Below are 72,089 nucleotides of genomic sequence, written 5' to 3' on the forward strand. Positions count from 1 at the left end.
ACTTCTTTATCCATTTTTCTCTATCCTTGCATATTAAAGGTGTGCTGAAGTGGAGGTTCTTGTAAACAGAGCAGCCCTAAACATTTGAGGGTGCCTGTGTCTTGTTGATTTTTATTTTTCCCATTTTATACGCCCATGAGTAGAAGTGTCCTATGCTCTCTAGCTGTGTTTTTTAGATGTTTAAGGAATCACCATACACTTCTCCTGAGTGGCCGTTGGCAAATTACATCCCGCCCATCAACCTAACATGGCTCCCTTTTCTCCCTGGCCTGTCCTGCATTTCTGTGTTTTACAGTCTTTTCGAATGGCTCTTTTGACCCCTGGGAATTGAGACTTCTTTTTAGTGCTCATTTGCATTTCCGGCTTGCTTGGTTGGCCAAAAAAGGCGTATGCGTTTTTTCCTGAATATATTCAGGAAAAAAGGTATACGCCCTCTTTGGCCAAGGGCATCATTGTCGACGTTTTACCGCTTTTCATGTGCTTTAAAGGCGATTCGAATCTACCTCCTGAAATTTGTTTCCTGCAATTCTGCCTTGCTTTCAAATCCTCTTCGTTGCCTTCCCTCAATATGTTTTTGGACGAGAGTGATCATTTATAACTCTGCATGTTTGTGAATTGCAGTGCCCCTGAGCTCCATTTTTCAACTCGCTTTTTTGTGAGCTGGCTGCAAAACCGCAAGATTGCTTTAGGCCGTATACTGCTTCGGTGGGGCAGGCTGAGCCTGTGGTTAATTTTTCTTCTTGATGGGAAATTAGAGTGACCTGTGCCTGTCCGAACATCTAGGGCTTGTCTTTCATTGTTTCTCCTCCTTCCCCTTCATCCTCTGGACAAATTCCAAACTCTGTGCAACAGGATGTTGAAAGTGCTGACATCCTCAATTGTGGAGAATGTTAGGAAAGAGGCTGGAGGGGTGAACCCGACAACCAGGGGATTAGGAGATGAGGTGCCTTTTTCCAAAATCTTCCTGATCCAACCGTGTACCATCTTCTGGGTGTCACAGGCATGTTTTAGCTGTAGGAAAGGTCCCATGTATGTAAGGAGAACACCAGGGATTTTTTCAAATCAGTGTCTCCCTGAACCCCTATCTGGGGAATTTTTAAGCTACTGGTACATGTATGTTCATTAAGGGACTGGGCTGTAGGCAGAGTCCGAACTTTAGAGGATTGAAGTCTTCATGGTCAGAAACGCTCACCATCGGCCTCCTTTAGCTTCCATTTTATCTGTAGTTGATAGATGATGTCGATATAGATATCTATTGTTTTTCAGATTATTTCCCCTTAGGGGTTATTACAAAATATTGAGTATAGTTCCCTGTGCTATACAGCAGTTCCTTGTTGATGATATATTTTATACATAGCAGTGTGTATATGTTAATCCGAAACTGTTAATTTATCCCTCCTCCCAACTTTCCCCTTTGGTAATAAAAAAATACAAGATTTTATACTTCTCAGAAATCTAGGAGCTGAAAGAGAGGTATCATTTTCAATAGAAAATCATTCAAAACAAGATTGAAACTTCAGCCAAGATTAGTAGATCCACATCCTTGGAAAGAAATCACTGCATTTCTCTAATGTTGACCTGACAAATACGACAAACCCCTCCACTGAACTTGCTTATAATAAAGTGATGGAAATATCAAATGGAAGTGTTAGAAATACTTTATTTTACACGAGCCTTATACACTGCTCTATGTTAATTACAGTTTGGGTCACACATCTGTTCATTGAAGTTACAATATTTGGCTCACACATCTGTTTATTGAAGTTACAATGTTCTCAAATTCTGTTACTGATCCTGCAGAGTCGGCCCCAACAAGTGTCCCCCTGCCCAGTGTCATTGGAGCCAAGAGATCGAGACTGAGTTTGGTTCAGAAGCAAAGGAAAACTTTATATTTTGATCAGAGAATGGAGAGGTGAGAGCGTGCGCTCCCCCGCGGGCTGTGGGCCGGGCTGCTGTGTAGGGATCCCGTCAGCGTCAGCGGGAGGGATGGGGCGGAGCTCTCGAGGGCCGGGTTGCCTGGAGCTCAGGCTCTATGTGGCGGAGTCTGCACGGGGCCCCGAGAGCTGAGGTGTCGGCCCAGCCATTTTGCACTAGGAAATCGGGTCTGAAGTGCCAGGTGTGGGACCTCTGCCTGTGGAAACCTAGGAACAAGTGAAATTAGAAAAAGCACAAAGGAAAAAAAGGTTAGACTTTATTTTATTGCCCAGATTCTATTTTTATCTCCCAGGAATTTTTAATGGGCTTTGCCGGTGACAAACCCCTCCTCTGCCTCTTGTCCCATTCCACATTCTTGGGGTGCTGAGGGTGCAGACACCTCTTCTGTAAATGCTTCGTGCTGAGTTGGGTGTCCTCATACCCGGGGGGAGGGGCAGGACTTCTCCCCAGCAGCCTCCAGGTGAGGTTGATTGTCCCCAGGCCTCCTCCCTCACTGCTCGTCTGCCTGAGCACCAGCGTTGGAAGTTTTATAGATTCTAATGACCTTTAAGGGTCCAGGAAAGAGATGCGCAGGGACGCTGGGGGGGGCCGGTTTTACCCTGCTCCACATTGGTTCGGCCCCCTTAGGCTGACGGTTTCTGCCAGCCTAGATGTTCTTACCAGTAGTCTGCGCTTTCTTCAGTTAGGCCACTGAATTAACGTACAAACAGCACCAGGTGTCAGAGCCCTGCCTGCTCAACTCCCAGACAGTCCAGGGCCGGTGGTGATCCAGGACCATGACGGCCACTCAGTCACCGCCCTTTTGAAGTAACCAGGAGTACATCTGGTCTCATTGGCCGCCGTCACCGTGGTGTCTGTAGGCTTTTCTATGGTGGCAGCGTTATTTACGGGTCCCCTGCCAGGTTTATTAGCTTCGCTCTGGGTGCAGTAAGTCCTGCAAGCAATAGTCTGTTCTTTTGGGGCACACTCTTTTGGTTTTCTGAGAGAAGCTCCAGGTCAAGTGATGGTCACACGAGTCGTCATGGGGGCCTGTTGCCCCAGGTTGTCTCTCTGGAGGTTGGAGTTGGAGGGCCTCCTCACTCGAGGTCATTGTGCCCACGGAGCGATCCCTGCAACTTCAGGGCATGGTGGGTGGTTAGCATCACCAAGTGGCGTCCTTTACCCTTAGGAGGGAGCTGGCCTTGCAGGCTGCTCATTTCCAGGTTTTTAGATACCCCCAGTATCCTGGTCGGATGGGGTGGCTGGCCAATGCCTGGAAGGCATTCTTGCGTTGTTCCATTTCAAGTGGTCCCAGTTTTTGCACTAAAACTCCAAGGGCGATTCGCCTTCGACCAGGAATGTAAAGGTCAAAGGGTTTAGCTAAATTAGGGAGGTCCAGGGCAAGGGTCTGAATTGACTGCTCTTTCCATTCTTGAAAGGCCGCTTCTGGATTCTATTCAAAAGGATCATCATCTTTTCCTTTCAGTGTTTCATATAGAGCCCCAGGTATTAGACTGTAGTTAGGGATCCAGATGCAGCAAACCCCGGTCTCCCCAGGAACCCCTAAGCTGTCTTCTAGTTTTAGGAAGGGTGAGGCTGCAAATGGCTTCTTCCCTTTCCTGGGATGGGCTTCTCCGATCTTTGTGAGAATGAAGCCCAGGCAGGTCACCTTAGTCTGTGATATTTGAGCCTTTTTCTTGGACGCCTTCTATCTTTTATTGGCTAGGTAGTCCAGAGGCCTCCTTTGTAGGGCTGGCGATCAGAATGTCCTCTGCATATTTTTTTTAAATTTATTCATTTATTATTTATGGCTGTGTTGGGTCTTCGTTTCTGTGCGAGGGCTTTCTCTAGTTGCGGCAAGCGGGGGCCACTCTTCATCGTGGTGCGCGGGCCTCTCACTATCGCAGCCTCTCTTATTGTGGAGCACAGGCTCCAGACGCGCAGGCTCAGTAATTGTGGCTCACGGGCCTAGTTGCTCCGCGGCATATGGGTTCTTCTGAGACCAGGGTTCGAACCTGTGTCCCCTGCATTGGCAGGCAGATTCTCAACCACTGCACCACCAGGGAAGCCCAGAATGTCGTCTGCATATTGAAGGAGGGTTCACTTCTCCAGAGGTAGATCTTTTAGGGTTTTAGCTAACGTTTCCCCAAAGATGGTGTGGGAATTTTTGAACCCCTGGGGCAGGACGGCCAAGCAGTATTGTTTTTGTTGTATGTTGAGTCCTGCCACTCACAGCCAAAATTTCTTGTGACTCTGGGACTAAGGGAATACAGAAGAAGGCATCATTGAAGTCTAATACAGAATACCATGTCCTGGTGGATGGTAGAATGACCAGCAGGGTGTAGGAATTAGGAACTACTGGATGTATATCCTCTGTGGCTTCACTGACTGTCTTGGCGTCCTTTACCAGGTCCCCAGAAGCCCACGGGGCTCTCATGGTCAGGCCCCTCCCAGGATATGGAGCTCACCTGTGCAGGTACCCAGCAGCCCACGGGGCTCTCATTGTCAGGCCTCTCCCAGGATATGGAGCTCACCTGGGCAGGTACCCAGCAGCTCACGGGGCTCTCGTGGGCAGGCCCCTCCCTGGATATGGAGCTCCCTTGGACAGGTACCCCGGCAGAGCTGGGCACACAGGAACCGTGCACATAGCCCTCATTGCAGAGCACCCCCAGCACACCTGTCGCTCAGAGCTGACAGAGAGCACCTCAGAGCAGGGCTTGAACTAACAAACAGCAGCTCCGACATGTCTGTGACCCTAGGCTTCACTCTGTGCGGCCTCCCTCCACCTGGTCTTCCAGGGGCTTCCACTGCAGCCGGGGCACCAGGCCTCTGTCTCCACCCATCAACCCTCCTCTCCCTGACTCCTGGTTTCCTCTCGTTAGGAGAGGGTCTTCTTGAAGTTGTCTTCCACTCATGGACCAGATAAAATGATTAGAAAACAATCCAGGGCTGCCGCCCCTTGTCTATCCTGACTCTCGGGACCCTACACCTGTTCCTTGGATCTGGCCGGTGCAGCAAGGCCCATTATCTGCAACTCTGAGCCCCTGAGGGGCGAGGATTGGCTGACCTGGGCAGCCTGACCTGGCCGGCCAGCCCTTCCCAGGTGTGCCTGGGTTGAGGTCAATATAAACACCCCTCCAGGCAGCAAAAGCCTCTGCAGCTGTGCCTGACGCCATATTCTCTGCCCCGTCAGCAGTCTCGGGGTTGTGCTGGTGGGAGGGAGTAGGGCCCAGTGCTCTATGAGTGGCCCCGTGTGAGTGGGGCTCTGCTGGACTTTCTGCAGGAGTTGCCGGGCTGCCACCTGCTAAAGAAGAGGATGTGTCACCCATACCTGCTGCTGGAATTCCTCCCCGGGCAGAGGTGAGGAAGGAAAAAAGCAGTGGGGACCGGGACAGGAGGGGTACCTCAGGCAGGGAAATGGAAAGCTTCCAGAAGAGCGCCCGGGGCCAGGACCGTCCTGGCTGGCCTGCAGGCACCAAGTCGGCCTGTGTGCTGTCGCTGGTGTGACTCCAAGCCCTTTCCTCTAGGCTTTAAAGTCTTTGCATACATTCAGGTGTTTTACCTGGGAAGGGTGGAAAAAGTTCAGCAGCAGCTGGCCTGAGGCTCAGCTCACGTTTACTCAGAGACGCCTCCTCACGGTTCCCCAGCTTTGCAATGAGGACGCTCCTTGCGGGGGAGCTGCTGGCGGCATGGGAGACGATTCCCCACCTCTGACCAACTTCAGAACTGTTTACCACTGGAGCAAGTGCCCTGATAGGGTTTTCCTCTGTATGAACAGTGGGTTCTGTTTTTTTTTTTTTTCATTTTTGGTTCAAGGTAGGTTTTATTCCTCTTTTTGTATTTATAGATATAAGCATGGAAATAATTCATTCATATAAATACGTCTATGGGAAGGACAGAACTTTTTTTTCCTGTTTTATGTTTTTAAATATTTTTTTTTTAATTTTTAAATTTTATTTTATTCATTTTTTTATACAGCAGGGTCTTATTGGTTATCTATTTTATACATATAAGTGTATATATGTCAATCCCAGGCTCGCAATTCATCCCACCACCACCACCCTGCCACTTTCCCCCCTTGGTGACCATACATTTGTTCTCTACATCTGTGTCTCTATTTCTGCCTTGCAAACCGGTTCATCTGTACCATTTTTCTAGTTTCCACATGTATGCGTTAATATACGATATTTGTTTTTCTTTTTCTGACTTACTTCACTCTGTATGACAGTCTCTAGATCTATCCACGTCTCTAGAAATGACCCAATTTCATTCCTTTTTATGGCTGAGTAATATTCCATTTTATATATGTACCACATATTTTCCATTTGTCTATCTATGGGCATTTAGATTGCTTCCATGACCTGGCTATTGTAAATAGTGCTGCAATGAACATTGTGGTGAATGTGTCTTTTTGAATTATGGTTTTCTCTGGGTATATGCCCAGTAGTGGGATTGCTGGGTCATATGGTAATTCTATTTTTAGTTTTTTAAGGAACCTCCATACTGTTCTCCATAGTGACTGTATCAATTTACATTCCCACAAATAGTGTAAGAGGGTTCCCTTTTCTCCACACCCTCTCCAGCATTTGTTGTTTGTAGATTTTCTGATGATGCCCATTCTAACTTGTGTGAGGTGATACCTCATTGTAGTTTTGGTTTATATTTCTCTAATAATTAGTGATGTTGAGCAGCTTTTCATGTGCTTCTTGGCCATCTGTATGTCTTCTTGGGACAAATGTCTGTTTACGTCATCTGCCCATTTTTGGATTGGGTTGTCTGTTTTTTTACTGTTGTTGTGCATGTGCTGTTTATATATATTGGAGATTAATCCTTTGTCCATTGATTCATTTGCAAATATTTTCTCCCATTCTGAGGGTTGTCTTTTCGTCATCTTTGTAGTTTCCTTTGCTTTCCAAAAGCTTTTAGGTTTCATTTGATCCCATTTGTTTATTTTTGTTTTTTATTCCATTACTCTAGGAGGTGGATCAAAAAAGATCTTGCTGTGATTTATGTCAAAGAGTATTCTTCCTATGTTTTCCTCTAAGAGTTTTATAGTGTCCGGTCTAACATTTCGGTCTCTAATCCATTTTGAGTTTATTTTTTGTGTATGGTGTTAGGGAGTGTTCTAATTTCATTCTTTTACATGTAGCTGTCCATTTTTCCCAGCACCACTTATTGAAGAGACTGTCTTTTCTCCATTGTATATCCTTGCCTCCTTTGTCATAGATTAGTGGACCATAGGTGTGTAGGTTTGTCTCTGGGCTTTCTTTTTTTTTTTTTTTTTCTTTTACATCTTTATTGGAGTATAATTGCTTTACAATTGTGTATTAGTTTCTGCTGTATGAAAAAGTGAATCAGCTATACGTATACATATAACACCATATCCCCTCCCTCTTGCACTTCCCTCTCACTCCCTTATCCCACCCCTTTAGGTGGTCACAAAGCACCGAGCTGATCTCCCTGTGCTATGTGGCTGCTTCCCAGTAGCTATCAATTTTACATTTGGTAGTGTATATATGTCCATACCACTCTCTCACTTTGTCCCAGCTTACCCTTCCCCCTCCCCATGTCCTCAAGTCCTTTCTCTACGTCTGTGTCCTTAATCCTTTCCTGCCCCTAGGTTCTTCATAAACATTTTTCTTTTAGATTCCATATATATGTGTTAGCATATGGTATTTGTTTTTCTCTTTCTGACTTACTTCACTCTGTAGGACAGACTCTAGATCCATCCACCTCACTACAAATAAATCAATTTCGTTTCTTTTTATGGCTGAATAATGTTCCATTGTATATATGTGCCACATCTTCTTTATCCAGTTATCTGTTGATGGACACTTAGGTTGCTTCCATGTCCTGGCTATTGTAAATAGAGCTACAATGAACATTGTGGTACATGACTCTTTTTGAATTATGGTTTTCTCAGGGTAAATATCCAGTAGTGGGATTGCTGGGTTGTACGGTTGTTCTATTTTTAGTTTTTAAGGAAACCCCATACCGTTCTCCCTAGTAGCTATATCAATTTACATTCCCACCAACAGTGCAAGAGGGTTCCCTTTTTTCCAATAAATGCCTCTCCAGCATTTATTGTTTGTAGATTTTTTGATGATGGCCATTCTGACTGGTGTGAGGTGATATCTCACTGTAGTTTTGATTTGCATTTCTCTAATGATTAGTGATGTTCAACATCCTTTCATGTGTTTGTTGGCAACCTGTATATCTTCTTTGGATAAATGTCTATTTAGGTCTTCTGCCCATTTTTGGATTGGGTTGTTTGGTTTTGTGATATTGAGCTACATGAGCTGCTTTTTGGAGATTAATCCTTTGCCATTTGCTTCATTTGAAAATATTTTCTCCCATTCTGATGGTTGTCTTTTCATCTTGCTTATGCTTTCCTTTGCTGTGCAAAAGATTTTAAGTTTCATTAGGTCCCATTTTTTTATTTTTGTTTTTATTTCCATTTCCCTAGGAGGTGGGTCAAAAAGGATCTTGCTGTGATTTATGTCATAGACTGTTCTGCTTAGGTTTTCCTCTAAGAGCTTTATAGTGGCTGGTCTTACATTTAGGTCTCTAATCCATTTTGAGTTTATTTTTGTGTATGGTGTTAGGGAGTGTTCTAATTTCATTCTTTTACATGTAGCTGTCCAGTTTTCCCCGCACCACCTACTGAAGACACTGTCTTTTCTCCATTGTATACCCGTGCCTCCTTTGTCATAGATTAGTTAACCATAGGTACGTGGGTTTATCTCTGTGCTTTCTATCCTGTTCTATTGATCTATATTTCTGTTTTTGTGTCAGTACCATATCATCTTGGTTACTGTAGCTTTATAATATAGTCTGAAGTCTGGAAGTCTGATTCCTCCAGCTCATTTTTTTTCCCCTCAAGGCTGCTTTGGCTATCTGGGGTCTTTTGTGTCTCCCTACAAATTTTAAGATTTTTTTTTCTAGTTCTGTAGAAAATGCCAAAGGTATTTTGATAGGGATTGCATTGAATCTGTAGATTGCTTTGGGTAGTATAGTCATTTTCACAATATTGATTCTTCTAATCCAAGAGCATGGTATATGTCTCCATCTGTTTATATCATCTTTGATTTCTTTCATCAGTGTCTTATAGTTTTCTGAGTACAGGTCTTTTACTTCCTTAGGTAGGTTTATTCCTAGGTAGTTTATTCTTTTTGTTGCAGTGGTAATGGGATTGTTTCCTTAATTTCTCTTTCTGTTCTTTCATTGTTAGTGTATAGGAATGCAAAATATTTCTGTGCATTAATTTTGTATCCTGCAACTTTACCAAATTCATTGATTAGCTCCAGTGGTTTTCTGGTGGCATCTTTAGGATTCTCTATCTATGATATGATGTCATCTGCAAACAGTGACAATTTTACTTCTTCTTTTCCTTTTTGTATTCCTTTTATTTCTTTTTCTTCTCTGATTGCCATGGCTAGGACTTCCAAAACTATGTTGAATAGTAGTGGTGAGAGTGGACATCCTCGTCTTGTTCCTGATCTTAGAGGAAACGCTTTCAGTTTTTCACCATTGAGAATGCTGTTCGCTGTGGGTTTGTCATATATGGCCTTTATAAGGTTGAGGTAGTTTCCCTCTATGCCCACACTCTGCAGAGTTTTTTATCATAAATGGATGTTGAATTTTCTCAAAATCTTTTCCTGCATCTATTGAGATGATCATATGGTTTTATTCTACAATTTGTTAATATGGTGTATCACATTGATTTGTGTATATTGAAGAATCCTTGCATCCCTGGGATAAACCCCACTTGATCATGGTGTATGATCCTTTTAACGTGTTGTTCGATTCTGTTTGCTAGTATTTTGTTGAGGATTTTTACATCTATATTCATCAGTGATATTGGTCTATAATTTACTTTCCTTGTAGTATCTTTGTCTGGTTTTGGTATCAGGGTGATGGTGGTCTCATAGAATGAGTTTGGGAGTGTTCCTTCCCCTGCAATTGTTTTGAAGAATTTGAGAAGGTTGGGCGCTAGCTCTTCTCTAAATATTTGATAGAATTCACCTGTGATGCCATCTGGTTCTGGACTTTTGTTTGTTGGAAGATTTTTAATCACAGTTTCAATTTCATTGCTTGTGATAGGTTTGTTCATATTCTCTATTTCTTCCTGATTCAGTCTTGGAAAGTTATCCCTTTCTAAGAATTTGTCCATTTCTTCCAGGTTGTCCATTTTATTGGCATAGAGTTGCTTGTAGTAGTCTCTTAGGATGCTTTGTATTCCTGTGGTGTCTGTTGTAACTTCTCATTTTTCACTTCTAATTTTGTTGATTTGAGTCCTCTCCCTCTTTTTCTTGGGTCTGGCTAAAGGCTTATCATTTTTGTTGATCTTCTCAAAGAACCAGCTTTTAGTTTTATTGATCTTTGCTTTCATTTTCTTTGTTTCTATTCCATTTATTTCTGCTCTGATCTTTATGATTCCTTTCCTTCTACTAACTTTGGGTTTTGTTCCTCTTTCTCTAGTTCCTCTAGGTGTAAGGTTAGATTGTTTATTTGAGATTTTTCTTGTTTCTTGAGGTAGGCTTGTATTGCTATAAACTTCCCTCTTAGAACTGCTTTTGCTGCATCCCATAGGTTTTGGATCATCGTGTTTTTGTTGTCATTTGTCTCTAGGTAGTTTTTGATTTCCTCTTTTATTCTTCAGTGATCTCTTGGTTATTTAGTAACGTATTGTTTAGCCTCCATGTTTTTTGTTTTTTACGGATTTTTCCCTGTAATTGATTTCTAATCTCATAGCATTGTGGTCGGAACAGCTGCTTGATATGATTTCAGTTTTCTTTAATTTACTGAGGCTTTTTTGTGACCCGAGATGTGATCTATCCTGGAGAATGTTCCGTGTGCAGTTGAGAAGAACGTGTAATCTGCTGTTTTTGGATGGAATGTCCTATAAATATCAGTTAACTCTATCTGGTCTATTGTGTCATTTAAAGCTTGTGTTTCCTTATTAATTTTCTTTCTGGATGATCTCCACTGGTGTAAGTGAGCTGTTAAAGTCCCCCGCTATTATTGTGTTACTGTCAATGTCCTCTTTTATAGCTGTTAGCAGTTGCCTTATATATTGAGGTGCTCCTATGTTGGGTACATATATATTTATAATTGTTATATCTTCTTCTTGGATTGATCCCTTGACCGTTATGTAGTGTCTTTCCTTGTCTCTTGTAACATTCTTTATTTTAAAGTCTATTTTATCTGATATGAGTATTGCTACTCCAGCTTTCTTTTGATTTTCATTTGCATAGAATATATTTTTCCATCGCCTCACTTTCAGTCTGTATGTGTCCCTAGGTCTGAAATGGGTCTCTTGTAGACAGCATATATATAGGTCTTGTTTTTGTATCCATTCAGAGAGGCTGTATCTTTTGGTTGGAACATTTAGTCCATTCATGTTTAAGGTAATTATTGATATGTATATTACTATTTTCTTAATTGTTACGGGTTTGTCTTGTTGGGTCCTTTTCTTCTCTTGTGTTTCCCACTTAGAGAATTTCCTTTAGCATTTGGTGTAGAGCTGGTTTCATGGTGCTGAATTCTCTTAGCTTTTTCTTGTCTGTAGGACTTTTGATTTCTCTGTGAAATCTGAAAGAGATCCTTGCTGGATGGAGTACTCTTGGTTGTCGGTTCTTCCCTTTCATCACTTTAAATTTATCATGCCACTCCCTTCTGGCTTGTAGATTTTCTGCTGAGAAATCAGCTGTTATGGGAGTTCCCTTTTATGTTATTTGTCATTTTTCCCTTGTTGCTTTCAATAATTTTTCTTTGTCTTTAATTTTTGTCAATTTGGTTACTATGTGTCTTGGCATTTTTCTCCTTTGATTTATCCTGCCTGGGACTCTCTGCGCTTCCTGGACTTGGGTGGCTATTTCTTTTCCCATGCTAGGGAAGTTTTTGACTATAATCTCTTCAAATATATTCTTGCGTCCTTTCTCTCTCTCTTCTCCTTCTGGGACCCCTATAATGTGAATGTTGTTGCATTTAATGTTGTCCCAGAGGACTCTTAGGGTGTCTTCATTTATTTTCATTCTTTTTCTTTATTCTGTTCCATGGCAGTGATTTCCACCTTTCTGTCTTCCAGGTCACTTATCCGTTCTTCTGCCACAGTTATTCTGCTACTGATTCCTTCTAGTGTATTTTTCATTTCAGTTATTATATTATTCACCTCTGTTTATTTGTTCTTTAATTCTTCTAGGTGTGTGTTCCTTAATTCTTCTAGGTCTTTGTTAAGCATTTCTTGCATCTTCTCGATCTTTGTCCCCATTCTTTTTTTTTTTTTTAATTTTTTTTTTACGTTTTTTTTAAACATCTTTATTGAAGTATAATTGCTTCACAATGGTGTGTTAGTTTCTGCTTTATAACAAAGTGAATCAGCTACACATATACACACGTTCCAATATCTCCTCCCTCCCACATCTCCCTCCCTCCCACCCTCCCCATCCCACCCCCGCAGGCGGTCACAAAGCACCGAGCTGATCTCCCTGTGCTATGTGGCTGCTTCCCACTAGCCATCTATTTTACATTTGGTGTATATATGTCCATGACACTCTGTCACCCTGTCACATCTCACCCCTCCCCCTCCCCATATCCTCAAGTCCATTCTTTAGTAGGTCTGTGTCTTTATTCCCATCTTGCCACTAGGTTCTTCATGACCTTTTTTTCCCCTTAGATTCCATATATATGTGTTAGCATACTGTATTTGTTTTTCTCTTTCTGACTTACTTCACTCTGTATGACAGACTCTAACTCCATCCACTTCATTACAAATACCTCCATTTCATTTCTTTTTATGGCTGAGTAATATTCCATTGTATATATGTGCCACATCTTCTTTATCCGTTCATCCGATGATGGACACTTAGGTTGCTTCCATGTCCTGGCTATTGTAAATAGAAGTGCAATGAACATTTTGGTACATGACTCTTTTTGAATTATGGTTTTCTCAGGGTATATGCCCAGTAGTGCGATTGCTGGGTCGTATGGTAGTTCTATTTTTAGTTTTTTAAGGAACCTCCATACTGTTCTCCATAGTGGCTGCATCAATTTACATTCCCACCAACAGTGCAAGAGTGTTCCCTTTTCTCCACAACCTCTCCAGCATTTATTGTTTCTAGATTTTTTGATGATGGCCATTCTGACCGGTGTGAGATGATACCTCATTGTAGTTTTGATTTGCATTTCTCTAATGATTAATGATGTTGAGCATTCTTTCATGTGTCTGTTGGCCATCTGTATATCTTCTTTGGAGAAATGTCTATTTAGGTCTTCTGCCCATTTTTGGATTGGGTTGTTTGTTTTTTTGTTATTGAGCTGCATGAGCTGCTTGTAAATCTTGGAGATTAATCCTTTGTCATTTGCTTCATTTGCAAATATTTTCTCCCATTATGAGGGTTGTCTTTTGGTCTTGTTTATGGTTTCCTTTGCTGTGCAAAAGCTTTTAAGTTTCATTAGGTCCCATTTGTTTATTTGTGTGTTTATTTCCATTTCTCTAGGACCTGGGTCAAAAAGGATCTTGCTGTGATGTATGTCATAGAGTGTTCTGCCTATGTTTTCCTCTAAGAGTTTGATAGTGTCTGGCTTTACACTTAGGTCTTTAATCCATTTTGAGTTTATTTTTGTGTATGGTGTCAGGGAGTGTTCTAATTTCATACTTTTACATGTACATGTCCAATTTTCCCAGCACCACTTATTGAAGAGGCTGTCTTTTCTCCACTGTATATGCTTGCCTCCTTTATCAAAGATAAGGTGACCATATGTGCGTGGGTTAATCTCTGGGCTTTCTATCCTGTTCCATTGATCTATATTTCTGTTTTTGTGCCAGTACCAAACTGTCTTGATTACTGTAGCTTTGTAATATAGTCTGAAGTCAGGGAGCCTGATTCCTCCAGCTCCATTTTTCATTCTCAAGATTGCTTTGGCTATTCGGGGTCTTTTGTGCCTCCATGCAAATTGTGAAATTTTTTGTTCTAGTTCTGTGAAAAATGCCAGTGGTAATTTGATAGGGATTGCATTGAATCTGTAGATTGCTTTGGGTAGTAGAGTCATTTTCACAATGTTGATTCTTCCAATCCAAGAACATGGTATCTCTCTCCATCTATTTGTATCATCTTTAATTTCTTTCATCAGTGTCCTATAATTTTCTGCATACAGGTCTTTTGTCTCCTTAGGTAGGTTTATTCCTAGATATTTTATTCTTTTCGTTTTTGCCTCCATTCTTTTGCCAAGGTCTTGGATCATCTTCACTATCTTTATTCTGATTCTTTTTCTGGAAGGTTCCCTATCTCCGCCTCATTTCGTTTTTTTTCTGGGGCGCTATCTTGTTCCTTGATCTGGTATAAAGTCCTCTGCCTTTTCATTTTGTCTATCTTTCTGTGAATGTGGTTTTCCTTCCACAGGCTTCAGAATTGTAGTTCTTCTTGCTTCTGCTGTCTGCTCTCCAGTGGATGAGTCTATCTTAGAGGCTTGTGCAAGCTTCCTGATGGGAGGGACTGGTGGTGGGTAGAGCTGGGTGTTACTTTGGTGGGCAGAGCTTTAATCCGCTTGTCTGCGGATTAAATAAAACTTTAATAAAAAGTTTAATCCGCTTGTCTGCTGATCCATGGGGCTGGGTTCCCTCCCTGTTGGTTGTTTGGCCTGAGGCGACCCAGCACTGGAGCCTACATTGCTCTTGGTGGGGCTAATGGCGGACTCTGGGAGGGCTCACACCAAGGAGTATTTCCCAGAACTTCTGCTGCCAGTGTCGTTGTCCTCATGGTGAGCCACAACCACAGCCACCACCTGCCTCTGCAGGAGACCCTCTAAAACTATCAGGTAGTTCTGGTCATTCTCCTACGGGGTCACTGCTCCTTCCCCTGGGCCCTGATGTGCACACTACTTTGTGTGTGTCCTCCAAGAGTGGAGTATCTGAGTGGAGTTGAGACTCTGAGACTCTGCGTGGAGTCGCACAGACTCTGGGTCCTGTGAAGCTTCGATGTTTTGTGGTTCTAGAAATCCTATAGGAGACGGTCCACAGCAGGTGAAGCTAATGCTCTCAGTAGAGGTGATGAAGCCAAAGATCTGCAGTTCCAACTAGAGGTGCCGCTGTACATACAGGACAAAATCATCTCGTGTGAATGTAGTTCAGGCATGTTTAAGAAGAATGGAGCCATGTTAATGCCTACCATATTCTATCTTGAGCCTCTCCTCAGGGACCCCCTCCTCAGTTCCTGAGGCTCCTGTAAGTCATGTAAAGGGGACTGGAGAGTGGGCTCTGTCCAGTCTGAGCCCTGAGTTACCCTGTGTGTATCTTAGGATACTTTGTATTTCTGTGGTGTCTGTTGTAACATCATCTCTTTCATTTCAGATTTATTTGGGCCCTTTCTTTTTTTTTTAAAAAAAACATACTATTGTTGTCTTTTATTCTTTACAGAAGTGTAATAAGTGTTTGATCTACTATCCTCACTCTATGTATACTTTTTGCAGTGAGATTTTTACTTTACTTTGTTTTCTTGCTACTATCAATAATTAGTGAGACTTCCTTTAAGCTATCTTCAACATTGCTTATAAAGCTGCTTTATTAGTGATGACAGAGCCTTAATGGAAGTCATGTTCTGGTTGTAAAGTAGAATGCAATGTGCCAGCAAAAGCCCCTTAAGTTTACTCATTACTTCTTGTTCTTTTTTTAATTTAATTTTTATTTTTTATCAGAGCAAATTTTATTAAAATGTTTTGTTTCCTCTAGGTGTGCAAGATGTGGTTCTTTTAAAAATATACATATATCTATTCTTCTTTGGATCATTTTCCCATGTAGGTTATGACACAATGTTGAGTAATCTTCTCTTGGTATTACGTAGGTCTTTGGTGATTACATATTTCACATGTGTTTCTATATCTATGTTAACCCCAGTATCCTAATGTATCCAATCCTCACACCTTTCCATTTGGTGAAACATAAGTTTCTTTAATGAATCTGTGATTGCATTTCTCTGTGGAAATATCTTCATTGGTATCAATTTTTAGCTAAGACCTATAAGTGATATTATAGGATATGTGTCTTTTGTTTTCTGACTTAGTACAATTTGCCTGATTACCTCAAGAATCATACATGGTGCTGCAAATGGCATTGTTTCATTTTTTTCCCTGGCTAATATTCCATCTGTACATGAACCAGTTCTTCTTTGGCCACGCAACTCTTGATGGACTTTTTGGTTGCATCCATGTCTTGGCTATTGTAATACTGCTGCAATGCACATTTGCTTGCCTGTGTCTTTCCAGATCTATCTTCCTATGTTATAGGCCAAGGAGTGGGCTTGCTGTATCATATGGTAGCTCAGTGTGTACGTTTTAAAGGCACCACCATTCAGTTCTCATTAGTGGCTCTTTCCAGGTTACGTCCAACTTAAAGTTGAGGGTATGCATTTCTCCACAACACCTTCAGTATTTATTGTTAGTAGTTTTATTGCTGATGGTTATTCTGACAGGTACGAGCTGAGACCTCTTTGTGGTTGAACTTGCATGTGCCCCATAATCTGTTGAAATTGAGCTTTAAAGCATGTCCTTTTTATTTATCAAACTGTGATTACAGCTTAGTTCTTCAAAGTGTTTACTTAAAGTATGTGTCACATTTTGAAATTTTTTGGCCATTACCTCCCTCAAGACATTTTGAGGGCAGTTTTCATTTACAGCCCTGCAGTACTTGTTCATATGAAGTGACCATTAGCACAGGCTTTAAGGCTGCTTTTGCAGGTAACGGCCAGAAGGCGGCAGCCTTTCTATGTTCCCCACTCTGGTAACTAGGGAAAAACACCTTCCGGCCACTGGTGGCCCTCGGTTATAAATTAGAGTGCAATGTGCCCGGATAAACCCACAAATGCTGATGTCTCCTTACTTTTGTTTTGTTTTTTAGATTTAATTTATATTTATTATTGGAGTAATATTCCATTGTGTACATGGACCACTTCGTCTTGGTGCATTCCTCGGTTGATGGACATTTTTGTTGCTTCCAAGTGTTGGCTATGGTAAATAGTGCTGGAGTGCCGGATTGCCAGCCTGTGACTTTATGATTTTCATTTTCTCAGGTGATAGGCCCAGCAGTGGTTGTGACTGATGGACTGGTAGCTCAATGTTTCCCTTTTCAAAGCACCTACATTGTGTTTTCATTAGTGGCTCTTTACATGCCCCCCCTTACAACCGAGGGTACGCATTTCTCCACACTCCCTTCAGCATTTATTTTTTGCAGCATTTTTCCTAATGGCCATTCTGACTGCTGTGAGCTGATAGGTTTTTGTAATATGGGTATTCATGTCATTAAAATTTCTAAAATTCATCAGTTTTCCACACCTTTTTTTCTGTTAAAAAAAAAAAAAAGAAAAAATTGTGAATACAATATACCTCTTGAAAGTGTCTTCTTGAAACGTTGCCCTCATTTGAATTTTTTGGTCAATTTTCAACCCCAGGATTGTTGTGGAGGGTAGGTGTCATTTACAGGCCTGCGGTTATCTGAATACTTAGTGACCTTAAGCAATGGGTTTAAAGCTTCTGTTGTGGGAAACGGCTACAATGAGGTAGCATTTCTCCATTCCCAAATCTGGGTACTAGGGCAAGAGCCTTTCTGGAAGTCGTGTTCCTAGGTTGTAAATTAGAATGGAATGTGCCAGGAGATAGCCCCATATGTTTATGTCTCATTACTTCTTCTTGGTTTTTTAAATTTTTAAAATCGGGGTTAAGATTAGAATATTGTTTGTCCTAAGTGTACACAGTCTGGTTCATTTATACATTATATACGTCTATTCATGTACAGATCCTCTTCCCATGTAAAATAGTTACAGAGTGTTCCGTAGACCCCCCTTAATATATGGTCTGGCTTTTTGATAAATGTATATAATATGTATTTATATATGTATAGTAACACTAATCTACATTTATCCATTGCCCCCACCTTTCCTTATACATGAGCAGAGTTTGATTTCTAAGCACGTGAGTGTCTTTCTCTTTGGAAATCTGTTCATTTCTGTCAGTTATTAGATAATCCCATAAGTGATAACATAGGGTATAGCTCTTTTGCTTTGCGACCTACCTCATGTTTAGAGATTATCTCCAGGCTCATCTATGGTGCCTCAAAGAGCAGTGCTTCATTGTTTTCCATGGCTTATATTCCATTGTGTACATGGATCACTTCTTCTTGGTGCATTCCTCTGTTGATGGACAGGTTCGTTGCTTCCAAGTGTTGCCTATGGTAAATATTGCTGGAGTGCAGGATTGCCAGCCTGTGATTTTTGATTTTCATTTTCTCAGGTGATAGACCCAGCAGTGGGTATGATTGATTGACTGGTATGGTAGCTCAAGGTTTACCTTTTCAAGGCACCTCAATTGTGCTTTCATTAGTGGCTCTTACCACGTCCCCCTTAGAATCGAGGGTACGCATTTCTCCACAATCACGTCAGCATTTATTGTTTGCAGCATTTTTGTTGATGGCCATTCTGACTGGTGTGAGCTGATAGGTTTTTGTAATTTGGGTTTACATGCCTGTAAAAATTCCTACAATTCATCATTTTTCCACGCCTTTTTCTTTTCTGTTTAAAGAAAAAAGAAAAAAAGTGTGAGTATAATATACCTCTTCAAATTTTCTTTTTGGAAGGTTGCACTCTAGAATTTATTGGTCGATTTTCGACCTCAGTATTTTTTGGAAGGCAGGTGTCATTTACAGAACTGCCATTGGTGAATATTTAGTGACCTTTGGCAGTGGGTTTAAAGCTGCTGTTGTGGGAAACGGCCACAAGAATGCAGCATTTCTCCATTCCCGAATCTGGGTACTAGCGCAGCAGAGCCGTTCTGGAAGTCGTTTGCCTAGGTTGTAAATTTGCATGGAATGTGCCAGGAAAACCCCCCACAAGTTTATGTCTCATTACTCCTAGTTCGTTGTTTTAATTTTTTCAATTGGGGTAATGGTTAGAATGTTGCTTGTCCAAGGTGTACACACTCTGGTTCATCTACATATTCTATATACCTGTTTATGTGGAGATCCTCTTCCCCTGTAAATTATTACAGAGTGTTCTCTAAACCTTCCTTGCTATAGGGTCGGTCCTTTTGATATATGTATATAATATGTATTTGTATACATATGGTAACGCTAATCTTCATTTATCCATCCCCCCCACCTTTCCTTTTAGATAAGCATAGTTTTTTTTTTTAAATAAGTCTGTGATTGACTTTCTTTGTGGAAATATGTTCATTTGTGTCCGTTATTAGATAACGCCTATAAGTGATATCATAGGATATAGGACTTTTGCTTTCCGACTTACCTCATGTTCTGTGATTATCTCCAAGATCATCTATGGTGCCTCAAAGAGCAGTGTTTCACTGTTTTCCATGGCTAGTATTCATTGTGTACATGGACCACTTTTTCTTTATCCTTTCATCTGTTGATGGACATTTTGGTTGCTTCACTGTCTTGTCTATTGTGAATAAGGCTGCAGTGCAGCTTTTGCAACCCGGGTCTTCTTCATTCTGGTCTTCTCAGGTGAGAGGCCCATTGGTGATCCTGCTGGATTGAAAGGTACCTCAGTTTTTCCTTTTCAGCGCAGCTCCTTTCTGTTCGCATTATTAGCATTTAACCCTTTTACATCTCACCAGCAGCTACAGGGTACACAGATCTCTAAAACCTCTTCAGCATTTATTGTTTGTAGACTTTTTGCCAATGGTCAGTCGACTGGTGTGAGTTGAAAACTTTTTGTAGATTAGATTGCATGAGTCTCATACTTCCTGAGGTGGAACTATTATCCATTTTCCTTTCTTTAAAAAGAGAGTGAGTAAAACTTACCTCTTTATACTATCTTGAAAATCCTGCGTGTTTTGAATTTTTTTTTTATCCATTCCCTACCTCAGCACACTTTTTTAGGGCAGGTGTCCTTTACAGCCCTGAGTCCTTGTGAATGGTAAGTGACCATTAGCTGTGGGTTAAAAGCTGCTCTTGCGGGAATCGGCCACAAGGCGGCAGCATTTCTCCTTTACCAAATCTGGTTACTAGGGCAACAGAGCCTTACTGGAAGTGGTGTTCTAGGTTGTAAATTAGAATGGAATGTGCGAGGAAAAAGCCCTTTAAGTTTATGTCTCATTACTTCTTGTTGGTATTTTTAAATTAATTTTTATTTTTCATCACAGCAAACTTGATTACAATGTTTTGTTTGTTCTAAGTGTGAAAGATGTGGTTCTTTCACACATACGCATATATCTATTCTTCTTCGGATCCTTTTCCCATGTAGGTTATGACACAATGTTGAGTAGTCTCCTCTTGGTATTGCGTAGGTCTTTGGTGATTATATATTTCACATGTGTTTGTATCTCTCTGTTAACCTCAATATGGTAATGTATCCAATCCTCACACCTTTCCATTTGGTGAACCATAAGTTTTTTTAATGAAGCTATGATAGTGTTTCTCTGTGGAAATATCTTTGTTTGTATCATTTTTTAGGTAACACCTATATGTGATATGATAGGATATGGGTCTTTCGCTTTCTCACTTACTCCAAGTGGCGTGATTACATCTAGACTCATCTATGGTGCTGCAAATGGCATTGTTTCATTTTTTCACTAGCTCATATTCCATCTGTACATGTAGCAGTTCTTCTTTGTCCGCCCATCTGTCGGTGGACTTTCTGGTTACTTCCATATCTTGGCTATGGGAATACTATGCAATGCAGATTTGCGTACCTGTGTCCTTCCAATTCTGTCTTCTTAGTTTATAGGTCCAGGAATAGGTCTGCTGGATGCTATGGTAGCTAAATGTTTACCTTTTAAAGGCACCTCTATTCTGTTCTCTTTAGTGGCTCTTTCCAGGTTACGTCCCACATAAAGTTGAGGGTATGCATTTCTTCCCAGCACCTTCAGCATTTATTCTTTGTAGTTTTTGCTGATGGTTATTCTGAGTGGTGTGAGCTGATACCTCTTTGTGGTTGAATTTGCATGTGTCTCATAATGCGTTGAAATTGAGCTTTTAGACATGTCCTTTTTATTTTTCCAGCTGTGATTAGAGCTTATTTCTTCAAAGTGTTTTCTTAAAGTATGTGTCACCATTTGAAATATTTTGGCCATTATCTCCCTCAAAATATTTTGAGGGCAGGTTTCATTTACAGCCCTGCAGCACTTGTTCATATGAAGTGACCATTAGCTCAGGCTTTAAACCTGCTTTTGCAGGTAACGGCCAGAGAGTGGCAGCCTTTCTACGTTCCCCATGCTGGTACCAGGGAAACAGACCTACCGGCCAGTGGTGTTCTTCGGTTGTAAACTGGAGTGCAATGTGCCCGGATAAACCCACAAATGTTGATGTCTCCTTGCTTTTGTTTGTTTTTAAATTTAATTTATATTTATTATTAGAGTAATATTCCATTGTGTACGTGGACCACTTCTTCTTGGTGCATTCCTCGGTTGATGGACATTTTCATTGCTTCCAAGTGCTGGCTATGGTAAATCTTGCTGGCGTACAGGTTTGCCAGCCTGTGACTTTTTGATTCTCATTTTCTCAGGTGATAGGCCAAGCAGTGGTTGTGATTGATTGACTGGTAGCTCAATGTTTCCCTGTTCAAAGCGCCTACATTGTGTTTTCATTAGTGGATCTTTACATGCCCCCCCCTTACAACCGAGGGTACGCATTTCTCCACACTCCCTTCACCATTTATTTTTTGCAGCATTTTTCCTAATGGCCATTCTGACTGCTCTGAGCTGATAGGTTTTGTAATATGGGTATGCATGTCATTAAAATTTTTAAAATTCATCATATTCCTACGCCTTTGTCTTTTCTCTTAAAAGAAAAAAACCGTGAGTACAATATAGCTATTGAAATTGTCTTCTTCGAAGGTTGCCCTCTTTTGAAATTTTTGGTCGATTTTTGACCGCAGAAATTTTCTGGAGGGCGGGTGCCATTTACAGAACTGCAAGTTGGTGAAAATTTAGTGACCTTTTGCAGTGGGTTCAAAGCTGCTGTTGTGGGAAACGGCCTCAAGGAGGTAGCATTTCTCCATTCCCCAATCTGGGTACTAGGGAAGCAGAGCCTTTCTGGAAGTCATTGTCCTAGGTTGTAAATTAGAATGGAATTTGCCAGGAGAAATTCCCATAAGTTTATGTCTCATTACTTCTTCTTGGTTTTTAAATTTTTTTTTAATCTGTGTAAAGTTTAGAACATTGTCTGTCCTAGGTGTACACAATCTGGTTCATTTGTACATTATGTATGTCTATGAATGTACAGATCCTCTTCCCATGTAAAATATTACAGTGTTCCGTCGACCTCCCTTGCTATATGTTCGGTCTTTTTGATACATGGATATAATATGTATTTGTATATGTATAGTAACACTAAACTTCATTTCTCAATTTCCCCCCTCCTTTCCTTTTAGATGAGCATAGTTTGTTTTCTAAGCCTGTGAGTGTCTTTCTCTTTGGAAATATGTTCATCTGTGTCAGTTATTAGATAATGCCATAAGTGATAATATAGGCTATAGGTCTTTGGCTTTCCGACCTACTTCATGTTTTTTGATTATCTCCAGGCTCATCTATGGTGCCTCAAAGAGCAGTGCTTCAAGGTTTTCCATGGCTAATATTCCATTGTGTAGATGGACCACTTCTTCTTGGTGCATTCCTCTGTTGATGGACATGTCCGTTGCTTCCAAGTGTTGCCTATGGTAAATATTGCTGGAGTGCAGGATTGCCAGCCTGTGATTATTGATTTTCATTTTCTCAGGTGATAGACCCAGCAGTGGGTATGATTGATTGACTGCTATGGTAGCTCAACGTTTACCTTTTCAAGGCACCTCAATTGTCCTTTCATTAGTGACTCTTACCACGTCCCACTTAGAATCGAGGGGACGCATTTCTCCACAATCACGTCAGCATATATTGTTTGCAGGATTTTTGTTGATGGCCATTCTGACTGGTGTGAGCTGATAGGTTTTTGTAATTTGGGTTTACATGCCTGTCAAAATTCCTACAATTCATCATTTTTCCATGCCTTTTACTTTTCTGTTAAAAGAAAAAATAAAAAAAGTGTGAGTATAATATACCTCTTCAAATTTTCTTTTTGGAAGGTTGCACTCTAGAATATTTTGGTCGATTTTCGACCTCAGTATTTTTTGGAGGGCAGGTGCCATTTACAGAACTGCCATTGGTGAATATTTAGTGACCTTTGGCAGTGGGTTTAAAGCTGCTGTTGTGGGAAACGGCCACAAGGATGCAGCATTTCTCCATTCCCAAATCTGGGTACTAGGGCAGCAGAGCCGTTCTGGAAGTCCTTTGCCTAGGTTGTAAATTTGGATGGAATGTGCCAGGAAAACCCCCCATAAGTTTATGTCTCATTACTCCTAGTTCGTTGTTTTAATTTTTTCATTTGGGGTAATGGTTAGAATGTTGCTTGTCCAAGGTGTACACACTCTGGTTCATCTACCTATTCTATATACCTTTTTATGTAGAGATCCTCTTCCCCTGTAAATTATTACAGAGTGTTCCGTAAACCTTCCTTGCTATAGGGTCGGTCTTTTTGATATATGTATATAATATGTATTTGTATACATATGGTAACGCTAATCTTCATTTATCCATCCCCCCCACCTTTCCTTTTAGATAAGCATAGTTGTTTTTTTTTTAAATAAGTCTGTGATTGACTTTCTTTGTGGAAATATGTTCATTTGTGTCCGTTATTAGATAACGCCTATAAGTGATATCATAGGATATAGGACTTTTGCTTTCCGACTTACCTCATGTTCTGTGATTATCTCCAAGATCATCTATGGTGCCTCAAAGAGCAGTGTTTCACTGTTTTCCATGCCTAGTATTCATTGTCTACATGGACCACCACTTCTTCTTTATCCTTTCATCTGTTGATGGACATTTTGGTTGCTTCACTGTCTTGTCTATTGTGAATAAGGCTGCAGTGCAGCTTTTGCAACCCGGGTCTTCTTCATTCTGGTCTTCTCAGGTGAGAGGCCCATTGGTGCGCCTGCTGGATTGAATGGTACCTCAGTTTTTCCTTTTCAACGCAGCTCCTTTCTGTTCTCATTATTAGCGTTTAACCCTTTTACATCTCACCAGCAGCTAGAGGATACACAGTTCTCTAAAACCTCTTCAGCATTTATTGTTTGTAGACTTTTTGCCAATGGTCAGTCGACTGGTGTGAGTTGAAAACATTTTGTAGATTACATTGCATGAGTCTAATACTTCCTGAGGTGGAACTTTTATCCATTTTCCTTTCTTTAAAAAGAGAGTGAGTAAAACTTACCTCTTTATACTATCTTGAAAATCCTGCGTGTTTTGAATTTTTTTTTTATCCATTCCCTACCTCAGCACACTTTTTTAGGGCAGGTGTCCTTTACAGCCCTGAGTCCTTGTGAATGGTAAGTGACCATTAGCTGTGGGTTAAAAGCTGCTCTTGTGGGAATCGGCCACAAGGCGGCAGCATTTCTCCTTTACCAAATCTGGTTACTAGGGCAACAGAGCCTTACTGGAAGTGGTGTTCTAGGTTGTAAATTAGAATGGAATGTGCGAGGAAAAAGCCCTTTAAGTTTATGTCTCATTACTTCTTGTTGGTATTTTTAAATTAATTTTTATTTTTTATCACAGCAAACTTGATTACAATGTTTTCTTTGTTCTAGGTGTGCAAGATGTGGTTCTTTCACACATATGCATATATCTATTCTTCTTCGGATCCTTTTCCCATGTCGGTTATGACACAATGTTGAGTAGTCTCCTCTTGGTATTGCGTAGGTCTTTGGTGATTATATATTTCACATGTGTTTGTATCTCTCTGTTAACCTCAATATGGTAATGTATCCAATCTCACACCTTTCCATTTGGTGAACCATAAGTTTTTTTAATGAAGCTATGATAGTGTTTCTCTGTGGAAATATCTTTGTTTGTATCATTTTTTAGGTAACACCTATATGTGATATGATAGGATATGGGTCTTTCGCTTTCTCACTTACTCCAAGTTGCGTGATTACTTCTAGACTCATCTATGGTGCTGCAAATGGCATTGTTTCATTTTTTCACAAGCTCATATTCCATCTGTACATGTAGCAGTCCTTCTTTGTCCGCCCATCTGTCGGTGGACTTTCTGGTTACTTCCATATCTTGGCTATGGGAATACTATGCAATGCAGATTTGCGTACCTGTGTCCTTCCAATTCTGTCTTCTTAGTTTATAGGTCCAGGAATAGGTCTGCTGGATCCTATGGTAGCTCAATGTTTACATTTTAAAGGCACCTCTATTCTGTTCTCTTTAGTGGCTCTTTCCAGGTTACGTCCCACATAAAGTTGAGGGTATGCATTTCTTCCCAGCACCTTCAGCATTTATTCTTTGTAGTTTTTGCTGATGGTTATTCTGAGTGGTGTGAGCTGATACCTCTTTGTGGTTGAATTTGCATGTGTCTCATAATGCGTTGAAATTGAGCTTTTAGACATGTCCTTTTTATTTTTCCAGCTGTGATTAGAGCTTATTTCTTCAAAGTGTTTTCTTAAAGTATGTGTCACCATTTGAAATATTTTGGCCATTATCTCCCTCAAGATATTTTGAGGGCAGGTTTCATTTACAGCCCTGCAGTACTTGTTCATAGGAAGTGACCATTAGCTCAGGCTTTAAACCTGCTTTTGCAGGTAACGGCCAGAGAGCGGCAGCCTTTCTACGTTCCCCATGCTGGTACTAGGGAAACAGACCTACCGGCCAGTGGTGTTCTTCGGTTATAAACTAGAGTGCAATGTGCCCGGATAAACCCACAAATGTTGATGTCTCCTTGCTTTTGTTTGTTTTTAAATTTAATTTATATTTATTATTAGAGTAATATTCCATTGTGTACGTGGACCACTTCTTCTTGGTGCATTCCTCGGTTGATGGACATTTTCATTGCTTCCAAGTACTGACTATGGTAAATCTTGCTGGTGTACAGGTTTGCCAGCCTGTGACTTTTTGATTCTCATTTTCTCAGGTGATAGGCCAAGCAGTGGTTGTGATTGATTGACTGGTAGCTCAATGTTTCCCTGTTCAAAGCGCCTACATTGTGTTTTCATTAGTGGCTCTTTACATGCCCCCCCCTTACAACCGAGGGTACGCATTTCTCCACACTCCCTTCACCATTTATTTTTTGTAGCATTTTTCCTAATGGCCATTCTGACTGCTCTGAGCTGATAGGTTTTGTAATATGGGTATGCATGTCATTAAAATTTTTCAAATTCATCATATTCCTACGCCTTTGTCTTTTCTCTTAAAAGAAAAAACCGTGAGTACAATATAGCTCTTGAAATTGTCTTCTTCGAAGGTTGCCCTCTTTTGAATTTTTGGGTCGATTTTTGACCGCAGAAATTTTCTGGAGGGCGGGTGCCATTTACAGAACTGCAAGTTGGTGAAAATTTAGTGACCTTTTGCAGTGGGTTCAAAGCTGCTGTTGTGGGAAACGGCCTCAAGGAGGTAGCATTTCTCCATTCCCCAATCTGGGTACTAGGGCAGCAGAGCCTTTCTGGAAGTCATTGTCCTAGGTTGTAAATTAGAATGGAATTTGTCAGGAGAAATCCCCATAAGTTTATATCTCATTACTTCTTCTTGGTTTTTAAATTTTTTTTTTTAATCTGGGTAAATTTAGAACATTGTCTGTCCTAGGTGTACACAATCTGGTTCATTTGTACATTATGCATGTCTATGAATGTACAGATCCTCTTCCCATGTAAAATATTACAGTGTTCCGTCGACCTCCCTTGCTATATGTTCGGTCTTTTTGATACATGGATATAATATGTATTTGTATATGTATAGTAACACTAAACTTCATTTCTCAATTTCCCCCCTCCTTTCCTTTTAGATGAGCATAGTTTGTTTTCTAAGCCTGTGAGTGTCTTTCTCTTTGGAAATATGTTCATCTGTGTCAGTTATTAGATAATGCCATAAGTGATAATATAGGCTATAGGTCTTTGGCTTTCCGACCTACTTCATGTTTTGTGATTATCTCCAGGCTCATCTATGGTGCCTCAAAGAGCAGTGCTTCAAGGTTTTCCATGGCTAATATTCCATTGTGTAGATGGACCACTTCTTCTTGGTGCATTCCTCTGTTGATGGACATGTCCGTTGCTTCCAAGTGTTGCCTATGGTAAATATTGCTGGAGTGCAGGATTGCCAGCCTGTGATTATTGATTTTCATTTTCTCAGGTGATAGACCCAGCAGTGGGTATGATTGATTGACTGCTATGGTAGCTCAACGTTTACCTTTTCAAGGCACCTCAATTGTCCTTTCATTAGTGACTCTTACCACGTCCCCCTTAGAATCGAGGGGACGCATTTCTCCACAATCACGTCAGCATATATTGTTTGCAGGATTTTTGTTGATGGCCATTCTGACTGGTGTGAGCTGATAGGTTTTTGTAATTTGGGTTTACATGCCTGTCAAAATTCCTACAATTCATCATTTGTCCACGCCTTTTTCTTTTCTGTTAAAAGAAAAAAGAAAAAAACTGTGAGTATAATATACCTCTTCAAATTTTCTTTTTGGAAGGTTGCACTCTAGAAATTTTTGGTCGATTTTCGACCTCAGTATTTTTTGGAGGGCAGGTGCCATTTACAGAACTGCCATTGGTGAATATTTAGTGACCTTTGGCAGTGGGTTTAAAGCTGCTGTTGTGGGAAACGACCACAAGGATGCAGCATTTCTCCATTGCCAAATCTGGGTACTAGGGCAGCAGAGCCGTTCTGGAAGTCGTTTGCCTAGGTTGTAAATTTGGATGGAATGTGCCAGGAAAACCCCCCATAAGTTTATGTCTCATTACTCCTAGTTCGTTGTTTTAATTTTTTCATTTGGGGTAATGGTTAGAACGTTGCTTGTCCAAGGTGTACACACTCTGGTTCATCTACATATTCTATATACCTATTTATGTAGAGATCCTCTTCCCCTGTAAATTATTACAGAGTGTTCCGTAAACCTTCCTTGCTATAGGGTCGGTCTTTTTGATATATGTATATAATATGTATTTGTATACATATGGTAACGCTAATCTTCATTTATCCATCCCCCCCACCTTTCCTTTTAGATAAGCATAGTTTTTTTTTTAAATAAGTCTGTGATTGACTTTCTTTGTGGAAATATGTTCATTTGTGTCCGTTATTAGATAACGCCTATAAGTGATATCATAGGATATAGGACTTTTGCTTTCCGACTTACCTCATGTTCTGTGATTATCTCCAAGATCATCTATGGTGCCTCAAAGAGCAGTGTTTCACTGTTTTCCATGCCTAGTATTCATTGTCTACATGGACCACCACTTCTTCTTTATCCTTTCATCTGTTGATGGACATTTTGGTTGCTTCACTGTCTTGTCTATTGTGAATAAGGCTGCTGTGCAGCTTTTGCAACCCGGGTCTTCTTCATTCTGGTCTTCTCAGGTGAGAGGCCCATTGGTGCGCCTGCTGGATTGAATGGTACCTCAGTTTTTCCTTTTCAACGCAGCTCCTTTCTGTTCTCATTATTAGCGTTTAACCCTTTTACATCTCACCAGCAGCTAGAGGATACACAGTTCTCTAAAACCTCTTCAGCATTTATTGTTTGTAGACTTTTTGCCAATGGTCAGTCGACTGGTGTGAGTTGAAAACTTTTTGTAGATTAGATTGCATGAGTCTAATACTTCCTGAGGTGGAACTTTTATCCATTTTCCTTTCTTTAAAAAGAGAGTGAGTAAAACTTACCTCTTTATACTATCTTGAAAATCCTGCGTGTTTTGAATTTTTTTTTTATCCATTCCCTACCTCAGCACACTTTTTTAGGGCAGGTGTCCTTTACAGCCCTGAGTCCTTGTGAATGGTAAGTGACCATTAGCTGTGGGTTAAAAGCTGCTCTTGTGGGAATCGGCCACAAGGCGGCAGCATTTCTCCTTTACCAAATCTGGTTACTAGGGCAACAGAGCCTTACTGGAAGTGGTGTTTTAGGTTGTAAATTAGAATGGAATGTGCGAGGAAAAAGCCCTTTAAGTTTATGTCTCATTACTTCTTGTTGGTATTTTTAAATTAATTTTTATTTTTCATCACAGCAAACTTGATTACAATGTTTTCTTTGTTCTAGGTGTGCAAGATGTGGTTCTTTCACACATATGCATATATCTATTCTTCTTCGGATCCTTTTCCCATGTCGGTTATGACACAATGTTGAGTAGTCTCCTCTTGGTATTGCGTAGGTCTTTGGTGATTATATATTTCACATGTGTTTGTATCTCTCTGTTAACCTCAATATGGTAATGTATCCAATCTCACACCTTTCCATTTGGTGAACCATAAGTTTTTTTAATGAAGCTATGATAGTGTTTCTCTGTGGAAATATCTTTGTTTGTATCATTTTTTAGGTAACACCTATATGTGATATGATAGGATATGGGTCTTTCGCTTTCTCACTTACTCCAAGTTGCGTGATTACTTCTAGACTCATCTATGGTGCTGCAAATGGCATTGTTTCATTTTTTCACAAGCTCATATTCCATCTGTACATGTAGCAGTCCTTCTTTGTCCGCCCATCTGTCGGTGGACTTTCTGGTTACTTCCATATCTTGGCTATGGGAATACTATGCAATGCAGATTTGCGTACCTGTGTCCTTCCAATTCTGTCTTCTTAGTTTATAGGTCCAGGAATAGGTCTGCTGGATCCTATGGTAGCTCAATGTTTACATTTTAAAGGCACCTCTATTCTGTTCTCTTTAGTGGCTCTTTCCAGGTTACGTCCCACATAAAGTTGAGGGTATGCATTTCTTCCCAGCACCTTCAGCATTTATTCTTTGTAGTTTTTGCTGATGGTTATTCTGAGTGGTGTGAGCTGATACCTCTTTGTGGTTGAATTTGCATGTGTCTCATAATGCGTTGAAATTGAGCTTTTAGACATGTCCTTTTTATTTTTCCAGCTGTGATTAGAGCTTATTTCTTCAAAGTGTTTTCTTAAAGTATGTGTCACCATTTGAAATATTTTGGCCATTATCTCCCTCAAGATATTTTGAGGGCAGGTTTCATTTACAGCCCTGCAGTACTTGTTCATAGGAAGTGACCATTAGCTCAGGCTTTAAACCTGCTTTTGCAGGTAACGGCCAGAGAGCGGCAGCCTTTCTACGTTCCCCATGCTGGTACCAGGGAAACAGACCTACCGGCCAGTGGTGTTCTTCGGTTATAAACTAGAGTGCAATGTGCCCGGATAAACCCACAAATGTTGATGTCTCCTTGCTTTTGTTTGTTTTTAAATTTAATTTATATTTATTATTAGAGTAATATTCCATTGTGTACGTGGACCACTTCTTCTTGGTGCATTCCTCGGTTGATGGACATTTTCATTGCTTCCAAGTGCTGGCTATGGTAAATCTTGCTGGCGTACAGGTTTGCCAGCCTGTGACTTTTTGATTCTCATTTTCTCAGGTGATAGGCCAAGCAGTGGTTGTGATTGATTGACTGGTAGCTCAATGTTTCCCTGTTCAAAGCGCCTACATTGTGTTTTCATTAGTGGCTCTTTACATGCCCCCCCCTTACAACCGAGGGTACGCATTTCTCCACACTCCCTTCACCATTTATTTTTTGCAGCATTTTTCCTACTGGCCATTCTGACTGCTCTGAGCTGATAGGTTTTGTAATATGGGTATGCATGTCATTAAAATTTTTAAAATTCATCATATTCCTACGCCTTTGTCTTTTCTCTTAAAAGAAAAAACCGTGAGTACAATATAGCTCTTGAAATTGTCTTCTTCGAAGGTTGCCCTCTTTTGAATTTTTGGGTCGATTTTTGACCGCAGAAATTTTCTGGAGGGCGGGTGCCATTTACAGAACTGCAAGTTGGTGAAAATTTAGTGACCTTTTGCAGTGGGTTCAAAGCTGCTGGTGTGGGAAACGGCCTCAAGGAGGTAGCATTTCTCCATTCCCCAATCTGGGTACTAGGGCAGCAGAGCCTTTCTGGAAGTCATTGTCCTAGGTTGTAAATTAGAATGGAATTTGCCAGGAGAAATCCCCATAAGTTTATATCTCATTACTTCTTCTTGGTTTTTAAATTTTTTTTTTTAATCTGGGTAAATTTAGAACATTGTCTGTCCTAGGTGTACACAATCTGGTTCATTTGTACATTATGCATGTCTATGAATGTACAGATCCTCTTCCCATGTAAAATATTACAGTGTTCCGTCGACCTCCCTTGCTATATGTTCGGTCTTTTTGATACATGGATATAATATGTATTTGTATATGTATAGTAACACTAATCTTCATTTCTCAATTTCCCCCCTCCTTTCCTTTTAGATGAGCATAGTTTGTTTTCTAAGCCTGTGAGTGTCTTTCTCTTTGGAAATATGTTCATCTGTGTCAGTTATTAGATAATGCCATAAGTGATAATATAGGCTATAGGTCTTTGGCTTTCCGACCTACTTCATGTTTTGTGATTATCTCCAGGCTCATCTATGGTGCCTCAAAGAGCAGTGCTTCAAGGTTTTCCATGGCTAATATTCCATTGTGTACATGGACCACTTCTTCTTGGTGCATTCCTCTGTTGATGGACATGTCCGTTGCTTCCAAGTGTTGCCTATGGTAAATATTGCTGGAGTGCCGGATTGCCAGCCTGTGATTATTGATTTTCATTTTCTCAGGTGATAGACCCAGCAGTGGGTATGATTGATTGACTGCTATGGTAGCTCAACGTTTACCTTTTCAAGGCACCTCAATTGTCCTTTCATTAGTGACTCTTACCACGTCCCCCTTAGAATCGAGGGGACGCATTTCTCCACAATCACGTCAGCATATATTGTTTGCAGGATTTTTGTTGATGGCCATTCTGACTGGTGTGAGCTGATAGGTTTTTGTAATTTGGGTTTACATGCCTGTCAAAATTCCTACAATTCATCATTTGTCCACGCCTTTTTCTTTTCTGTTAAAAGAAAAAAGAAAAAAAGTGTGAGTATAATATACCTCTTCAAATTTTCTTTTTGGAAGGTTGCACTCTAGAATTTTTTGGTCGATTTTCGACCTCAGTATTTTTTGGAGGGCAGGTGCCATTTACAGAACTGCCATTGGTGAATATTTAGTGACCTTTGGCAGTGGGTTTAAAGCTGCTGTTGTGGGAAACGACCACAAGGATGCAGCATTTCTCCATTGCCAAACCTGGGTACTAGGGCAGCAGAGCCGTTCTGGAAGTCGTTTGCCTAGGTTGTAAATTTGGATGGAATGTGCCAGGAAAACCCCCCATAAGTTTATGTCTCATTACTCCTAGTTCGTTGTTTTAATTTTTTCATTTGGGGTAATGGTTAGAATGTTGCTTGTCCAAGGTGTACACACTCTGGTCCATCTACATATTCTATATACCTATTTATGTAGAGATCCTCTTCCCCTGTAAATTATTACAGAGTGTTCCGTAAACCTTCCTTGCTATAGGGTCGGTCTTTTTGATATATGTATATAATATGTATTTGTATACATATGGTAACGCTAATCTTCATTTATCCATCCCCCCCACCTTTCCTTTTAGATAAGCATAGTTGTTTTTTTTTTAAATAAGTCTGTGATTGACTTTCTTTGTGGAAATATGTTCATTTGTGTCCGTTATTAGATAACGCCTATAAGTGATATCATAGGATATAGGACTTTTGCTTTCCGACTTACCTCATGTTCTGTGATTATCTCCAAGATCATCTATGGTGCCTCAAAGAGCAGTGTTTCACTGTTTTCCATGCCTAGTATTCATTGTCTACATGGACCACCACTTCTTCTTTATCCTTTCATCTGTTGATGGACATTTTGGTTGCTTCACTGTCTTGTCTATTGTGAATAAGGCTGCAGTGCAGCTTTTGCAACCCGGGTCTTCTTCATTCTGGTCTTCTCAGGTGAGAGGCCCATTGGTGCGCCTGCTGGATTGAATGGTACCTCAGTTTTTCCTTTTCAACGCAGCTCCTTTCTGTTCTCATTATTAGCGTTTAACCCTTTTACATCTCACCAGCAGCTAGAGGATACACAGTTCTCTAAAACCTCTTCAGCATTTATTGTTTGTAGACTTTTTGCCAATGGTCAGTCGACTGGTGTGAGTTGAAAACTTTTTGTAGATTAGATTGCATGAGTCTAATACTTCCTGAGGTGGGACTTTTATCCATTTTCCTTTCTTTAAAAAGAGAGTGAGTAAAACTTACCTCTTTATACTATCTTGAAAATCCTGCGTGTTTTGAATTTTTTTTTATCCATTCCCTACCTCAGCACACTTTTTTAGGGCAGGTGTCCTTTACAGCCCTGAGTCCTTGTGAATGGTAAGTGACCATTAGCTGTGGGTTAAAAGCTGCTCTTGCGGGAATCGGCCACAAGGCGGCAGCATTTCTCCTTTACCAAATCTGGTTACTAGGGCAACAGAGCCTTACTGGAAGTGGTGTTCTAGGTTGTAAATTAGAATGGAATGTGCGAGGAAAAAGCCCTTTAAGTTTATGTCTCATTACTTCTTGTTGGTATTTTTAACTTAATTTTTATTTTTTATCACAGCAAACTTGATTACAATGTTTTCTTTGTTCTAGGTGTGCAAGATGTGGTTCTTTCACACATATGCATATATCTATTCTTCTTCGGATCCTTTTCCCATGTCGGTTATGACACAATGTTGAGTAGTCTCCTCTTGGTATTGCGTAGGTCTTTGGTGATTATATATTTCACATGTGTTTGTATCTCTCTGTTAACCTCAATATGGTAATGTATCCAATCTCACACCTTTCCATTTGGTGAACCATAAGTTTTTTTAATGAAGCTATGATAGTGTTTCTCTGTGGAAATATCTTTGTTTGTATCATTTTTTAGGTAACACCTATATGTGATATGATAGGATATGGGTCTTTCGCTTTCTCACTTACTCCAAGTTGCGTGATTACTTCTAGACTCATCTATGGTGCTGCAAATGGCATTGTTTCATTTTTTCACAAGCTCATATTCCATCTGTACATGTAGCAGTCCTTCTTTGTCCGCCCATCTGTCGGTGGACTTTCTGGTTACTTCCATATCTTGGCTATGGGAATACTATGCAATGCAGATTTGCGTACCTGTGTCCTTCCAATTCTGTCTTCTTAGTTTATAGGTCCAGGAATAGGTCTGCTGGATCCTATGGTAGCTCAATGTTTACATTTTAAAGGCACCTCTATTCTGTTCTCTTTAGTGGCTCTTTCCAGGTTACGTCCCACATAAAGTTGAGGGTATGCATTTCTTCCCAGCACCTTCAGCATTTATTCTTTGTAGTTTTTGCTGATGGTTATTCTGAGTGGTGTGAGCTGATACCTCTTTGTGGTTGAATTTGCATGTGTCTCATAATGCGTTGAAATTGAGCTTTTAGACATGTCCTTTTTATTTTTCCAGCTGTGATTAGAGCTTATTTCTTCAAAGTGTTTTCTTAAAGTATGTGTCACCATTTGAAATATTTTGGCCATTATCTCCCTCAAGATATTTTGAGGGCAGGTTTCATTTAGAGCCCTGCAGTACTTGTTCATAGGAAGTGACCATTAGCTCAGGCTTTAAACCTGCTTTTGCAGGTAACGGCCAGAGAGCGGCAGCCTTTCTACGTTCCCCATGCTGGTACCAGGGAAACAGACCTACCGGCCAGTGGTGTTCTTCGGTTATAAACTAGAGTGCAATGTGCCCGGATAAACCCACAAATGTTGATGTCTCCTTGCTTTTGTTTGTTTTTAAATTTAATTTATATTTATTATTAGAGTAATATTCCATTGTGTGCGTGGACCACTTCTTCTTGGTGCATTCCTCGGTTGATGGACATTTTCATTGCTTCCAAGTACTGACTATGGTAAATCTTGCTGGCGTACAGGTTTGCCAGCCTGTGACTTTTTGATTCTCATTTTCTCAGGTGATAGGCCAAGCAGTGGTTGTGATTGATTGACTGGTAGCTCAATGTTTCCCTGTTCAAAGCGCCTACATTGTGTTTTCATTAGTGGCTCTTTACATGCCCCCCCCTTACAACCGAGGGTACGCATTTCTCCACACTCCCTTCACCATTTATTTTTTGCAGCATTTTTCCTACTGGCCATTCTGACTGCTCTGAGCTGATAGGTTTTGTAATATGGGTATGCATGTCATTAAAATTTTTAAAATTCATCATATTCCTACGCCTTTGTCTTTTCTCTTAAAAGAAAAAACCGTGAGTACAATATAGCTCTTGAAATTGTCTTCTTCGAAGGTTGCCCTCTTTTGAATTTTTGGGTCGATTTTTGACCGCAGAAATTTTCTGGAGGGCGGGTGCCATTTACAGAACTGCAAGTTGGTGAAAATTTAGTGACCTTTTGCAGTGGGTTCAAAGCTGCTGGTGTGGGAAACGGCCTCAAGGAGGTAGCATTTCTCCATTCCCCAATCTGGGTACTAGGGCAGCAGAGCCTTTCTGGAAGTCATTGTCCTAGGTTGTAAATTAGAATGGAATTTGCCAGGAGAAATCCCCATAAGTTTATATCTCATTACTTCTTCTTGGTTTTTAAATTTTTTTTTTTAATCTGGGTAAATTTAGAACATTGTCTGTCCTAGGTGTACACAATCTGGTTCATTTGTACATTATGCATGTCTATGAATGTACAGATCCTCTTCCCATGTAAAATATTACATTGTTCCGTCGACCTCCCTTGCTATATGTTCGGTCTTTTTGATACATGGATATAATATGTATTTGTATATGTATAGTAACACTAATCTTCATTTCTCAATTTCCCCCCTCCTTTCCTTTTAGATGAGCATAGTTTGTTTTCTAAGCCTGTGAGTGTCTTTCTCTTTGGAAATATGTTCATCTGTGTCAGTTATTAGATAATGCCATAAGTGATAATATAGGCTATAGGTCTTTGGCTTTCCGACCTACTTCATGTTTTGTGATTATCTCCAGGCTCATCTATGGTGCCTCAAAGAGCAGTGCTTCAAGGTTTTCCATGGCTAATATTCCATTGTGTAGATGGACCACTTCTTCTTGGTGCATTCCTCTGTTGATGGACATGTCCGTTGCTTCCAAGTGTTGCCTATGGTAAATATTGCTGGAGTGCAGGATTGCCAGCCTGTGATTATTGATTTTCATTTTCTCAGGTGATAGACCCAGCAGTGGGTATGATTGATTGACTGCTATGGTAGCTCAACGTTTACCTTTTCAAGGCACCTCAATTGTCCTTTCATTAGTGACTCTTACCACGTCCCCCTTAGAATCGAGGGGACGCATTTCTCCACAATCACGTCAGCATATATTGTTTGCAGGATTTTTGTTGATGGCCATTCTGACTGGTGTGAGCTGATAGGTTTTTGTAATTTGGGTTTACATGCCTGTCAAAATTCCTACAATTCATCATTTGTCCACGCCTTTTTCTTTTCTGTTAAAAGAAAAAAGAAAAAAACTGTGAGTATAATATACCTCTTCAAATTTTCTTTTTGGAAGGTTGCACTCTAGAAATTTTTGGTCGATTTTCGACCTCAGTATTTTTTGGAGGGCAGGTGCCATTTACAGAACTGCCATTGGTGAATATTTAGTGACCTTTGGCAGTGGGTTTAAAGCTGCTGTTGTGGGAAACGACCACAAGGATGCAGCATTTCTCCATTGCCAAATCTGGGTACTAGGGCAGCAGAGCCGTTCTGGAAGTCGTTTGCCTAGGTTGTAAATTTGGATGGAATGTGCCAGGAAAACCCCCCATAAGTTTATGTCTCATTACTCCTAGTTCGTTGTTTTAATTTTTTCATTTGGGGTAATGGTTAGAATGTTGCTTGTCCAAGGTGTACACACTCTGGTCCATCTACATATTCTATATACCTATTTATGTAGAGATCCTCTTCCCCTGTAAATTATTACAGAGTGTTCCGTAAACCTTCCTTGCTATAGGGTCGGTCTTTTTGATATATGTATATAATATGTATTTGTATACATATGGTAACGCTAATCTTCATTTATCCATCCCCCCCACCTTTCCTTTTAGATAAGCATAGTTGTTTTTTTTTTAAATAAGTCTGTGATTGACTTTCTTTGTGGAAATATGTTCATTTGTGTCCGTTATTAGATAACGCCTATAAGTGATATCATAGGATATAGGACTTTTGCTTTCCGACTTACCTCATGTTCTGTGATTATCTCCAAGATCATCTATGGTGCCTCAAAGAGCAGTGTTTCACTGTTTTCCATGCCTAGTATTCATTGTCTACATGGACCACCACTTCTTCTTTATCCTTTCATCTGTTGATGGACATTTTGGTTGCTTCACTGTCTTGTCTATTGTGAATAAGGCTGCAGTGCAGCTTTTGCAACCCGGGTCTTCTTCATTCTGGTCTTCTCAGGTGAGAGGCCCATTGGTGCGCCTGCTGGATTGAATGGTACCTCAGTTTTTCCTTTTCAACGCAGCTCCTTTCTGTTCTCATTATTAGCGTTTAACCCTTTTACATCTCACCAGCAGCTAGAGGATACACAGTTCTCTAAAACCTCTTCAGCATTTATTGTTTGTAGACTTTTTGCCAATGGTCAGTCGACTGGTGTGAGTTGAAAACTTTTTGTAGATTAGATTGCATGAGTCTAATACTTCCTGAGGTGGGACTTTTATCCATTTTCCTTTCTTTAAAAAGAGAGTGAGTAAAACTTACCTCTTTATACTATCTTGAAAATCCTGCGTGTTTTGAATTTTTTTTTATCCATTCCCTACCTCAGCACACTTTTTTAGGGCAGGTGTCCTTTACAGCCCTGAGTCCTTGTGAATGGTAAGTGACCATTAGCTGTGGGTTAAAAGCTGCTCTTGCGGGAATCGGCCACAAGGCGGCAGCATTTCTCCTTTACCAAATCTGGTTACTAGGGCAACAGAGCCTTACTGGAAGTGGTGTTCTAGGTTGTAAATTAGAATGGAATGTGCGAGGAAAAAGCCCTTTAAGTTTATGTCTCATTACTTCTTGTTGGTATTTTTAACTTAATTTTTATTTTTTATCACAGCAAACTTGATTACAATGTTTTCTTTGTTCTAGGTGTGCAAGATGTGGTTCTTTCACACATATGCATATATCTATTCTTCTTCGGATCCTTTTCCCATGTCGGTTATGACACAATGTTGAGTAGTCTCCTCTTGGTATTGCGTAGGTCTTTGGTGATTATATATTTCACATGTGTTTGTATCTCTCTGTTAACCTCAATATGGTAATGTATCCAATCTCACACCTTTCCATTTGGTGAACCATAAGTTTTTTTAATGAAGCTATGATAGTGTTTCTCTGTGGAAATATCTTTGTTTGTATCATTTTTTAGGTAACACCTATATGTGATATGATAGGATATGGGTCTTTCGCTTTCTCACTTACTCCAAGTTGCGTGATTACTTCTAGACTCATCTATGGTGCTGCAAATGGCATTGTTTCATTTTTTCACAAGCTCATATTCCATCTGTACATGTAGCAGTCCTTCTTTGTCCGCCCATCTGTCGGTGGACTTTCTGGTTACTTCCATATCTTGGCTATGGGAATACTATGCAATGCAGATTTGCGTACCTGTGTCCTTCCAATTCTGTCTTCTTAGTTTATAGGTCCAGGAATAGGTCTGCTGGATCCTATGGTAGCTCAATGTTTACATTTTAAAGGCACCTCTATTCTGTTCTCTTTAGTGGCTCTTTCCAGGTTACGTCCCACATAAAGTTGAGGGTATGCATTTCTTCCCAGCACCTTCAGCATTTATTCTTTGTAGTTTTTGCTGATGGTTATTCTGAGTGGTGTGAGCTGATACCTCTTTGTGGTTGAATTTGCATGTGTCTCATAATGCGTTGAAATTGAGCTTTTAGACATGTCCTTTTTATTTTTCCAGCTGTGATTAGAGCTTATTTCTTCAAAGTGTTTTCTTAAAGTATGTGTCACCATTTGAAATATTTTGGCCATTATCTCCCTCAAGATATTTTGAGGGCAGGTTTCATTTAGAGCCCTGCAGTACTTGTTCATAGGAAGTGACCATTAGCTCAGGCTTTAAACCTGCTTTTGCAGGTAACGGCCAGAGAGCGGCAGCCTTTCTACGTTCCCCATGCTGGTACCAGGGAAACAGACCTACCGGCCAGTGGTGTTCTTCGGTTATAAACTAGAGTGCAATGTGCCCGGATAAACCCACAAATGTTGATGTCTCCTTGCTTTTGTTTGTTTTTAAATTTAATTTATATTTATTATTAGAGTAATATTCCATTGTGTGCGTGGACCACTTCTTCTTGGTGCATTCCTCGGTTGATGGACATTTTCATTGCTTCCAAGTACTGACTATGGTAAATCTTGCTGGCGTACAGGTTTGCCAGCCTGTGACTTTTTGATTCTCATTTTCTCAGGTGATAGGCCAAGCAGTGGTTGTGATTGATTGACTGGTAGCTCAATGTTTCCCTGTTCAAAGCGCCTACATTGTGTTTTCATTAGTGGCTCTTTACATGCCCCCCCCTTACAACCGAGGGTACGCATTTCTCCACACTCCCTTCACCATTTATTTTTTGCAGCATTTTTCCTACTGGCCATTCTGACTGCTCTGAGCTGATAGGTTTTGTAATATGGGTATGCATGTCATTAAAATTTTTAAAATTCATCATATTCCTACGCCTTTGTCTTTTCTCTTAAAAGAAAAAACCGTGAGTACAATATAGCTCTTGAAATTGTCTTCTTCGAAGGTTGCCCTCTTTTGAATTTTTGGGTCGATTTTTGACCGCAGAAATTTTCTGGAGGGCGGGTGCCATTTACAGAACTGCAAGTTGGTGAAAATTTAGTGACCTTTTGCAGTGGGTTCAAAGCTGCTGGTGTGGGAAACGGCCTCAAGGAGGTAGCATTTCTCCATTCCCCAATCTGGGTACTAGGGCAGCAGAGCCTTTCTGGAAGTCATTGTCCTAGGTTGTAAATTAGAATGGAATTTGCCAGGAGAAATCCCCATAAGTTTATATCTCATTACTTCTTCTTGGTTTTTAAATTTTTTTTTTTAATCTGGGTAAATTTAGAACATTGTCTGTCCTAGGTGTACACAATCTGGTTCATTTGTACATTATGCATGTCTATGAATGTACAGATCCTCTTCCCATGTAAAATATTACATTGTTCCGTCGACCTCCCTTGCTATATGTTCGGTCTTTTTGATACATGGATATAATATGTATTTGTATATGTATAGTAACACTAATCTTCATTTCTCAATTTCCCCCCTCCTTTCCTTTTAGATGAGCATAGTTTGTTTTCTAAGCCTGTGAGTGTCTTTCTCTTTGGAAATATGTTCATCTGTGTCAGTTATTAGATAATGCCATAAGTGATAATATAGGCTATCGGTCTTTGGCTTTCCGACCTACTTCATGTTTTGTGATTATCTCCAGGCTCATCTATGGTGCCTCAAAGAGCAGTGCTTCAAGGTTTTCCATGGCTAATATTCCATTGTGTAGATGGACCACTTCTTCTTGGTGCATTCCTCTGTTGATGGACATGTCCGTTGCTTCCAAGTGTTGCCTATGGTAAATATTGCTGGAGTGCAGGATTGCCAGCCTGTGATTATTGATTTTCATTTTCTCAGGTGATAGACCCAGCAGTGGGTATGATTGATTGACTGCTATGGTAGCTCAACGTTTACCTTTTCAAGGCACCTCAATTGTCCTTTCATTAGTGACTCTTACCACGTCCCCCTTAGAATCGAGGGGACGCATTTCTCCACAATCACGTCAGCATATATTGTTTGCAGGATTTTTGTTGATGGCCATTCTGACTGGTGTGAGCTGATAGGTTTTTGTAATTTGGGTTTACATGCCTGTCAAAATTCCTACAATTCATCATTTGTCCACGCCTTTTTCTTTTCTGTTAAAAGAAAAAAGAAAAAAACTGTGAGTATAATATACCTCTTCAAATTTTCTTTTTGGAAGGTTGCACTCTAGAAATTTTTGGTCGATTTTCGACCTCAGTATTTTTTGGAGGGCAGGTGCCATTTACAGAACTGCCATTGGTGAATATTTAGTGACCTTTGGCAGTGGGTTTAAAGCTGCTGTTGTGGGAAACGACCACAAGGATGCAGCATTTCTCCATTGCCAAATCTGGGTACTAGGGCAGCAGAGCCGTTCTGGAAGTCGTTTGCCTAGGTTGTAAATTTGGATGGAATGTGCCAGGAAAACCCCCCATAAGTTTATGTCTCATTACTCCTAGTTCGTTGTTTTAATTTTTTCATTTGGGGTAATGGTTAGAATGTTGCTTGTCCAAGGTGTACACACTCTGGTCCATCTACATATTCTATATACCTATTTATGTAGAGATCCTCTTCCCCTGTAAATTATTACAGAGTGTTCCGTAAACCTTCCTTGCTATAGGGTCGGTCTTTTTGATATATGTATATAATATGTATTTGTATACATATGGTAACGCTAATCTTCATTTATCCATCCCCCCCACCTTTCCTTTTAGATAAGCATAGTTGTTTTTTTTTTAAATAAGTCTGTGATTGACTTTCTTTGTGGAAATATGTTCATTTGTGTCCGTTATTAGATAACGCCTATAAGTGATATCATAGGATATAGGACTTTTGCTTTCCGACTTACCTCATGTTCTGTGATTATCTCCAAGATCATCTATGGTGCCTCAAAGAGCAGTGTTTCACTGTTTTCCATGCCTAGTATTCATTGTCTACATGGACCACCACTTCTTCTTTATCCTTTCATCTGTTGATGGACATTTTGGTTGCTTCACTGTCTTGTCTATTGTGAATAAGGCTGCAGTGCAGCTTTTGCAACCCGGGTCTTCTTCATTCTGGTCTTCTCAGGTGAGAGGCCCATTGGTGCGCCTGCTGGATTGAATGGTACCTCAGTTTTTCCTTTTCAACGCAGCTCCTTTCTGTTCTCATTATTAGCGTTTAACCCTTTTACATCTCACCAGCAGCTAGAGGATACACAGTTCTCTAAAACCTCTTCAGCATTTATTGTTTGTAGACTTTTTGCCAATGGTCAGTCGACTGGTGTGAGTTGAAAACTTTTTGTAGATTAGATTGCATGAGTCTAATACTTCCTGAGGTGGGACTTTTATCCATTTTCCTTTCTTTAAAAAGAGAGTGAGTAAAACTTACCTCTTTATACTATCTTGAAAATCCTGCGTGTTTTGAATTTTTTTTTATCCATTCCCTACCTCAGCACACTTTTTTAGGGCAGGTGTCCTTTACAGCCCTGAGTCCTTGTGAATGGTAAGTGACCATTAGCTGTGGGTTAAAAGCTGCTCTTGCGGGAATCGGCCACAAGGCGGCAGCATTTCTCCTTTACCAAATCTGGTTACTAGGGCAACAGAGCCTTACTGGAAGTGGTGTTCTAGGTTGTAAATTAGAATGGAATGTGCGAGGAAAAAGCCCTTTAAGTTTATGTCTCATTACTTCTTGTTGGTATTTTTAACTTAATTTTTATTTTTTATCACAGCAAACTTGATTACAATGTTTTCTTTGTTCTAGGTGTGCAAGATGTGGTTCTTTCACACATATGCATATATCTATTCTTCTTCGGATCCTTTTCCCATGTCGGTTATGACACAATGTTGAGTAGTCTCCTCTTGGTATTGCGTAGGTCTTTGGTGATTATATATTTCACATGTGTTTGTATCTCTCTGTTAACCTCAATATGGTAATGTATCCAATCTCACACCTTTCCATTTGGTGAACCATAAGTTTTTTTAATGAAGCTATGATAGTGTTTCTCTGTGGAAATATCTTTGTTTGTATCATTTTTTAGGTAACACCTATATGTGATATGATAGGATATGGGTCTTTCGCTTTCTCACTTACTCCAAGTTGCGTGATTACTTCTAGACTCATCTATGGTGCTGCAAATGGCATTGTTTCATTTTTTCACAAGCTCATATTCCATCTGTACATGTAGCAGTCCTTCTTTGTCCGCCCATCTGTCGGTGGACTTTCTGGTTACTTCCATATCTTGGCTATGGGAATACTATGCAATGCAGATTTGCGTACCTGTGTCCTTCCAATTCTGTCTTCTTAGTTTATAGGTCCAGGAATAGGTCTGCTGGATCCTATGGTAGCTCAATGTTTACATTTTAAAGGCACCTCTATTCTGTTCTCTTTAGTGGCTCTTTCCAGGTTACGTCCCACATAAAGTTGAGGGTATGCATTTCTTCCCAGCACCTTCAGCATTTATTCTTTGTAGTTTTTGCTGATGGTTATTCTGAGTGGTGTGAGCTGATACCTCTTTGTGGTTGAATTTGCATGTGTCTCATAATGCGTTGAAATTGAGCTTTTAGACATGTCCTTTTTATTTTTCCAGCTGTGATTAGAGCTTATTTCTTCAAAGTGTTTTCTTAAAGTATGTGTCACCATTTGAAATATTTTGGCCATTATCTCCCTCAAGATATTTTGAGGGCAGGTTTCATTTAGAGCCCTGCAGTACTTGTTCATAGGAAGTGACCATTAGCTCAGGCTTTAAACCTGCTTTTGCAGGTAACGGCCAGAGAGCGGCAGCCTTTCTACGTTCCCCATGCTGGTACCAGGGAAACAGACCTACCGGCCAGTGGTGTTCTTCGGTTATAAACTAGAGTGCAATGTGCCCGGATAAACCCACAAATGTTGATGTCTCCTTGCTTTTGTTTGTTTTTAAATTTAATTTATATTTATTATTAGAGTAATATTCCATTGTGTGCGTGGACCACTTCTTCTTGGTGCATTCCTCGGTTGATGGACATTTTCATTGCTTCCAAGTACTGACTATGGTAAATCTTGCTGGCGTACAGGTTTGCCAGCCTGTGACTTTTTGATTCTCATTTTCTCAGGTGATAGGCCAAGCAGTGGTTGTGATTGATTGACTGGTAGCTCAATGTTTCCCTGTTCAAAGCGCCTACATTGTGTTTTCATTAGTGGCTCTTTACATGCCCCCCCCTTACAACCGAGGGTACGCATTTCTCCACACTCCCTTCACCATTTATTTTTTGCAGCATTTTTCCTACTGGCCATTCTGACTGCTCTGAGCTGATAGGTTTTGTAATATGGGTATGCATGTCATTAAAATTTTTAAAATTCATCATATTCCTACGCCTTTGTCTTTTCTCTTAAAAGAAAAAACCGTGAGTACAATATAGCTCTTGAAATTGTCTTCTTCGAAGGTTGCCCTCTTTTGAATTTTTGGGTCGATTTTTGACCGCAGAAATTTTCTGGAGGGCGGGTGCCATTTACAGAACTGCAAGTTGGTGAAAATTTAGTGACCTTTTGCAGTGGGTTCAAAGCTGCTGGTGTGGGAAACGGCCTCAAGGAGGTAGCATTTCTCCATTCCCCAATCTGGGTACTAGGGCAGCAGAGCCTTTCTGGAAGTCATTGTCCTAGGTTGTAAATTAGAATGGAATTTGCCAGGAGAAATCCCCATAAGTTTATATCTCATTACTTCTTCTTGGTTTTTAAATTTTTTTTTTTAATCTGGGTAAATTTAGAACATTGTCTGTCCTAGGTGTACACAATCTGGTTCATTTGTACATTATGCATGTCTATGAATGTACAGATCCTCTTCCCATGTAAAATATTACATTGTTCCGTCGACCTCCCTTGCTATATGTTCGGTCTTTTTGATACATGGATATAATATGTATTTGTATATGTATAGTAACACTAATCTTCATTTCTCAATTTCCCCCCTCCTTTCCTTTTAGATGAGCATAGTTTGTTTTCTAAGCCTGTGAGTGTCTTTCTCTTTGGAAATATGTTCATCTGTGTCAGTTATTAGATAATGCCATAAGTGATAATATAGGCTATAGGTCTTTGGCTTTCCGACCTACTTCATGTTTTGTGATTATCTCCAGGCTCATCTATGGTGCCTCAAAGAGCAGTGCTTCAAGGTTTTCCATGGCTAATATTCCATTGTGTAGATGGACCACTTCTTCTTGGTGCATTCCTCTGTTGATGGACATGTCCGTTGCTTCCAAGTGTTGCCTATGGTAAATATTGCTGGAGTGCAGGATTGCCAGCCTGTGATTATTGATTTTCATTTTCTCAGGTGATAGACCCAGCAGTGGGTATGATTGATTGACTGCTATGGTAGCTCAACGTTTACCTTTTCAAGGCACCTCAATTGTCCTTTCATTAGTGACTCTTACCACGTCCCCCTTAGAATCGAGGGGACGCATTTCTCCACAATCACGTCAGCATATATTGTTTGCAGGATTTTTGTTGATGGCCATTCTGACTGGTGTGAGCTGATAGGTTTTTGTAATTTGGGTTTACATGCCTGTCAAAATTCCTACAATTCATCATTTGTCCACGCCTTTTTCTTTTCTGTTAAAAGAAAAAAGAAAAAAACTGTGAGTATAATATACCTCTTCAAATTTTCTTTTTGGAAGGTTGCACTCTAGAAATTTTTGGTCGATTTTCGACCTCAGTATTTTTTGGAGGGCAGGTGCCATTTACAGAACTGCCATTGGTGAATATTTAGTGACCTTTGGCAGTGGGTTTAAAGCTGCTGTTGTGGGAAACGACCACAAGGATGCAGCATTTCTCCATTGCCAAATCTGGGTACTAGGGCAGCAGAGCCGTTCTGGAAGTCGTTTGCCTAGGTTGTAAATTTGGATGGAATGTGCCAGGAAAACCCCCCATAAGTTTATGTCTCATTACTCCTAGTTCGTTGTTTTAATTTTTTCATTTGGGGTAATGGTTAGAATGTTGCTTGTCCAAGGTGTACACACTCTGGTCCATCTACATATTCTATATACCTATTTATGTAGAGATCCTCTTCCCCTGTAAATTATTACAGAGTGTTCCGTAAACCTTCCTTGCTATAGGGTCGGTCTTTTTGATATATGTATATAATATGTATTTGTATACATATGGTAACGCTAATCTTCATTTATCCATCCCCCCCACCTTTCCTTTTAGATAAGCATAGTTGTTTTTTTTTTAAATAAGTCTGTGATTGACTTTCTTTGTGGAAATATGTTCATTTGTGTCCGTTATTAGATAACGCCTATAAGTGATATCATAGGATATAGGACTTTTGCTTTCCGACTTACCTCATGTTCTGTGATTATCTCCAAGATCATCTATGGTGCCTCAAAGAGCAGTGTTTCACTGTTTTCCATGCCTAGTATTCATTGTCTACATGGACCACCACTTCTTCTTTATCCTTTCATCTGTTGATGGACATTTTGGTTGCTTCACTGTCTTGTCTATTGTGAATAAGGCTGCAGTGCAGCTTTTGCAACCCGGGTCTTCTTCATTCTGGTCTTCTCAGGTGAGAGGCCCATTGGTGCGCCTGCTGGATTGAATGGTACCTCAGTTTTTCCTTTTCAACGCAGCTCCTTTCTGTTCTCATTATTAGCGTTTAACCCTTTTACATCTCACCAGCAGCTAGAGGATACACAGTTCTCTAAAACCTCTTCAGCATTTATTGTTTGTAGACTTTTTGCCAATGGTCAGTCGACTGGTGTGAGTTGAAAACTTTTTGTAGATTAGATTGCATGAGTCTAATACTTCCTGAGGTGGGACTTTTATCCATTTTCCTTTCTTTAAAAAGAGAGTGAGTAAAACTTACCTCTTTATACTATCTTGAAAATCCTGCGTGTTTTGAATTTTTTTTTATCCATTCCCTACCTCAGCACACTTTTTTAGGGCAGGTGTCCTTTACAGCCCTGAGTCCTTGTGAATGGTAAGTGACCATTAGCTGTGGGTTAAAAGCTGCTCTTGCGGGAATCGGCCACAAGGCGGCAGCATTTCTCCTTTACCAAATCTGGTTACTAGGGCAACAGAGCCTTACTGGAAGTGGTGTTCTAGGTTGTAAATTAGAATGGAATGTGCGAGGAAAAAGCCCTTTAAGTTTATGTCTCATTACTTCTTGTTGGTATTTTTAACTTAATTTTTATTTTTTATCACAGCAAACTTGATTACAATGTTTTCTTTGTTCTAGGTGTGCAAGATGTGGTTCTTTCACACATATGCATATATCTATTCTTCTTCGGATCCTTTTCCCATGTCGGTTATGACACAATGTTGAGTAGTCTCCTCTTGGTATTGCGTAGGTCTTTGGTGATTATATATTTCACATGTGTTTGTATCTCTCTGTTAACCTCAATATGGTAATGTATCCAATCTCACACCTTTCCATTTGGTGAACCATAAGTTTTTTTAATGAAGCTATGATAGTGTTTCTCTGTGGAAATATCTTTGTTTGTATCATTTTTTAGGTAACACCTATATGTGATATGATAGGATATGGGTCTTTCGCTTTCTCACTTACTCCAAGTTGCGTGATTACTTCTAGACTCATCTATGGTGCTGCAAATGGCATTGTTTCATTTTTTCACAAGCTCATATTCCATCTGTACATGTAGCAGTCCTTCTTTGTCCGCCCATCTGTCGGTGGACTTTCTGGTTACTTCCATATCTTGGCTATGGGAATACTATGCAATGCAGATTTGCGTACCTGTGTCCTTCCAATTCTGTCTTCTTAGTTTATAGGTCCAGGAATAGGTCTGCTGGATCCTATGGTAGCTCAATGTTTACATTTTAAAGGCACCTCTATTCTGTTCTCTTTAGTGGCTCTTTCCAGGTTACGTCCCACATAAAGTTGAGGGTATGCATTTCTTCCCAGCACCTTCAGCATTTATTCTTTGTAGTTTTTGCTGATGGTTATTCTGAGTGGTGTGAGCTGATACCTCTTTGTGGTTGAATTTGCATGTGTCTCATAATGCGTTGAAATTGAGCTTTTAGACATGTCCTTTTTATTTTTCCAGCTGTGATTAGAGCTTATTTCTTCAAAGTGTTTTCTTAAAGTATGTGTCACCATTTGAAATATTTTGGCCATTATCTCCCTCAAGATATTTTGAGGGCAGGTTTCATTTACAGCCCTGCAGTACTTGTTCATAGGAAGTGACCATTAGCTCAGGCTTTAAACCTGCTTTTGCAGGTAACGGCCAGAGAGCGGCAGCCTTTCTACGTTCCCCATGCTGGTACCAGGGAAACAGACCTACCGGCCAGTGGTGTTCTTCGGTTATAAACTAGAGTGCAATGTGCCCGGATAAACCCACAAATGTTGATGTCTCCTTGCTTTTGTTTGTTTTTAAATTTAATTTATATTTATTATTAGAGTAATATTCCATTGTGTACGTGGACCACTTCTTCTTGGTGCATTCCTCGGTTGATGGACATTTTCATTGCTTCCAAGTGCTGGCTATGGTAAATCTTGCTGGCGTACAGGTTTGCCAGCCTGTGACTTTTTGATTCTCATTTTCTCAGGTGATAGGCCAAGCAGTGGTTGTGATTGATTGACTGGTAGCTCAATGTTTCCCTGTTCAAAGCGCCTACATTGTGTTTTCATTAGTGGCTCTTTACATGCCCCCCCCTTACAACCGAGGGTACGCATTTCTCCACACTCCCTTCACCATTTATTTTTTGCAGCATTTTTCCTACTGGCCATTCTGACTGCTCTGAGCTGATAGGTTTTGTAATATGGGTATGCATGTCATTAAAATTTTTAAAATTCATCATATTCCTACGCCTTTGTCTTTTCTCTTAAAAGAAAAAACCGTGAGTACAATATAGCTCTTGAAATTGTCTTCTTCGAAGGTTGCCCTCTTTTGAATTTTTGGGTCGATTTTTGACCGCAGAAATTTTCTGGAGGGCGGGTGCCATTTACAGAACTGCAAGTTGGTGAAAATTTAGTGACCTTTTGCAGTGGGTTCAAAGCTGCTGGTGTGGGAAACGGCCTCAAGGAGGTAGCATTTCTCCATTCCCCAATCTGGGTACTAGGGCAGCAGAGCCTTTCTGGAAGTCATTGTCCTAGGTTGTAAATTAGAATGGAATTTGCCAGGAGAAATCCCCATAAGTTTACGTCTCATTACTTCTTCTTGGTTTTTAAATTTTTTTTTAATCTGTGTAAAGTTTAGAACATTGTCTGTCCTAGGTGTACACAATCTGGTTCATTTGTACATTATGTATGTCTATGAATGTACAGATCCTCTTCCCATGTAAAATATTACAGTGTTCCGTCGACCTCCCTTGCTATATGTTCGGTCTTTTTGATACATGGATATAATATGTATTTGTACATGTATAGTAACACTAAACTTCATTTCTCAATTTCCCCCCTCCTTTCCTTTTAGATGAGCATAGTTTGTTTTCTAAGCCTGTGAGTGTCTTTCTCTTTGGAAATATGTTCATCTGTGTCAGTTATTAGATAATGCCATAAGTGATAATATAGGCTATAGGTCTTTGGCTTTCCGACCTACTTCATGTTTTGTGATTATCTCCAGGCTCATCTATGGTGCCTCAAAGAGCAGTGCTTCAAGGTTTTCCATGGCTAATATTCCATTGTGTACATGGACCACTTCTTCTTGGTGCATTCCTCTGTTGATGGACATGTCCGTTGCTTCCAAGTGTTGCCTATGGTAAATATTGCTGGAGTGCAGGACTGCCAGCCTGTGATTATTGATTTTCATTTTCTCAGGTGATAGACCCAGCAGTGGGTATGATTGATTGACTGCTATGGTAGCTCAACGTTTACCTTTTCAAGGCACCTCAATTGTCCTTTCATTAGTGACTCTTACCACGTCCCCCTTAGAATCGAGGGGATGCATTTCTCCACAATCACGTCAGCATATATTGTTTGCAGGATTTTTGTTGATGGCCATTCTGACTGGTGTGAGCTGATAGGTTTTTGTAATTTGGGTTTACATGCCTGTCAAAATTCCTACAATTCATCATTTGTCCACGCCTTTTTCTTTTCTGTTAAAAGAAAAAAGAAAAAAAGTGTGAGTATAATATACCTCTTCAAATTTTCTTTTTGGAAGGTTGCACTCTAGAATTTTTTGGTCGATTTTCGACCTCAGTATTTTTTGGAGGGCAGGTGCCATTTACAGAACTGCCATTGGTGAATATTTAGTGACCTTTGGCAGTGGGTTTAAAGCTGCTGTTGTGGAAAACGGCCACAAGGATGCAGCATTTCTCCATTCCCAAATCTGGGTACTAGGGTAGCAGAGCCATTCTGGAAGTCGTTTGCCTAGGTTGTAAATTTGGATGGAATGTGCCAGGAAAACCCCCCATAAGTTTATGTCTCATTACTCCTAGTTCGTTGTTTTAATTTTTTCATTTGGGGTAATGGTTAGAATGTTGCTTGTCCAAGGTGTACACACTCTGGTTCATCTACATATTCTATATACCTATTTATGTAGAGATCCTCTTCCCCTGTAAATTATTACAGAGTGTTCCGTAAACCTTCCTTGCTATAGGGTCGGTCTTTTTGATATATGTATATAATATGTATTTGTATACATATGGTAACGCTAATCTTCATTTATCCATCCCCCCCACCTTTCCTTTTAGATAAGCATAGTTGTTTTTTTTTTAAATAAGTCTGTGATTGACTTTCTTTGTGGAAATATGTTCATTTGTGTCCGTTATTAGATAACGCCTATAAGTGATATCATAGGATATAGGACTTTTGCTTTCCGACTTACCTCATGTTCTGTGATTATCTCCAAGATCATCTATGGTGCCTCAAAGAGCAGTGTTTCACTGTTTTCCATGCCTAGTATTCATTGTCTACATGGACCACCACTTCTTCTTTATCCTTTCATCTGTTGATGGACATTTTGGTTGCTTCACTGTCTTGTCTATTGTGAATAAGGCTGCAGTGCAGCTTTTGCAACCCGGGTCTTCTTCATTCTGGTCTTCTCAGGTGAGAGGCCCATTGGTGCGCCTGCTGGATTGAATGGTACCTCAGTTTTTCCTTTTCAACGCAGCTCCTTTCTGTTCTCATTATTAGCGTTTAACCCTTTTACATCTCACCAGCAGCTAGGAGATACACAGTTCTCTAAAACCTCTTCAGCATTTATTGTTTGTAGACTTTTTGCCAATGGTCAGTCGACTGGTGTGAGTTGAAAACATTTTGTAGATTACATTGCATGAGTCTAATACTTCCTGAGGTGGAACTTTTATCCATTTTCCTTTCTTTAAAAAGAGAGTGAGTAAAACTTACCTCTTTATACTATCTTGAAAATCCTGCGTGTTTTGAATTTTTTTTTTATCCATTCCCTACCTCAGCACACTTTTTTAGGGCAGGTGTCCTTTACAGCCCTGAGTCCTTGTGAATGGTAAGTGACCATTAGCTGTGGGTTAAAAGCTGCTCTTGTGGGAATCGGCCACAAGGCGGCAGCATTTCTCCTTTACCAAATCTGGTTACTAGGGCAACAGAGCCTTACTGGAAGTGGTGTTCTAGGTTGTAAATTAGAATGGAATGTGCGAGGAAAAAGCCCTTTAAGTTTATGTCTCATTACTTCTTGTTGGTATTTTTAACTTAATTTTTATTTTTTATCACAGCAAACTTGATTACAATGTTTTCTTTGTTCTAGGTGTGCAAGATGTGGTTCTTTCACACATACGCATATATCTATTCTTCTTCGGATCCTTTTCCCATGTCGGTTATGACACAATGTTGAGTAGTCTCCTCTTGGTATTGCGTAGGTCTTTGGTGATTATATATTTCACATGTGTTTGTATCTCTCTGTTAACCTCAATATGGTAATGTATCCAATCTCACACCTTTCCATTTGGTGAACCATAAGTTTTTTTAATGAAGCTATGATAGTGTTTCTCTGTGGAAATATCTTTGTTTGTATCATTTTTTAGGTAACACCTATATGTGATATGATAGGATATGGGTCTTTCGCTTTCTCACTTACTCCAAGTTGCGTGATTACTTCTAGACTCATCTATGGTGCTGCAAATGGCATTGTTTCATTTTTTCACAAGCTCATATTCCATCTGTACATGTAGCAGTCCTTCTTTGTCCGCCCATCTGTCGGTGGACTTTCTGGTTACTTCCATATCTTGGCTATGGGAATACTATGCAATGCAGATTTGCGTACCTGTGTCCTTCCAATTCTGTGTTCTTAGTTTATAGGTCCAGGAATAGGTCTGCTGGATCCTATGGTAGCTCAATGTTTACATTTTAAAGGCACCTCTATTCTGTTCTCTTTAGTGGCTCTTTCCAGGTTACGTCCCACATAAAGTTGAGGGTATGCATTTCTTCCCAGCACCTTCAGCATTTATTCTTTGTAGTTTTTGCTGATGGTTATTCTGAGTGGTGTGAGCTGATACCTCTTTGTGGTTGAATTTGCATGTGTCTCATAATGCGTTGAAATTGAGCTTTTAGACATGTCCTTTTTATTTTTCCAGCTGTGATTAGAGCTTATTTCTTCAAAGTGTTTTCTTAAAGTATGTGTCACCATTTGAAATATTTTGGCCATTATCTCCCTCAAGATATTTTGAGGGCAGGTTTCATTTACAGCCCTGCAGTACTTGTTCATAGGAAGTGACCATTAGCTCAGGCTTTAAACCTGCTTTTGCAGGTAACGGCCAGAGAGCGGCAGCCTTTCTACGTTCCCCATGCTGGTACCAGGGAAACAGACCTACCGGCCAGTGGTGTTCTTCGGTTATAAACTAGAGTGCAATGTGCCCGGATAAACCCACAAATGTTGATGTCTCCTTGCTTTTGTTTGTTTTTAAATTTAATTTATATTTATTATTAGAGTAATATTCCATTGTGTACGTGGACCACTTCTTCTTGGTGCATTCCTCGGTTGATGGACATTTTCATTGCTTCCAAGTGCTGGCTATGGTAAATCTTGCTGGCGTACAGGTTTGCCAGCCTGTGACTTTTTGATTCTCATTTTCTCAGGTGATAGGCCAAGCAGTGGTTGTGATTGATTGACTGGTAGCTCAATGTTTCCCTGTTCAAAGCGCCTACATTGTGTTTTCATTAGTGGCTCTTTACATGCCCCCCCCTTACAACCGAGGGTACGCATTTCTCCACACTCCCTTCACCATTTATTTTTTGCAGCATTTTTCCTAATGGCCATTCTGACTGCTCTGAGCTGATAGGTTTTGTAATATGGGTATGCATGTCATTAAAATTTTTAAAATTCATCATATTCCTACGCCTTTGTCTTTTCTCTTAAAAGAAAAAACCGTGAGTACAATATAGCTATTGAAATTGTCTTCTTCGAAGGTTGCCCTCTTTTGAAATTTTTGGTCGATTTTTGACCGCAGAAATTTTCTGGAGGGCGGGTGCCATTTACAGAACTGCAAGTTGGTGAAAATTTAGTGACCTTTTGCAGTGGGTTCAAAGCTGCTGTTGTGGGAAACGGCCTCAAGGAGGTAGCATTTCTCCATTCCCCAATCTGGGTACTAGGGCAGCAGAGCCTTTCTGGAAGTCATTGTCCTAGGTTGTAAATTAGAATGGAATTTGCCAGGAGAAATCCCCATAAGTTTACGTCTCATTACTTCTTCTTGGTTTTTAAATTTTTTTTTAATCTGTGTAAAGTTTAGAACATTGTCTGTCCTAGGTGTACACAATCTGGTTCATTTGTACATTATGTATGTCTATGAATGTACAGATCCTCTTCCCATGTAAAATATTACAGTGTTCCGTCGACCTCCCTTGCTATATGTTCGGTCTTTTTGATACATGGATATAATATGTATTTGTACATGTATAGTAACACTAAACTTCATTTCTCAATTTCCCCCCTCCTTTCCTTTTAGATGAGCATAGTTTGTTTTCTAAGCCTGTGAGTGTCTTTCTCTTTGGAAATATGTTCATCTGTGTCAGTTATTAGATAATGCCATAAGTGATAATATAGGCTATAGGTCTTTGGCTTTCCGACCTACTTCATGTTTTGTGATTATCTCCAGGCTCATCTATGGTGCCTCAAAGAGCAGTGCTTCAAGGTTTTCCATGGCTAATATTCCATTGTGTACATGGACCACTTCTTCTTGGTGCATTCCTCTGTTGATGGACATGTCCGTTGCTTCCAAGTGTTGCCTATGGTAAATATTGCTGGAGTGCAGGACTGCCAGCCTGTGATTATTGATTTTCATTTTCTCAGGTGATAGACCCAGCAGTGGGTATGATTGATTGACTGCTATGGTAGCTCAACGTTTACCTTTTCAAGGCACCTCAATTGTCCTTTCATTAGTGACTCTTACCACGTCCCCCTTAGAATCGAGGGGATGCATTTCTCCACAATCACGTCAGCATATATTGTTTGCAGGATTTTTGTTGATGGCCATTCTGACTGGTGTGAGCTGATAGGTTTTTGTAATTTGGGTTTACATGCCTGTCAAAATTCCTACAATTCATCATTTGTCCACGCCTTTTTCTTTTCTGTTAAAAGAAAAAAGAAAAAAAGTGTGAGTATAATATACCTCTTCAAATTTTCTTTTTGGAAGGTTGCACTCTAGAATTTTTTGGTCGATTTTCGACCTCAGTATTTTTTGGAGGGCAGGTGCCATTTACAGAACTGCCATTGGTGAATATTTAGTGACCTTTGGCAGTGGGTTTAAAGCTGCTGTTGTGGAAAACGGCCACAAGGATGCAGCATTTCTCCATTCCCAAATCTGGGTACTAGGGTAGCAGAGCCATTCTGGAAGTCGTTTGCCTAGGTTGTAAATTTGGATGGAATGTGCCAGGAAAACCCCCCATAAGTTTATGTCTCATTACTCCTAGTTCGTTGTTTTAATTTTTTCATTTGGGGTAATGGTTAGAATGTTGCTTGTCCAAGGTGTACACACTCTGGTTCATCTACATATTCTATATACCTATTTATGTAGAGATCCTCTTCCCCTGTAAATTATTACAGAGTGTTCCGTAAACCTTCCTTGCTATAGGGTCGGTCTTTTTGATATATGTATATAATATGTATTTGTATACATATGGTAACGCTAATCTTCATTTATCCATCCCCCCCACCTTTCCTTTTAGATAAGCATAGTTGTTTTTTTTTTAAATAAGTCTGTGATTGACTTTCTTTGTGGAAATATGTTCATTTGTGTCCGTTATTAGATAACGCCTATAAGTGATATCATAGGATATAGGACTTTTGCTTTCCGACTTACCTCATGTTCTGTGATTATCTCCAAGATCATCTATGGTGCCTCAAAGAGCAGTGTTTCACTGTTTTCCATGCCTAGTATTCATTGTCTACATGGACCACCACTTCTTCTTTATCCTTTCATCTGTTGATGGACATTTTGGTTGCTTCACTGTCTTGTCTATTGTGAATAAGGCTGCAGTGCAGCTTTTGCAACCCGGGTCTTCTTCATTCTGGTCTTCTCAGGTGAGAGGCCCATTGGTGCGCCTGCTGGATTGAATGGTACCTCAGTTTTTCCTTTTCAACGCAGCTCCTTTCTGTTCTCATTATTAGCGTTTAACCCTTTTACATCTCACCAGCAGCTAGGAGATACACAGTTCTCTAAAACCTCTTCAGCATTTATTGTTTGTAGACTTTTTGCCAATGGTCAGTCGACTGGTGTGAGTTGAAAACATTTTGTAGATTACATTGCATGAGTCTAATACTTCCTGAGGTGGAACTTTTATCCATTTTCCTTTCTTTAAAAAGAGAGTGAGTAAAACTTACCTCTTTATACTATCTTGAAAATCCTGCGTGTTTTGAATTTTTTTTTTATCCATTCCCTACCTCAGCACACTTTTTTAGGGCAGGTGTCCTTTACAGCCCTGAGTCCTTGTGAATGGTAAGTGACCATTAGCTGTGGGTTAAAAGCTGCTCTTGTGGGAATCGGCCACAAGGCGGCAGCATTTCTCCTTTACCAAATCTGGTTACTAGGGCAACAGAGCCTTACTGGAAGTGGTGTTCTAGGTTGTAAATTAGAATGGAATGTGCGAGGAAAAAGCCCTTTAAGTTTATGTCTCATTACTTCTTGTTGGTATTTTTAACTTAATTTTTATTTTTTATCACAGCAAACTTGATTACAATGTTTTCTTTGTTCTAGGTGTGCAAGATGTGGTTCTTTCACACATACGCATATATCTATTCTTCTTCGGATCCTTTTCCCATGTCGGTTATGACACAATGTTGAGTAGTCTCCTCTTGGTATTGCGTAGGTCTTTGGTGATTATATATTTCACATGTGTTTGTATCTCTCTGTTAACCTCAATATGGTAATGTATCCAATCTCACACCTTTCCATTTGGTGAACCATAAGTTTTTTTAATGAAGCTATGATAGTGTTTCTCTGTGGAAATATCTTTGTTTGTATCATTTTTTAGGTAACACCTATATGTGATATGATAGGATATGGGTCTTTCGCTTTCTCACTTACTCCAAGTTGCGTGATTACTTCTAGACTCATCTATGGTGCTGCAAATGGCATTGTTTCATTTTTTCACAAGCTCATATTCCATCTGTACATGTAGCAGTCCTTCTTTGTCCGCCCATCTGTCGGTGGACTTTCTGGTTACTTCCATATCTTGGCTATGGGAATACTATGCAATGCAGATTTGCGTACCTGTGTCCTTCCAATTCTGTCTTCTTAGTTTATAGGTCCAGGAATAGGTCTGCTGGATCCTATGGTAGCTCAATGTTTACATTTTAAAGGCACCTCTATTCTGTTCTCTTTAGTGGCTCTTTCCAGGTTACGTCCCACATAAAGTTGAGGGTATGCATTTCTTCCCAGCACCTTCAGCATTTATTCTTTGTAGTTTTTGCTGATGGTTATTCTGAGTGGTGTGAGCTGATACCTCTTTGTGGTTGAATTTGCATGTGTCTCATAATGCGTTGAAATTGAGCTTTTAGACATGTCCTTTTTATTTTTCCAGCTGTGATTAGAGCTTATTTCTTCAAAGTGTTTTCTTAAAGTATGTGTCACCATTTGAAATATTTTGGCCATTATCTCCCTCAAGATATTTTGAGGGCAGGTTTCATTTACAGCCCTGCAGTACTTGTTCATAGGAAGTGACCATTAGCTCAGGCTTTAAACCTGCTTTTGCAGGTAACGGCCAGAGAGCGGCAGCCTTTCTACGTTCCCCATGCTGGTACCAGGGAAACAGACCTACCGGCCAGTGGTGTTCTTCGGTTATAAACTAGAGTGCAATGTGCCCGGATAAACCCACAAATGTTGATGTCTCCTTGCTTTTGTTTGTTTTTAAATTTAATTTATATTTATTATTAGAGTAATATTCCATTGTGTACGTGGACCACTTCTTCTTGGTGCATTCCTCGGTTGATGGACATTTTCATTGCTTCCAAGTGCTGGCTATGGTAAATCTTGCTGGCGTACAGGTTTGCCAGCCTGTGACTTTTTGATTCTCATTTTCTCAGGTGATAGGCCAAGCAGTGGTTGTGATTGATTGACTGGTAGCTCAATGTTTCCCTGTTCAAAGCGCCTACATTGTGTTTTCATTAGTGGCTCTTTACATGCCCCCCCCTTACAACCGAGGGTACGCATTTCTCCACACTCCCTTCACCATTTATTTTTTGCAGCATTTTTCCTAATGGCCATTCTGACTGCTCTGAGCTGATAGGTTTTGTAATATGGGTATGCATGTCATTAAAATTTTTAAAATTCATCATATTCCTACGCCTTTGTCTTTTCTCTTAAAAGAAAAAACCGTGAGTACAATATAGCTATTGAAATTGTCTTCTTCGAAGGTTGCCCTCTTTTGAAATTTTTGGTCGATTTTTGACCGCAGAAATTTTCTGGAGGGCGGGTGCCATTTACAGAACTGCAAGTTGGTGAAAATTTAGTGACCTTTTGCAGTGGGTTCAAAGCTGCTGTTGTGGGAAACGGCCTCAAGGAGGTAGCATTTCTCCATTCCCCAATCTGGGTACTAGGGCAGCAGAGCCTTTCTGGAAGTCATTGTCCTAGGTTGTAAATTAGAATGGAATTTGCCAGGAGAAATCCCCATAAGTTTACGTCTCATTACTTCTTCTTGGTTTTTAAATTTTTTTTTAATCTGTGTAAAGTTTAGAACATTGTCTGTCCTAGGTGTACACAATCTGGTTCATTTGTACATTATGTATGTCTATGAATGTACAGATCCTCTTCCCATGTAAAATATTACAGTGTTCCGTCGACCTCCCTTGCTATATGTTCGGTCTTTTTGATACATGGATATAATATGTATTTGTACATGTATAGTAACACTAAACTTCATTTCTCAATTTCCCCCCTCCTTTCCTTTTAGATGAGCATAGTTTGTTTTCTAAGCCTGTGAGTGTCTTTCTCTTTGGAAATATGTTCATCTGTGTCAGTTATTAGATAATGCCATAAGTGATAATATAGGCTATAGGTCTTTGGCTTTCCGACCTACTTCATGTTTTGTGATTATCTCCAGGCTCATCTATGGTGCCTCAAAGAGCAGTGCTTCAAGGTTTTCCATGGCTAATATTCCATTGTGTACATGGACCACTTCTTCTTGGTGCATTCCTCTGTTGATGGACATGTCCGTTGCTTCCAAGTGTTGCCTATGGTAAATATTGCTGGAGTGCAGGACTGCCAGCCTGTGATTATTGATTTTCATTTTCTCAGGTGATAGACCCAGCAGTGGGTATGATTGATTGACTGCTATGGTAGCTCAACGTTTACCTTTTCAAGGCACCTCAATTGTCCTTTCATTAGTGACTCTTACCACGTCCCCCTTAGAATCGAGGGGATGCATTTCTCCACAATCACGTCAGCATATATTGTTTGCAGGATTTTTGTTGATGGCCATTCTGACTGGTGTGAGCTGATAGGTTTTTGTAATTTGGGTTTACATGCCTGTCAAAATTCCTACAATTCATCATTTGTCCACGCCTTTTTCTTTTCTGTTAAAAGAAAAAAGAAAAAAAGTGTGAGTATAATATACCTCTTCAAATTTTCTTTTTGGAAGGTTGCACTCTAGAATTTTTTGGTCGATTTTCGACCTCAGTATTTTTTGGAGGGCAGGTGCCATTTACAGAACTGCCATTGGTGAATATTTAGTGACCTTTGGCAGTGGGTTTAAAGCTGCTGTTGTGGAAAACGGCCACAAGGATGCAGCATTTCTCCATTCCCAAATCTGGGTACTAGGGTAGCAGAGCCATTCTGGAAGTCGTTTGCCTAGGTTGTAAATTTGGATGGAATGTGCCAGGAAAACCCCCCATAAGTTTATGTCTCATTACTCCTAGTTCGTTGTTTTAATTTTTTCATTTGGGGTAATGGTTAGAATGTTGCTTGTCCAAGGTGTACACACTCTGGTTCATCTACATATTCTATATACCTATTTATGTAGAGATCCTCTTCCCCTGTAAATTATTACAGAGTGTTCCGTAAACCTTCCTTGCTATAGGGTCGGTCTTTTTGATATATGTATATAATATGTATTTGTATACATATGGTAACGCTAATCTTCATTTATCCATCCCCCCCACCTTTCCTTTTAGATAAGCATAGTTGTTTTTTTTTTAAATAAGTCTGTGATTGACTTTCTTTGTGGAAATATGTTCATTTGTGTCCGTTATTAGATAACGCCTATAAGTGATATCATAGGATATAGGACTTTTGCTTTCCGACTTACCTCATGTTCTGTGATTATCTCCAAGATCATCTATGGTGCCTCAAAGAGCAGTGTTTCACTGTTTTCCATGCCTAGTATTCATTGTCTACATGGACCACCACTTCTTCTTTATCCTTTCATCTGTTGATGGACATTTTGGTTGCTTCACTGTCTTGTCTATTGTGAATAAGGCTGCAGTGCAGCTTTTGCAACCCGGGTCTTCTTCATTCTGGTCTTCTCAGGTGAGAGGCCCATTGGTGCGCCTGCTGGATTGAATGGTACCTCAGTTTTTCCTTTTCAACGCAGCTCCTTTCTGTTCTCATTATTAGCGTTTAACCCTTTTACATCTCACCAGCAGCTAGGAGATACACAGTTCTCTAAAACCTCTTCAGCATTTATTGTTTGTAGACTTTTTGCCAATGGTCAGTCGACTGGTGTGAGTTGAAAACATTTTGTAGATTACATTGCATGAGTCTAATACTTCCTGAGGTGGAACTTTTATCCATTTTCCTTTCTTTAAAAAGAGAGTGAGTAAAACTTACCTCTTTATACTATCTTGAAAATCCTGCGTGTTTTGAATTTTTTTTTTATCCATTCCCTACCTCAGCACACTTTTTTAGGGCAGGTGTCCTTTACAGCCCTGAGTCCTTGTGAATGGTAAGTGACCATTAGCTGTGGGTTAAAAGCTGCTCTTGTGGGAATCGGCCACAAGGCGGCAGCATTTCTCCTTTACCAAATCTGGTTACTAGGGCAACAGAGCCTTACTGGAAGTGGTGTTCTAGGTTGTAAATTAGAATGGAATGTGCGAGGAAAAAGCCCTTTAAGTTTATGTCTCATTACTTCTTGTTGGTATTTTTAACTTAATTTTTATTTTTTATCACAGCAAACTTGATTACAATGTTTTCTTTGTTCTAGGTGTGCAAGATGTGGTTCTTTCACACATACGCATATATCTATTCTTCTTCGGATCCTTTTCCCATGTCGGTTATGACACAATGTTGAGTAGTCTCCTCTTGGTATTGCGTAGGTCTTTGGTGATTATATATTTCACATGTGTTTGTATCTCTCTGTTAACCTCAATATGGTAATGTATCCAATCTCACACCTTTCCATTTGGTGAACCATAAGTTTTTTTAATGAAGCTATGATAGTGTTTCTCTGTGGAAATATCTTTGTTTGTATCATTTTTTAGGTAACACCTATATGTGATATGATAGGATATGGGTCTTTCGCTTTCTCACTTACTCCAAGTTGCGTGATTACTTCTAGACTCATCTATGGTGCTGCAAATGGCATTGTTTCATTTTTTCACAAGCTCATATTCCATCTGTACATGTAGCAGTCCTTCTTTGTCCGCCCATCTGTCGGTGGACTTTCTGGTTACTTCCATATCTTGGCTATGGGAATACTATGCAATGCAGATTTGCGTACCTGTGTCCTTCCAATTCTGTCTTCTTAGTTTATAGGTCCAGGAATAGGTCTGCTGGATCCTATGGTAGCTCAATGTTTACATTTTAAAGGCACCTCTATTCTGTTCTCTTTAGTGGCTCTTTCCAGGTTACGTCCCACATAAAGTTGAGGGTATGCATTTCTTCCCAGCACCTTCAGCATTTATTCTTTGTAGTTTTTGCTGATGGTTATTCTGAGTGGTGTGAGCTGATACCTCTTTGTGGTTGAATTTGCATGTGTCTCATAATGCGTTGAAATTGAGCTTTTAGACATGTCCTTTTTATTTTTCCAGCTGTGATTAGAGCTTATTTCTTCAAAGTGTTTTCTTAAAGTATGTGTCACCATTTGAAATATTTTGGCCATTATCTCCCTCAAGATATTTTGAGGGCAGGTTTCATTTACAGCCCTGCAGTACTTGTTCATAGGAAGTGACCATTAGCTCAGGCTTTAAACCTGCTTTTGCAGGTAACGGCCAGAGAGCGGCAGCCTTTCTACGTTCCCCATGCTGGTACCAGGGAAACAGACCTACCGGCCAGTGGTGTTCTTCGGTTATAAACTAGAGTGCAATGTGCCCGGATAAACCCACAAATGTTGATGTCTCCTTGCTTTTGTTTGTTTTTAAATTTAATTTATATTTATTATTAGAGTAATATTCCATTGTGTACGTGGACCACTTCTTCTTGGTGCATTCCTCGGTTGATGGACATTTTCATTGCTTCCAAGTACTGACTATGGTAAATCTTGCTGGCGTACAGGTTTGCCAGCCTGTGACTTTTTGATTCTCATTTTCTCAGGTGATAGGCCAAGCAGTGGTTGTGATTGATTGACTGGTAGCTCAATGTTTCCCTGTTCAAAGCGCCTACATTGTGTTTTCATTAGTGGCTCTTTACATGCCCCCCCCTTACAACCGAGGGTACGCATTTCTCCACACTCCCTTCACCATTTATTTTTTGTAGCATTTTTCCTAATGGCCATTCTGACTGCTCTGAGCTGATAGGTTTTGTAATATGGGTATGCATGTCATTAAAATTTTTAAAATTCATCATATTCCTACGCCTTTGTCTTTTCTCTTAAAAGAAAAAACCGTGAGTACAATATAGCTCTTGAAATTGTCTTCTTCGAAGGTTGCCCTCTTTTGAATTTTTGGGTCGATTTTTGACCGCAGAAACTTTCTGGAGGGCGGGTGCCATTTACAGAACTGCAAGTTGGTGAAAATTTAGTGACCTTTTGCAGTGGGTTCAAAGCTGCTGTTGTGGGAAACGGCCTCAAGGAGGTAGCATTTCTCCATTCCCCAATCTGGGTACTAGGGCAGCAGAGCCTTTCTGGAAGTCATTGTCCTAGGTTGTAAATTAGAATGGAATTTGTCAGGAGAAATCCCCATAAGTTTATATCTCATTACTTCTTCTTGGTTTTTAAATTTTTTTTTTTAATCTGGGTAAATTTAGAACATTGTCTGTCCTAGGTGTACACAATCTGGTTCATTTGTACATTATGCATGTCTATGAATGTACAGATCCTCTTCCCATGTAAAATATTACAGTGTTCCGTCGACCTCCCTTGCTATATGTTCGGTCTTTTTGATACATGGATATAATATGTATTTGTATATGTATAGTAACACTAAACTTCATTTCTCAATTTCCCCCCTCCTTTCCTTTTAGATGAGCATAGTTTGTTTTCTAAGCCTGTGAGTGTCTTTCTCTTTGGAAATATGTTCATCTGTGTCAGTTATTAGATAATGCCATAAGTGATAATATAGGCTATAGGTCTTTGGCTTTCCGACCTACTTCATGTTTTTTGATTATCTCCAGGCTCATCTATGGTGCCTCAAAGAGCAGTGCTTCAAGGTTTTCCATGGCTAATATTCCATTGTGTAGATGGACCACTTCTTCTTGGTGCATTCCTCTGTTGATGGACATGTCCGTTGCTTCCAAGTGTTGCCTATGGTAAATATTGCTGGAGTGCAGGATTGCCAGCCTGTGATTATTGATTTTCATTTTCTCAGGTGATAGACCCAGCAGTGGGTATGATTGATTGACTGCTATGGTAGCTCAACGTTTACCTTTTCAAGGCACCTCAATTGTCCTTTCATTAGTGACTCTTACCACGTCCCCCTTAGAATCGAGGGGACGCATTTCTCCACAATCACGTCAGCATATATTGTTTGCAGGATTTTTGTTGATGGCCATTCTGACTGGTGTGAGCTGATAGGTTTTTGTAATTTGGGTTTACATGCCTGTCAAAATTCCTACAATTCATCATTTGTCCACGCCTTTTTCTTTTCTGTTAAAAGAAAAAAGAAAAAAACTGTGAGTATAATATACCTCTTCAAATTTTCTTTTTGGAAGGTTGCACTCTAGAAATTTTTGGTCGATTTTCGACCTCAGTATTTTTTGGAGGGCAGGTGCCATTTACAGAACTGCCATTGGTGAATATTTAGTGACCTTTGGCAGTGGGTTTAAAGCTGCTGTTGTGGGAAACGACCACAAGGATGCAGCATTTCTCCATTGCCAAATCTGGGTACTAGGGCAGCAGAGCCGTTCTGGAAGTCGTTTGCCTAGGTTGTAAATTTGGATGGAATGTGCCAGGAAAACCCCCCATAAGTTTATGTCTCATTACTCCTAGTTCGTTGTTTTAATTTTTTCATTTGGGGTAATGGTTAGAATGTTGCTTGTCCAAGGTGTACACACTCTGGTTCATCTACATATTCTATATACCTATTTATGTAGAGATCCTCTTCCCCTGTAAATTATTACAGAGTGTTCCGTAAACCTTCCTTGCTATAGGGTCGGTCTTTTTGATATATGTATATAATATGTATTTGTATACATATGGTAACGCTAATCTTCATTTATCCATCCCCCCCACCTTTCCTTTTAGATAAGCATATTTTTTTTTTAAATAAGTCTGTGATTGACTTTCTTTGTGGAAATATGTTCATTTGTGTCCGTTATTAGATAACGCCTATAAGTGATATCATAGGATATAGGACTTTTGCTTTCCGACTTACCTCATGTTCTGTGATTATCTCCAAGATCATCTATGGTGCCTCAAAGAGCAGTGTTTCACTGTTTTCCATGCCTAGTATTCATTGTCTACATGGACCACCACTTCTTCTTTATCCTTTCATCTGTTGATGGACATTTTGGTTGCTTCACTGTCTTGTCTATTGCGAATAAGGCTGCTGTGCAGCTTTTGCAACCCGGGTCTTCTTCATTCTGGTCTTCTCAGGTGAGAGGCCCATTGGTGCGCCTGCTGGATTGAATGGTACCTCAGTTTTTCCTTTTCAACGCAGCTCCTTTCTGTTCTCATTATTAGCGTTTAACCCTTTTACATCTCACCAGCAGCTAGAGGATACACAGTTCTCTAAAACCTCTTCAGCATTTATTGTTTGTAGACTTTTTGCCAATGGTCAGTCGACTGGTGTGAGTTGAAAACTTTTTGTAGATTAGATTGCATGAGTCTAATACTTCCTGAGGTGGAACTTTTATCCATTTTCCTTTCTTTAAAAAGAGAGTGAGTAAAACTTACCTCTTTATACTATCTTGAAAATCCTGCGTGTTTTGAATTTTTTTTTTATCCATTCCCTACCTCAGCACACTTTTTTAGGGCAGGTGTCCTTTACAGCCCTGAGTCCTTGTGAATGGTAAGTGACCATTAGCTGTGGGTTAAAAGCTGCTCTTGTGGGAATCGGCCACAAGGCGGCAGCATTTCTCCTTTACCAAATCTGGTTACTAGGGCAACAGAGCCTTACTGGAAGTGGTGTTTTAGGTTGTAAATTAGAATGGAATGTGCGAGGAAAAAGCCCTTTAAGTTTATGTCTCATTACTTCTTGTTGGTATTTTTAAATTAATTTTTATTTTTCATCACAGCAAACTTGATTACAATGTTTTCTTTGTTCTAGGTGTGCAAGATGTGGTTCTTTCACACATATGCATATATCTATTCTTCTTCGGATCCTTTTCCCATGTCGGTTATGACACAATGTTGAGTAGTCTCCTCTTGGTATTGCGTAGGTCTTTGGTGATTATATATTTCACATGTCTTTGTATCTCTCTGTTAACCTCAATATGGTAATGTATCCAATCTCACACCTTTCCATTTGGTGAACCATAAGTTTTTTTAATGAAGCTATGATAGTGTTTCTCTGTTGAAATATCTTTGTTTGTATCATTTTTTAGGTAACACCTATATGTGATATGATAGGATATGGGTCTTTCGCTTTCTCACTTACTCCAAGTTGCGTGATTACTTCTAGACTCATCTATGGTGCTGCAAATGGCATTGTTTCATTTTTTCACAAGCTCATATTCCATCTGTACATGTAGCAGTCCTTCTTTGTCCGCCCATCTGTCGGTGGACTTTCTGGTTACTTCCATATCTTGGCTATGGGAATACTATGCAATGCAGATTTGCGTACCTGTGTCCTTCCAATTCTGTCTTCTTAGTTTATAGGTGCAGGAATAGGTCTGCTGGATCCTATGGTAGCTGAATGTTTACATTTTAAAGGCACCTCTATTCTGTTCTCTTTAGTGGCTCTTTCCAGGTTACGTCCCACATAAAGTTGAGGGTATGCATTTCTTCCCAGCACCTTCAGCATTTATTCTTTGTAGTTTTTGCTGATGGTTATTCTGAGTGGTGTGAGCTGATACCTCTTTGTGGTTGAATTTGCATGTGTCTCATAATGCGTTGAAATTGAGCTTTTAGACATGTCCTTTTTATTTTTCCAGCTGTGATTAGAGCTTATTTCTTCAAAGTGTTTTCTTAAAGTATGTGTCACCATTTGAAATATTTTGGCCATTATCTCCCTCAAGATATTTTGAGGGCAGGTTTCATTTACAGCCCTGCAGTACTTGTTCATATGAAGTGACCATTAGCTCAGGCTTTAAACCTGCTTTTGCAGGTAACGGCCAGAGAGCGGCAGCCTTTCTACGTTCCCCATGCTGGTACCAGGGAAACAGACCTACCGGCCAGTGGTGTTCTTCGGTTATAAACTAGAGTGCAATGTGCCCGGATAAACCCACAAATGTTGATGTCTCCTTGCTTTTGTTTGTTTTTAAATTTAATTTATATTTATTATTAGAGTAATATTCCATTGTGTACGTGGACCACTTCTTCTTGGTGCATTCCTCGGTTGATGGACATTTTCATTACTTCCAAGTACTGACTATGGTAAATCTTGCTGGCGTACAGGTTTGCCAGCCTGTGACTTTTTGATTCTCATTTTCTCAGGTGATAGGCCAAGCAGTGGTTGTGATTGATTGACTGGTAGCTCAATGTTTCCCTGTTCAAAGCGCCTACATTGTGTTTTCATTAGTGGCTCTTTACATGCCCCCCCCTTACAACCGAGGGTACGCATTTCTCCACACTCCCTTCACCATTTATTTTTTGCAGCATTTTTCCTACTGGCCATTCTGACTGCTCTGAGCTGATAGGTTTTGTAATATGGGTATGCATGTCATTAAAATTTTTCAAATTCATCATATTCCTACGCCTTTGTCTTTTCTCTTAAAAGAAAAAACCGTGAGTACAATATAGCTCTTGAAATTGTCTTCTTCGAAGGTTGCCCTCTTTTGAATTTTTGGGTCGATTTTTGACCGCAGAAATTTTCTGGAGGGCGGGTGCGATTTACAGAACTGCAAGTTGGTGAAAATTTAGTGACCTTTTGCAGTGGGTTCAAAGCTGCTGTTGTGGGAAACGGCCTCAAGGAGGTAGCATTTCTCCATTCCCCAATCTGGGTACTAGGGCAGCAGAGCCTTTCTGGAAGTCATTGTCCTAGGTTGTAAATTAGAATGGAATTTGCCAGGAGAAATCCCCATAAGTTTATATCTCATTACTTCTTCTTGGTTTTTAAATTTTTTTTTTTAATCTGGGTAAATTTAGAACATTGTCTGTCCTAGGTGTACACAATCTGGTTCATTTGTACATTATGCATGTCTATGAATGTACAGATCCTCTTCCCATGTAAAATATTACAGTGTTCCGTCGACCTCCCTTGCTATATGTTCGGTCTTTTTGATACATGGATATAATATGTATTTGTATATGTATAGTAACACTAATCTTCATTTCTCAATTTCCCCCCTCCTTTCCTTTTAGATGAGCATAGTTTGTTTTCTAAGCCTGTGAGTGTCTTTCTCTTTGGAAATATGTTCATCTGTGTCAGTTATTAGATAATGCCATAAGTGATAATATAGGCTATAGGTCTTTGGCTTTCCGACCTACTTCATGTTTTGTGATTATCTCCAGGCTCATCTATGGTGCCTCAAAGAGCAGTGCTTCAAGGTTTTCCATGGCTAATATTCCATTGTGTACATGGACCACTTCTTCTTGGTGCATTCCTCTGTTGATGGACATGTCCGTTGCTTCCAAGTGTTGCCTATGGTAAATATTGCTGGAGTGCCGGATTGCCAGCCTGTGATTATTGATTTTCATTTTCTCAGGTGATAGACCCAGCAGTGGGTATGATTGATTGACTGCTATGGTAGCTCAACGTTTACCTTTTCAAGGCACCTCAATTGTCCTTTCATTAGTGACTCTTACCACGTCCCCCTTAGAATCGAGGGGACGCATTTCTCCACAATCACGTCAGCATATATTGTTTGCAGGATTTTTGTTGATGGCCATTCTGACTGGTGTGAGCTGATAGGTTTTTGTAATTTGGGTTTACATGCCTGTCAAAATTCCTACAATTCATCATTTGTCCACGCCTTTTTCTTTTCTGTTAAAAGAAAAAAGAAAAAAAGTGTGAGTATAATATACCTCTTCAAATTTTCTTTTTGGAAGGTTGCACTCTAGAATTTTTTGGTCGATTTTCGACCTCAGTATTTTTTGGAGGGCAGGTGCCATTTACAGAACTGCCATTGGTGAATATTTAGTGACCTTTGGCAGTGGGTTTAAAGCTGCTGTTGTGGGAAACGACCACAAGGATGCAGCATTTCTCCATTGCCAAACCTGGGTACTAGGGCAGCAGAGCCGTTCTGGAAGTCGTTTGCCTAGGTTGTAAATTTGGATGGAATGTGCCAGGAAAACCCCCCATAAGTTTATGTCTCATTACTCCTAGTTCGTTGTTTTAATTTTTTCATTTGGGGTAATGGTTAGAATGTTGCTTGTCCAAGGTGTACACACTCTGGTCCATCTACATATTCTATATACCTATTTATGTAGAGATCCTCTTCCCCTGTAAATTATTACAGAGTGTTCCGTAAACCTTCCTTGCTATAGGGTCGGTCTTTTTGATATATGTATATAATATGTATTTGTATACATATGGTAACGCTAATCTTCATTTATCCATCCCCCCCACCTTTCCTTTTAGATAAGCATAGTTGTTTTTTTTTTAAATAAGTCTGTGATTGACTTTCTTTGTGGAAATATGTTCATTTGTGTCCGTTATTAGATAACGCCTATAAGTGATATCATAGGATATAGGACTTTTGCTTTCCGACTTACCTCATGTTCTGTGATTATCTCCAAGATCATCTATGGTGCCTCAAAGAGCAGTGTTTCACTGTTTTCCATGCCTAGTATTCATTGTCTACATGGACCACCACTTCTTCTTTATCCTTTCATCTGTTGATGGACATTTTGGTTGCTTCACTGTCTTGTCTATTGTGAATAAGGCTGCAGTGCAGCTTTTGCAACCCGGGTCTTCTTCATTCTGGTCTTCTCAGGTGAGAGGCCCATTGGTGCGCCTGCTGGATTGAATGGTACCTCAGTTTTTCCTTTTCAACGCAGCTCCTTTCTGTTCTCATTATTAGCGTTTAACCCTTTTACATCTCACCAGCAGCTAGAGGATACACAGTTCTCTAAAACCTCTTCAGCATTTATTGTTTGTAGACTTTTTGCCAATGGTCAGTCGACTGGTGTGAGTTGAAAACTTTTTGTAGATTAGATTGCATGAGTCTAATACTTCCTGAGGTGGGACTTTTATCCATTTTCCTTTCTTTAAAAAGAGAGTGAGTAAAACTTACCTCTTTATACTATCTTGAAAATCCTGCGTGTTTTGAATTTTTTTTTATCCATTCCCTACCTCAGCACACTTTTTTAGGGCAGGTGTCCTTTACAGCCCTGAGTCCTTGTGAATGGTAAGTGACCATTAGCTGTGGGTTAAAAGCTGCTCTTGCGGGAATCGGCCACAAGGCGGCAGCATTTCTCCTTTACCAAATCTGGTTACTAGGGCAACAGAGCCTTACTGGAAGTGGTGTTCTAGGTTGTAAATTAGAATGGAATGTGCGAGGAAAAAGCCCTTTAAGTTTATGTCTCATTACTTCTTGTTGGTATTTTTAACTTAATTTTTATTTTTTATCACAGCAAACTTGATTACAATGTTTTCTTTGTTCTAGGTGTGCAAGATGTGGTTCTTTCACACATATGCATATATCTATTCTTCTTCGGATCCTTTTCCCATGTCGGTTATGACACAATGTTGAGTAGTCTCCTCTTGGTATTGCGTAGGTCTTTGGTGATTATATATTTCACATGTGTTTGTATCTCTCTGTTAACCTCAATATGGTAATGTATCCAATCTCACACCTTTCCATTTGGTGAACCATAAGTTTTTTTAATGAAGCTATGATAGTGTTTCTCTGTGGAAATATCTTTGTTTGTATCATTTTTTAGGTAACACCTATATGTGATATGATAGGATATGGGTCTTTCGCTTTCTCACTTACTCCAAGTGGCGTGATTACTTCTAGACTCATCTATGGTGCTGCAAATGGCATTGTTTCATTTTTTCACAAGCTCATATTCCATCTGTACATGTAGCAGTCCTTCTTTGTCCGCCCATCTGTCGGTGGACTTTCTGGTTACTTCCATATCTTGGCTATGGGAATACTATGCAATGCAGATTTGCGTACCTGTGTCCTTCCAATTCTGTCTTCTTAGTTTATAGGTCCAGGAATAGGTCTGCTGGATCCTATGGTAGCTCAATGTTTACATTTTAAAGGCACCTCTATTCTGTTCTCTTTAGTGGCTCTTTCCAGGTTACGTCCCACATAAAGTTGAGGGTATGCATTTCTTCCCAGCACCTTCAGCATTTATTCTTTGTAGTTTTTGCTGATGGTTATTCTGAGTGGTGTGAGCTGATACCTCTTTGTGGTTGAATTTGCATGTGTCTCATAATGCGTTGAAATTGAGCTTTTAGACATGTCCTTTTTATTTTTCCAGCTGTGATTAGAGCTTATTTCTTCAAAGTGTTTTCTTAAAGTATGTGTCACCATTTGAAATATTTTGGCCATTATCTCCCTCAAGATATTTTGAGGGCAGGTTTCATTTACAGCCCTGCAGTACTTGTTCATATGAAGTGACCATTAGCTCAGGCTTTAAACCTGCTTTTGCAGGTAACGGCCAGAGAGCGGCAGCCTTTCTACGTTCCCCATGCTGGTACCAGGGAAACAGACCTACCGGCCAGTGGTGTTCTTCGGTTATAAACTAGAGTGCAATGTGCCCGGATAAACCCACAAATGTTGATGTCTCCTTGCTTTTGTTTGTTTTTAAATTTAATTTATATTTATTATTAGAGTAATATTCCATTGTGTGCGTGGACCACTTCTTCTTGGTGCATTCCTCGGTTGATGGACATTTTCATTGCTTCCAAGTACTGACTATGGTAAATCTTGCTGGCGTACAGGTTTGCCAGCCTGTGACTTTTTGATTCTCATTTTCTCAGGTGATAGGCCAAGCAGTGGTTGTGATTGATTGACTGGTAGCTCAATGTTTCCCTGTTCAAAGCGCCTACATTGTGTTTTCATTAGTGGCTCTTTACATGCCCCCCCCTTACAACCGAGGGTACGCATTTCTCCACACTCCCTTCACCATTTATTTTTTGCAGCATTTTTCCTACTGGCCATTCTGACTGCTCTGAGCTGATAGGTTTTGTAATATGGGTATGCATGTCATTAAAATTTTTCAAATTCATCATATTCCTACGCCTTTGTCTTTTCTCTTAAAAGAAAAAACCGTGAGTACAATATAGCTCTTGAAATTGTCTTCTTCGAAGGTTGCCCTCTTTTGAATTTTTGGGTCGATTTTTGACCGCAGAAATTTTCTGGAGGGCGGGTGCCATTTACAGAACTGCAAGTTGGTGAAAATTTAGTGACCTTTTGCAGTGGGTTCAAAGCTGCTGGTGTGGGAAACGGCCTCAAGGAGGTAGCATTTCTCCATTCCCCAATCTGGGTACTAGGGCAGCAGAGCCTTTCTGGAAGTCATTGTCCTAGGTTGTAAATTAGAATGGAATTTGCCAGGAGAAATCCCCATAAGTTTATATCTCATTACTTCTTCTTGGTTTTTAAATTTTTTTTTTAATCTGGGTAAATTTAGAACATTGTCTGTCCTAGGTGTACACAATCTGGTTCATTTGTACATTATGCATGTCTATGAATGTACAGATCCTCTTCCCATGTAAAATATTACAGTGTTCCGTCGACCTCCCTTGCTATATGTTCGGTCTTTTTGATACATGGATATAATATGTATTTGTATATGTATAGTAACACTAATCTTCATTTCTCAATTTCCCCCCTCCTTTCCTTTTAGATGAGCATAGTTTGTTTTCTAAGCCTGTGAGTGTCTTTCTCTTTGGAAATATGTTCATCTGTGTCAGTTATTAGATAATGCCATAAGTGATAATATAGGCTATAGGTCTTTGGCTTTCCGACCTACTTCATGTTTTGTGATTATCTCCAGGCTCATCTATGGTGCCTCAAAGAGCAGTGCTTCAAGGTTTTCCATGGCTAATATTCCATTGTGTAGATGGACCACTTCTTCTTGGTGCATTCCTCTGTTGATGGACATGTCCGTTGCTTCCAAGTGTTGCCTATGGTAAATATTGCTGGAGTGCAGGATTGCCAGCCTGTGATTATTGATTTTCATTTTCTCAGGTGATAGACCCAGCAGTGGGTATGATTGATTGACTGCTATGGTAGCTCAACGTTTACCTTTTCAAGGCACCTCAATTGTCCTTTCATTAGTGACTCTTACCACGTCCCCCTTAGAATCGAGGGGCCGCATTTCTCCACAATCACGTCAGCATATATTGTTTGCAGGATTTTTGTTGATGGCCATTCTGACTGGTGTGAGCTGATAGGTTTTTGTAATTTGGGTTTACATGCCTGTCAAAATTCCTACAATTCATCATTTGTCCACGCCTTTTTCTTTTCTGTTAAAAGAAAAAAGAAAAAAAGTGTGAGTATAATATACCTCTTCAAATTTTCTTTTTGGAAGGTTGCACTCTAGAATTTTTTGGTCGATTTTCGACCTCAGTATTTTTTGGAGGGCAGGTGCCATTTACAGAACTGCCATTGGTGAATATTTAGTGACCTTTGGCAGTGGGTTTAAAGCTGCTGTTGTGGGAAACGACCACAAGGATGCAGCATTTCTCCATTGCCAAACCTGGGTACTAGGGCAGCAGAGCCGTTCTGGAAGTCGTTTGCCTAGGTTGTAAATTTGGATGGAATGTGCCAGGAAAACCCCCCATAAGTTTATGTCTCA

Source organism: Eschrichtius robustus, chromosome 7 (genome assembly GCF_028021215.1).
Source record: "Eschrichtius robustus isolate mEscRob2 chromosome 7, mEscRob2.pri, whole genome shotgun sequence".
In the NCBI taxonomy this organism is placed as follows: domain Eukaryota; kingdom Metazoa; phylum Chordata; class Mammalia; order Artiodactyla; family Eschrichtiidae; genus Eschrichtius; species Eschrichtius robustus.